We start from the raw sequence: 72,089 nt of genomic DNA, 5'->3' as shown, positions 1-72,089 counted from the left end.
GATTTTCTAATAGATGTTGGTGATGGAAGGAGCTTCAGAAGCTAATATGAGATCACATTGTGTGTTGAACTTTGGTGCAGTGAAAAGGCAGGTCTGGTTGAGTTTGCAATTTCTTGTATTTTTGTAGAGTACGATGACAGCACACTGCGTTTCTCTGCCAAGAACCCAACCCTGCCACAACTGACCATCCTGGAATCCCACAGACAAGCACCTAGCAACTACTCACCAGTCCTAACCCAACAATTCCATTTCAACTCCCTTCTAATATAACAACAACCTCCCTTCTAATATAACAACAACCCAATCAAACACAAACAAAAATAATTATAAACAGTCTACCAAAACAATTTACCAAAACAATTCTCAGATACAAATTACGATAAACGACAAGAAAAGAAACATTTGATGTGAGACACAAAAATAAACATCGGAAGAATACAATTACATTATACAAACCAACTACTACTACAAATAACATAAACTAGAAAATAATATATTAGAAAAAGTTCCTACTCATGTAGGTACCACAGCATATAATCCTCTAAATACTTTGGCTTGACAATGTCTCTCCTGGATTTGAGAACAGGGGATGTCAAAAATGTGGGTGCACCACCTCTTGCATCCCCCAATGTCCTTGGTATCACTAGCCAAAAACCAGACATAGATTATTCTGATTCTCCCAATGTACTAGGAACCACAGGGGCAGAGGAAGACTGGCTAACATTGTAAGACCAACCACCAGGACCTCTGCACTGCAACCATTCTCAACTCAAACACTGACACCACCATTTATTTTAGCAACATTTCTTTTTCTCCACCATTTACCATCTTCAACCTTGACCGGATTCTTAGATACTTGCACAACAATCGTTCTAGGATGAATCTTTGAAATATCTTTCTTAGTACCCAAAGGTCTCCTCACCCTTACTTGATGCCCTACACAAAAACCAACCCCTTACATGGTTCAAAAGATCATAACTAACTAAATGTAATCTTTAGTTGCTGCTCTTCCACCTTGGTTTTCATTCCTTCCATCTCTCGCAAATTTCTTCCACCCGATTCTGCCTTTTTAACCACTCACTGAGGTGACAGCCTATTGAAGGAGCAATAACACAAAAGGAGCTACACAAGTGTTGGGATGCGGTATGTTATGAGAGTTTCAAATCCTATCAGCAACTGTTTCCTCCACACTCAACCCAGAAGACAGAGCCTATTGTATTGTCTTGTTCAACATGAGGTTCTCTCTTTCCACTATTCTATTCTATTCTATTCTATTCTATTCTATTCTATTTACCAATTTTATAAAGCACATAGCTACCCAACAACAGGCTTTCCATTGCTATCAGTGCTGGATGGAGTGAGGCAATTAAAGGTGATTAGGAGAGCAAATACGTTTTTAGTTTCTGTCTAAAACTCATCATGTTGTCATCCATTCTCGGGTTGATAGTCAATAAATTCCATTGTTTAGGTGCCAGAAATGTGAAGGAACGACCTCCAATTTTAGCTGTTTTAACTCTGGGAACAGCAGGAAGCTCAAGATTGCTGGACATGAGAGCCCTGTTGGTCTGGTGGGATGTGACCTGCTGATGGAGAAAATGTGGGCACACTTTATGCTTTGCCTGATGTGTGATGCATAATGCTTTGAATTGTATTCTACAACGTATTGGTGGCCAATGAAGATGTTTAAGCACTGCATAGGCTGAAACCGTTTTAGAAATTCCTAGCAATATTCAAGCGGCAGCGTTCTAAATGACTTGATGTTTGTTGACCAACTTTGGACTGCCCTGGTAAAGTGAGTTGCCACAGTCAAGGGGTGAGAAAATCAATCCTTGAATTACAATTCTTCGTGACTCCATCAGGAGCCATTTCAGAGTTTTCTTAAGTCTCTCTTGAGGCCGAAACTGTTGCCAGCCACCCTCTTTACTTGGGATTCCAAGGAGATATTTTTGTACAAAATAATCCCTTGTCTCTTGACTTCCAGCTTGGGGGGGGGCATTCTCCTAGAGAATGAGGCTCCAGAGTGTTGAGTTATTGCCAATCACCAAGACCTCTGTTTTCTCCCCATGAAGCTTTAACAGGTAGTTGCCATCCACTTGTAGACTTTCTCTCCACAGTTGTTGAGTCTCATGGCGGTGGAATATATGTCTGGCGATAGACAATCATCTGAGTATCTTCTGTGTAAGGCACCATTGTAAAGCCAGAAAAGCAGATGATATCAGACAAGTCGCGGACATACACATTAAAAAGTGTAGGGCTCAAAGAGGAGCCCTGTGGCACCCCACAGTTCAACTGATGGCTAGTTGAGAGGAAAGGCCGGTCACTCACTTGAAAACTTTGTTTCTCCACAAATGAGGCAAGCCATATTAAGGCGTTCTATGTAATGCCGACTTCTTCCAGCCGGTGGAGTACGATAGTGTAGGAGACCACAGCAAACACAGCACTTAGATCAAGGAGGATCAGAGTTGCTGAGCCACCCTGATTCAGGACCATTTTAAAATCTTCACTGGCCTTTAAAAGCACTGTTTCTGTGCTGCAGTCTGAGTGGAAACCTGTTTCAGTGAGGTGAAGGATGTTATTGGCTTCCAGGTATTCTGTGAGGTGCCTGTTTATTGTCGACTCTAAGATCTTACTGACTCCAGGAAGTAATGATCTGATAATGGGTCTGTTGTTTTCTACCACCTCAGAGTCCAGCATGGGTTTCTTAAGTAAAGGGCGAATAATGGCATGTTTTCATTCTTGCAGAACCCTGCAATTTTTCAGTGACAGCTTATATACTTTCAAAGTTGAAAGCATAACATCTCCTCCTTTCAATAGGATATCTATTGGAGCAAGGTCAATTGGTGAACCTTATTTAACTGAACTTGCCACTTAAGTAACTTCCTCTTTAACCAATTGAGGAAACGTAGAATGCAGTTTTACTATTATTAATGGTAAGCCTCCCTTCTGTGATATACCAATCCTGATAGAGCCTCGTTGATGTTCCTCACTTTTCCAAGAAAGTGGTTTGCACGTAGCTCGCAACGTTCTACCAATGGGGGAAGAACAGCCTCTTGTATCTAAGGCTGTAGAAAGGAATTTACAGTATTGCAAATTTCCTTCGAAGAGTTTGAGGATTGCTTATTCCTCTCTGCAAAGTCTTTGATCCTGGCTCTATGAATAGCATGCTGATATTTTTTCAAGGATCCGTTGTAAACCTATTCGCATGTGTCGTAGTAATTGACTCTCCACTTTCATTTGATTTTTAGCATTTTTTTAAAAATTGTCTTAATTCCTGAGGGAACCACTACATTTTATCCCACGGTTGCATTATCTTACACTTTCTTAATTGGATTAATTCATCAAGGGATTTATTGATCCAGTTTTTGAAATCCAAGTAGGATGTGGAAACGTCTTTATCTTTTCTTAGGTTAGGGACTGATTTACATCAGGCCATCTCCCACAGGGTCTTTTCCAGTTTAGACCACTGCCAAGTAGTCTTGCAGGAAATTACTTTAGGTGTAAACTGCCCTACTTTTGGAATAGAAAATGGAATAATATAGTGGTCAGTCCAAACAAATGGCAAAGGTGATTCTACTGCCATGTTGGATATATTAGTAAAATTTAGGCCAAGATGTACCCCTTATTTTGTGTGGGAGAGCTAACCAACTGAAATAAATGGATCCCTGATAGGTCCTGAAAAATATTAGCAGCATGGGTACATGCTGAATCTTCAACATGAATACTTAGGTCACCCAGTAATGTGAAAGTAGCTGATCGGAGGCCGTGGACTGACTGGAATGTTCTTCACAAACTCTGTGGCTGATCCTAGTGAACGTAAACCAGCAGTCTAAAAAATTTATAGGTGTGGGAGAGTTTGATAGAATATAACAGGCTTTCGCTGCCTGGAATTAAGACTGGAGTAATTTTATAGTCTAAATTGCTATTTACAATGATAGCAACCCCCTGCCTCAACTTATCCACCCAGTCAATCCTAGCAATTGCTTAGCCTGGTGGTAGGGTTACTACTATATCCGGCTAGCTGCTTTCACTGAGCCATGTTTGTGTTAGAAAGAGTGCTTCTGGTTGGGCTTCTTCTAAAAAAAGTGAACGGATCTATTTTATGCTTGGAAAGGTATCTACAATTAACTGAATACATGTGACATTGTAGTGAGGTCTTAGAATTAACTTCAGACATTGCCAAATTAGCATTAGTTTATATATGCTTGGCAGCCATCTTGCTGCTTTTGCGCACGTTACTACATGGCTTTATTCTCGTGGATAAACTGCTGTTGCATTTGTGCATGAGAACTGTCTGCCCTTCACACATTTAGCTGTACACTGTGCTCCTAGTCTGCACAGCGTGTTCATGGTTAAAAAACAATGTATGCTGTTGATTCACTTTGGTCAGTCCCGCGTCCATAGACACAACATAGAACATAGCTGCACTACTGAAAGTCGGGTGCTTTTAATATGGCATTGCATGCATGAAAAGGCACTTGGAGAGATTCATTCCAATGAAGAAGAGCTTTGCTGGCCCTGAGATGTGATTCCTTGCATCTAAACTTAGAGGTATGGGGTCCCCCTGACAAAGCCTAGAGGTCTTCTATAATTATAATAAACTAGCTTATAGCACGGGGAGGGTGGTAAGGCGCTCTATTTCCACTATCATTAGAAGATGATTACCCTGTTTGTGCTTTATGCAATCGTAACCATGCTGATTATATTTTTCTTATGCATTTCGCTGCTTGTGTTGGCTAGTATACTGCATTGTAGAGTAAGTTAGTTAACATAAACATTTTAAACTATACAGTGTCACTATTTATTCACGTTGTGAACAAGTATGAGTGTTTTAATGTAAGAGTGTTCTTCTTCCCGCAATTCCTGAGAGGGACGGAGTGACATGTTCTAGGATGTCTAATCATTGGTAGCTTCGCTGTAGTACAGAGAACGAATAAGACACTATAGCTAGTCGGATTGGAGTTCTGGGTACTGAGGTGGGTTTTCTGGTACACCACTACACACCGAGGTCCTGGTTTCCAGCGCATAGTTCTGTGTATGTGCAGAATCCCTGCAACAACATCTGTGAGTTGGCTGACTTGGCACCACCTAATTCCCTTCATTAGGTGAGATACTAGGTTTCTGTACTGCCTTTGCAGTGAGCGTTTTTAATATACATTTGCAAAGAGGACCCTCACCTGGTGGATTTATTGGTTCCAGGGAGTGACAACACATTTTCCCAGACATTCTTTTGAAGCTCAACATTTCTGCTGATTAATATCTTATCCTCTGTGCCTTAGAATGGGTAGGGGTCCTAGCCCTTGACATCAGCTGGATACGATCTGGCGCCAACAGGCTTGCCTTAGGCACACCTGCAGTGTGAATGCGGCTCACCTGCTGAACACTGGCCACCTCTAAATAGTATGGACTTAGAAGAAACTAGAACACCAACAGAGAAGCAACTAGTAAATACTGAAGAGGGCTGGCAGCACTTAAACACAGCCAGGTAGTCAATATAAGCAAAGTGCCACCACGCATTTCTATTCCCCCAGATATTAGTACATACAACTGCAAGTGCAGAACAATTAAAACAGTTTCAAACATTCAAAAAACACTCTGGTACAATTTAAAATGTAAATGATAAATCAACACTGGCACTGGAAAAGGTGAACCACTCACTACAGCAGTTACCGCGTTGGCGCACCAGTTGCCATGAAATAGTATTTGCAGAGACTAGAACGCCAACAGAGAGGTGATTAGCAAAAATTGAAGAAGGAATACTGCCACTTGAACACGACCGGGAAATCCCTCTGCGTTTACAGCGGAGGGATTTCCTTTTTTATTTATCAACCCCAGGAGCTGGGGAAGAGCTTCCCCAGCCGCTGAGGCATTTTTTAAAATTCAGTGTAATGATAATCAGCCTGTTGAAGTTATTACATTGAAAGTGAAATGAGCCGATTGGCTTTCACTGGTTCAGTGCTCGCAGAGCTATCTCAGCACCCGAAGCACCAAAACACACGGGAGAGGTATCATTGGGAAGGGGAGAGTCTCCTCTTTCCAATGGTACTAGTTGATCCCTGCTTGGGGAGAGCCAAACAATGGTGATTCCCACGCAGGGATCCACCACTAGACACTATGAAGGGACAAGCAGCCCCTTGGACAAGGGCCTTTGCTCCCCTCCAAACCTTAATTGCCATGTTCAGTTCTTCTGCCACCCGGGGACAAACCCAGACATTTCTGAAAGGTAGACGCCAGGGAGTCCAGGGAGGTGTTCAAAAAAGTACATGTTTTCTTGGTTTCCCTAGATGTTGGTGGAGCATGGGTCCAAAATCCACAGCTAGGCAGACTGGAAAAAAGAATCAGTTTTCAGTGGATAAATGTGATGTGTCCACTTTGTGTTTTGGGCCGTTTCCTGTTGCGGGCACTAGGCCTACACACACAAGTGAGGTACCATTTTTTGTCAGAAGGCTTGGGGGAATGCTGAGTTGAAGGAAGTTTGTGGCTGCCCACCAATTTCAGAGCTTTCCATCACAGAAATGTGAGGAAAATGTGTTTTGTTTTTTTAGACAAATGCTGAGGTTTTTAAGGGATTCTGGGTAACAGAATATGGTGAGAGCCCCACAAGTCACCCCAGCCTGGATTTCTCTTGCGGTTTAGTTTTCACTACTGTACAGGTTTGCTAGGATTCCCTAGGTGCTAGCTGAGCTAGGGACAAAATCCACAGTTATGCATGTTGCATAAAAAGGGTCAGTTTTCAGTGTAATAATGGAATGTGTCTACATTGCGTTTTTGGCTGTTTCCTGTTGCGGGCACTAGCGTTATTACCAATCGTCTTTTTCTGCATTTGTGGCTTCCAAATGTAAGACAGTGTGTAAAAAAAGAAGTCATTTTGAAAAATGGCATCTAATTCACATGCTAGTATGGGTACCCACTAATTAAAAGGGCTGCAAATAAACACTGCTTCTAAACTCCATATATTGCTCCCATTTCAGAAATACATAGGTTTCCTTGATACCTATTTTTCACTCTTTATATTTTACCAAATGAATGGCTGTATACCAGTTACCCAATGAAAAATCATTGCAAGGTGGCTCTGGGTACCTCGGGTTCTTGGTGAACCTACAATCCCCATATATACCGCAACCAAAAGAGTCCAGCAGACGTAGTGGTATACTGCTTTTAAAAATCTGCCATAATTAGAAGAAGTTAAAGGAGAAAACGTAGGCATAAATGGCTGTTTTTTCCAACTCAATTTCAATAATATTTTTTCAACTGTTACTTTCTATAGGAAACCCTTGAAGGATTTACACAAATGACCCTTTGCTGAATTCAGAGTTGTGTCTACTTGTCAGCTTTTTGGTACCCATTATGGTTTCACATCCATATGTACCACTATCTGAAAGGGGATCAAAAGCACAAACATTTGGAAAAATAGGCTATGTCCCAGTAAAATGTCCAAACAGTGTAGAAAAAATGAGTTTTCTGACAAAAGTATTCCTGTTCCTTAAAGCTGGGAAGATGTTGATTTTAGCACTGCAAACCCTTTGTTGATACCATTTGTAGGGAAAGAGACAGAAACTTTCTTCTGCAGAACTTCTTTACAATTTTCCCCCAAAAAAAACAAAATGTACCTGTATTTTGGCTAATTTCTTGGTCCCTTCCAGGGGAATGCACAGACCCTGGGTACCTTTAGAATCCTCAGGATATTGGGGAAAAAAGACGCATATTTGGCATGTATAACTTATGTGAACAAAACAATATGGGGGCCTAAGCGCAAACTCCCCCAAAAAGCCAGAAAAAGACTTAGCACAGGGGAGGCCTAGCAGCGAAGGGGGTTCATATGTAAAAGCAATATCAACACTGGCATCGGAAAAGGAGGACCACTCACTCCAGCAGTTACCATGTCTGTGCACCGGCCGCCATTAAACAGTATGGCCTGAGCAGACGCTAGAACACCAACAGAGAGGCAACTAGTAAAAATTGAAGAAGGACTACCGGCACTGGAACACAGCCAGGTAGTTAATGTCAGCAAGGTGCCACCAAAAGTTTCCTAACCCCCGGATATTAGAATGAAAAGTGTAAGTGCAGAACAATTAAAACAGTTTAAAATATTTGAAAAACACTCGTACAATTTAAAAAGTAAATGCTAAATTAATACTGGCAGAGGTAAAGGTGAACCACTCACTCAAACAGTTACCGCATCCATGCACTGGCTGCCATTAAATAGTATGTCATTAGGAAAGACAAGAACACCAACAGAGAGACCCCATTCTATTTGCTTTGGAGTTATACAAAGCCAAAGTAAGATGTTTCACCTCAAAGCTCTCCAGAAAAGATTACATTTGTAATAACTTGAACTGCACTCCATTATCTGTAACCACAACTGATGGAACTCCCTCACAATGGAATAAACTTTCTAGAAAATCTCTAACGTTATCTGTATTTGGTTGCCTTATGAATTTGTATGCTACCCATTTAGAATGGTAATCCACCAGTACAGATCTCAAATTGTACCCTAACAAATTAATAGGTCCATTGAAATACATTCTTAATTTCTCCCAAGGGGAGTGTGGGAACTCTACAGGACACCTTAGACTATTGTTAGTACGTAGGGATTTATCGCTCAGGGATCACTAAGCATATTTGCTCACTGACACCGGTACATTTATATCTGTCCTAGACCACCAATATTATACCCTTACCCTCTTTTTTACCTCTGTCAATCCTGCATGACCATGATGAGCCAACATGATGAGCTTAGCTTTCCACTCTCCCAGAGGAGTAAATAAATTACCTCTCTGAATCAACCCCTTTGCTACAAAAAGTTCGCCTCCAACTTTGCTGTAACCTTTATTTCAGTTGGAACTAAGCCTTCCCTAACCCAACCACGAGTAATGACCTCTATTACTTTCTTCTGCCACACATCTTTATCAGCTTACTTCTTCCACTCATCTTTTGTGATACATTTCTCAATGGCTACCACACCATTCACCACCCCAACCACAAATTCTTCCTCCATTGTCTAATCATCTACATTTTTAGAATCTGACCGACACCTAGACAGATAATCCGCCCCGTAATTTTTCCTTCTAGGTATGTGTTTAACCTTGAAATTGTATTTGTATATTTTAAAAGCAACCTTACTAACCTGAGACTGGCAATCCCCAAAGATACCAATGACTTGTGATCAGTAAATCAGTAACCGGTGTAAACGCCTTACCCCAAAAATAAGTGGGAAACTAATGTGCCCTCCAAACGCAAGCTAATGCCTCTTGTTCAATTGTAATATAGTTCCTTTCTGCCGAAGTTAAGCAAAGTTAAGAAACCAGAGACTAAAGCGATCATGTTCTCCCTTCCTTTACTATTTGGCTTAGGACCACCCCCAATCCAAAGCCACTGGCAACAACCATGACCACAGAAGGTACACCACCTGAAACGCAGGAGCCAGGATTATCAAACCGTTCAACTGATTAAGCGTAGTGGATTACTGCTGCCCTCATACACATTTTTTCCCTGGTCTTAGTAATTTCCTCACAGGTTCTGTCTGAAGGAAAATGTATTCTGCACAAACCTTGAATATTATTATAATATTGGAGTGACATGTCGTACAGTAGAAGGGAGTGGCATGTCATAGAGTGTATTAGAAGGTGCGTGGAGTGGAGTGACAGAGTGTAGTGGCATGTCATACAGTGGACTGGTGAGTTGTACAGTGGAGTGGTATGTCATAGAGTGGATTGGAGCGGTTTATTGTACATTAGAGTGGAGTGTCATAGACAGGAGTGGCGTGTCATTGAGTGCAGTGGTGTTTCGTAGAGCGTCTTAGAGTGGAGGGGTATAGAGAGGATTGATGTTGAGTGTAGTGGCATTTGTAGAGTGGAATGGTGTGTCATATAGTGGAGTGTGTGTCATACAGTGGAGTGGAGTGGCGTATTGTATAATAGACTGGCGTACAGTGGAGTGGAGTGCTATAGAGTGGAGTAGAGTCTCTTAGAATAGAGTGGCGAATCAAAGTGGAGTGGCATTTTGCAGAGTGGCATACAGTGGACAGAGTTCTTTAAAAATAGTTAAAGCAGCAGACAGGGTACGCATTGGATCTGATTTGACAAAGATGCTGAAAGCAATATGAAAATGTTGCATAGCACAGTACTTAAAGTGCAGCAATTGGCTAAGCTGAGACAGACAGTAGGCGGGTTCTCTTTCTCGAGGTGTGCCTCGGGCAGTCAAAAAAGAAAACATATATATGTTTTATGAATGTGGCAAGTTCGGCTGGCCCCTTATATGCAGATAGTAATGGCGGCTAGCGCGGGTGGTGTTTTCGGCGTTTGAGAGGAAGATGCTTCACTATTAGTACAATTGGCTGAGTTCAGAGTGCTTGCTGCAGTTCGAAGGAATTTGACCGTTTTAGTGTTTAATGATGAATTTGCTGGGTTCAGACTGGCGATGACTGCTGTCGGCATGTGCGCACCCCCAGCCAGATGAAGTCAACTCGAAGAAGAGTTCTCCTTTGCTGAATAGGTTGAGGACAGATGCACTGGATGTGGCTTAGAGTTTATTTACCATGTCCATATAGGTGGCAACTAGTATTGTTGGCAGCTAGGCGGTGCCAGGATGGAAAGTAAGCACAAATGTTCCACTTGCCAATTCTTAATGCCACAAGCTGCCGTTTGATCCATATAGGATAGGTGCAGGTGTTGTAGCACTGATGGTTAGATAAAGATTAGGAATTTATGACTGACCATGCATGAGAGTTCTTGGAAAAAGTTGTCATGTCTTCCAGTTTTGACAGTTTTTTGCCATGTGGAATGCTAAGCTCTTGAAGACCTGTTGTTAGAGATGTTACTTCCAGGCTTTGGTTAGTGAGAATTCAAACAGTTTAGCTTCAAGGTGTTGTTTGTATGAGGATGATCTTGGGTCACAACACTCAAGTTCGTGCCAGATTAGGCCATGCATGGTATTAGGTAATGCCTGTCGGAGTCTGTGGCAAACGTTAAGAAAATAGCAGCCTGAGGCATGTCATAGAGTGGCATGTTGTAGAGTGTCTTAGAGTGGAGGGACATAGAGTGGAGTGGCGTAAAGTGTAGTGGCATGTCATACAGTAGAATGATGGGCCGTACAGTGGAGTAGTGTGTTGTGTTATAGAGTGGATTGGTATGTTGTACAGTGGAGTGGCAAGGAGTATCATACATTGGAATGGAGTGTAGTAGAGTGGCATGCAGTAGGGTGGAATGGCATGTTGTTGAGTGTCATACATTGTAGTGGCACATCATAAAGTGGAGTGGCATATCATAAAGTCTAGTGGCGTGGAGTGTCATACAGTAGAGTTGAATGGTGTGTTGTAGAATAGAGTGGTGTGTCATAGAGTGGTGTGGTGTATCATACAGTGGAGTAGTATGTCATAGAGTGGAGTAGAGTAAAATAGATTGGAGGGGCATAGAGTAGAGTGTTTTAGGGTGGAGTGACATATCATAGAGAAGAGTGGAGTGGAGTGTCATAGACTGGTGTGTCATAAAGTGCCCTAGAGTGGCATGTGGTAAAGTGGAGTGGCACACAGTTCAGTGGTGTAGAGTGTGGTGGCAGATTCAAGTGGTGTAGGATGTTGTATAACTCGTACCTTGAAATATATTTTTTTTACTTTTCAAAATGTCAGCGGTACTTTGGGGATTCCTTTGAGACTGTACTGCGATACTTTGTACACTTTTAAAAGAATATATAAATGAATAAAAATAATTTCACCCACCTCTACAGACTTTGCTAAACTGACTCGTTTCTTCCTATACATTCCCAAAACACTAATGAACTAGATTTCCCATTAAAACACAGAACAAAGATAAAGTGTGTTCTACACAACATGCCTACCATTTTATTTTGTAAGGACTTTCAAAAAACAATATTATTGTGTTTCATTATCACCATGTACTGCAGTATATTGTCATGGTACTGTGGTATACCGCTGCCCAATATATCACTAAGTTGTTCTCCCTTCTAAATTAACAACTACTGAACCAATTCAGATCAAGTAACACAAAGGACCCTTACCACATCATAATCTACATTCCTGCCACATTTTTTCTAAATCCACTCAGCCATTTTGTCACTACGTCTGAGTAAAAAATCTATAGAAAATGCATTGGGGGAAAAACATGTTTTTAGTCCTTTTCATTTTTTTCACCCCTTAACTAAGCACCACAATACTTTGCATCCTCATCCAATGAAGAAAAGGGAATAGTTATGAGACCCAAAGATTTTTGCAGATTCATAAAGCACTGCAAAGTTATTGGCAAGCAAAAATCAGAGAAATTCCAATCCCTGGGAATCCTAACTATGACTACAGAGTGGGTACTATCTCTATGCAATTAATACTTGTGTGAGTATGTGTGCGCATGTGCGTGTGTGCATGTTTATGTGTGTGTATGGGTGTATGTGAGTGTGTTTGTGTTTGTGTATATTACCTATTGGAAGTAGCCAGTAGGTAGTTACATTTAGTACCTAGTTTCCATAGGACAAGCATTTTTTGACTTGCTTATAAAGTCTGCACCATTTAATGGATCTTCGCGAAAGTTTCTCAAACGAGTGCCCTAATCTGTCTAGTTGTGCATTGGAAAAATCGGGGTGATCCGTCAAGCAGGGGCCGATAAAAAGGAGGAGTAAAAAAAAGTGCATTTCCCATGTTAACTTCTATAGAGAAGACTACATTCGGAACCGCTGAACGGAATTACAACACATTTGTGATTTGCTATAAATCTGTTCAAGAGGTTTTGAGATATTAAAGGGAAAAATTCTATATCTAGGGACGTGGACCCTTCACAAATCCTTCCGATCTCGTGCAGAGATCTAATTGGCTGCTGCGCAAAGAAATGTGATGAATAGTCATACATTCACCCCCAGTCAAGAGATCTGGGTTAAATCCATTGTTCTTTTGCTCACCATGCCAACCTAGTTTAGAACCAGCCATATGCAAATCAGTCTTGACTTGGGCCATAGGCATGTTAACATATATATAAACACACCTACTAATTCCCAGCGACAAGTGTATCACCGAGTGACAGGTGTACGAATAAGAGGAGAATGCAACTTGGTCATGAGGGTTACTCAGGACTTCAAATTCCAGAAGACATTCAGGCAGTCACGAAAGGAAACTCCTTCAGCCACTACCATGACTCCTGCAAGCAGGATAAAAGCCACTCCCATGAAATTGTAAAATGCTTGACAATCAGATCAGGGGTGGACCTCTATGCTGGTTGGAGTTCAGTTTTCAGCGTATTCGAGCTCGGAGGATTTCAGCTATTCCCTGGTAATTCTATGTGATCACGTTTCCTGCCTACATAGCAGCAAAAGGTTTACGAGTAAGCGAAAGTGTCGTGTAAAATACGATCGCATTTCTCTTAGCTGTGAATCAAACAGCGGGGGAAGAGATTTCCTGGTGGTCTCTGCAACTGTAACTTTCACTAAAGATAAGTACCAGACTATGCACGCTCTTGACGCGCTATGTTCCTATATAAATAACAACCGTTTCTTATATATATCCAGAGAGAGGATATCCTCTGTGGTACAGGACTTGTACTTGGATTTACCTCCGGCATGATGGTTCACGATGGAACCTACAGGATCCTGTTTGTGCTATTGTTTTTTCTTGAAAGATGCAAAGTGAAGCCTGAACTTTGTCATGTGAATTATATTCCTGCAGAATGCATGATGAGAGTGATATGAGTTTTGAGAGCTAGGGAAGGATGAGCAGTTGTATAAAGTGAGAGTATAGGGGGGACTGTGTACATTATCCTCTTGTCTGCTACTATTTCCTTTTCATACAGGGTATCACATAGAGGGTTGGCTCTGTCAGGCCGAGGAGGCAGTTTTACTTGTAATGAAGATACTGCAGGCGAGACCTTCCAGAATCGTCTGCAACATTTATTGCTTTATTCACTCCCCCTTTCCCCTGTGTGGTTTCTCTCAGGAGAGTGGTACATATTGGCTCCTTGGAGGTAACACAAAGGGAGGGGTCAGGCAGGCTTTAAGGTCAGTGGTTTTCAATCTGACATTACTGACACCCCCAGTCAAGAGACAAGAGATCTGGGTTAAATCCATTGTTCTTTGCTTAACATGCCACCCCAGTTTAGATTCAGCTATATGCAAATCAGTCTTGACCCTGCTCCTCATGGAAACAGTACAGCTGAACTGCCAAGCCAAGTGCTCCCTTGATCGAACACGAGCATCCTGGGATCAGTTTTGGGGTATTACCCCTCACCAGCCAGGCTAGCTTGAATCCAGTGGCACATTGAGCAAGGGACCCACGTCTAGGCATACCTATCCCATTCAGGGCGAAAAGTGCTACACAGACAAATGATGGATGGAATGCAGAATAAATCATATATTCACCCCCAGTGAAGAGATCTGGTTTAGATTTATCATTTTTTTGCTCCCCATGCCATCCCAGTTTAGAACCAGCCATGTGCAAATCAGTCTTGACCCTGTTCCTCATGGGAGCAGTGTATCCCGATTAGCAAAGCCAGGACCTCCCTGGACTAGAAGCAAGCATCCTGGGACTTGTTTCAGGGTATCACCCCTCATCAGCCAGGCTAGCTTGAATCCAGTGGCACAGTGAGCAACAGACCCACATCGGGACATACCCATCCCACACAATGTGAAAACTTTTATGCAAACAAATGATGGACGTAATGCTGCATAAATCATACATTCATCCCTAGTCTAGAGACCCATTGTTCTTTTGCTCACCATGCCATCCCAGTTTAGACCCACTCATATGCAAATCAGTCTTAACCCTGCTCCTCATGGGAACGGTCCAGCTCGAACTGCCATGCCAGAATCAAGCATCCTGAAACTAAAACCAGTTTCGGGATATTACCCCTCATCAGCCAGGTTAGCTTGAATCTAGTGGCACAGTGAGCAAGGGACTCGCGTTTGGGCATACCCATCCCACTCTGGGCAAAATCTGCTAAGCCAACAAATGATGGACGGAATGATAAATAAATCATACATTCACCCTCAGTCAGGAGATCTGGGTTAAATCCATCATTCTTTTTCTCACCATGCCATCCCAGTTTAGACCCAGCAATATGCAAATCAGCCTTGATCCTGCTCCTCATAGGAACATTCCAGCCCAAACTGCCATGTCAGGTCCTCCCTGGACCTGAAACAAGCATCCTGGGACCAGTTTTGTGGTATTACCCCTCATCAGCCAGGCTAACTTGAATCCAGCGGCACAGTGAGCAAGAGACCTATGTCTGCATATGGCTGGGTCCAAACTAGGGTGGCATAGTGAGCAAAAGAGTGATGGATTCAACCCAGATCTCTAGACTGGGAGTGAGTGGTTAAAATGTTTCAGCACTCTGTCCATAATCTTGTTGTGTTTGCTATGTTCACCCTAAGTGGCCAAGAGTGTGCCCAGACGTGGGTCCCTTGCTCGCTGTGCCACTGAATTCAAGCTAGGCTGGCTGATGAGCGGTGATACCTTGAAATAGGGCCCAAGAGGCTTGTTTCTGGTCCAGGGAGGACCTGGCCTGACAGTTTGGGCTGGACTGTTCCCATGAAGAGTAGGTTTAAGACTGATTTGCATATGGCTGGGTCCAAACTGGGGTGGCATGGTGAGCAAACAAAAGAACAATGGATTCAACCCAGATCTCTTGACGGGGTGAATAGTTGAAAAGTGTCATCACTCCGTTCATACATTTTTCGTGTTCGCTATGTTCACACTAAGTGGACAAGGATATGCCCAGACTTGGGCCCCTTGCTGTCTGCGCAACTGTATTTTAGCTAGCTGATGAGTGGTGATACCCCTTAAGTGGTTCTAGGATGCTTGTTTCTGGTCCTGCGAGGACCATGCCTGACAGTTCAGGCTGGACTGTTCCCATGAGGAGCAGGGTTAAGACTGGTTTAGGTCCAAACTTGGGTGGCATTGTGAGCAAAAGAATGATGGATTCAACCCATATCTCTTGACTGGGGTGAGTGGTTGAAACGTGTCAGCACTCCTTCATCATCTTGTTGTGTTTCCTTAGATGTGAGTGGCAGCCAACATTTCAACAAATAAGTGTTGGCAGCCATCTTGGGACTCGGATTTAGCCGAGTCTGAAAAAAGGGAAGAAAAAAAGAAAAGGAAGCAGTATACCCTGACCCCCTAGTCCTGGTGATGGGGTCCCCATGTGAACCCGCCAGGGCCCATAAACATTTTTGTATAAAATCAGGAGGTGAAAAATCGTGATGGATTTGAGAATTTACAGCAAAAATGTTTTACAAAAAAAAGCATGGGTCTCCCATACATGGTTAAATATGGGCCCCCCGGTGGGCCTGATCCAGGGAGCCTATATACTTCATAAATAAGGGAAGGTAGAGCCATGGGGATCATCACTTCCCCGCGGCATGCCAATAAAATAAAAACAACAGAGGGGGGAAGCACAGCCCTGCTTCTGAGGTTCTTATAAACCCCTGGGACATCCTCCCCCTGGGGACCATAACCGTATTCAATTGTAGGGGTGGGCCATAAACCCCCCCTCCATTGCCCTTAAAGGGCCCCTGGGACCACCACCTCCCCACAGCCACAAAGTCAAAGAACAGAGGGAGGGGGCCCACACGGCCACCCACCCGGGCCATTTAGGTCCCTGAGGACTCCAACCCCCCCCCCCCTTTCCTGGAACTTTCAAAATTTGTCACAAGTCTGCTTCACAAAACTTATTCAAACCCACATTTTCTGAAGCAAGGGCTCTTGCTATATGGGTCATGTAGGCTTTCCAGAGAGGTTGTTGCAATAAGCACTCAGAGGCTGGGTCGGGTAGCTATGCGCTATAAAACTTGAATTGAACATTTAACAAGTAGGGGGATAGGTCAGACCTCCTCCTGGAGCCATTAATGGCCCTGGGGATTGCCAGCCCTCAGGGCTGACTCCCTATGTCCCAGGGTACCCACCCCCCAGTTCATAGCTGTTTGCTCTTGTCTGGCGGAAGATTTGACAGCTCCCGCCAAGTGAGAGCAAACAGTAAGTCTGCTTCCCGCAGGTGGGAGCAGGAAAACTGCTCCCGCTCTCTAGGAGCGGATTTTTTATCTGTTTTCCTGCTGCAGTCAAGTGGGCAGGAAAATAAATTTAAAAAATGCTCCCACATGCAGGGGGCATCATTTGTTTTCTGCCCCCTATGTGTGGGAGCAATGCTGGCTCCTACTAGAGGCAGGGAGTCATCAGGCACTGTGGGAGCTTTGAGGTCCCCAATATAGCACACTGGATGCCCTGGGTAGGCTCCATGGTACCCAGGAGCAAGAGTACGGGCCCCAGGGGATGAGATCCCTGATGGAGGTCCACATGGTCACCCTCCAACAATACGTTTTGGCTGGGCCCTGGGGAATGGTGATTGGCCCAGGGACAGGGGCCACGTGGACCTCTCACCTTAGAAAAAATAAAAGCAGAGAACATGGGTTAATTGCCCTGAGTATGCATATGCCCCAAATCATCTGCAAGTTCCATCCATTTGGCCACCCCCTCGTTTTCTTTAGCAGTATGCAGCGATCTTCCTGACTTTTCCCACATTGATGGACAGTTTACTAAAAGGCCCCTCGGTGTGCTTCCCATTGATTTTGGTGATGCGTTCTTGATGCAGAGGAATACAAGAACATCTCCACCAAACAAAATAGCACTTACTTCATATAGTTGAGAGGAAGTAGCTCTGTTTGGTGGATATTCTCCTCTTTGTAGTCTCATCATGTTCTCTTGAAGAGGATTCATGTTATCACAGATTTGAGGATTAAGAAGCTGCAGGAGCAATCACATTGCCAAAATTACATGCACGCATGGTCACTGGAGACATTACCTTGTGGTCCTTTATGCCACTGTAGTGTACAATATGCACTAGACATTTACCCAACAAGGTAGCACTTACTAATTAACCAGTAGAAAGTAATACAGTTGGGTAGACATTTTCAGCTAAACTGTGGACTCTTCTTGAAAAAATGAAGTTCCATTATTACCCTGAAGCTCATTTCACAGAAATTAATCCTCAACTGGAAGCACTTACAAATATAAACACAGCAGGGGCCTCAGCTGTAGCTCCGCTTCTGTAAAGCACAAATGATCCTAACTTCTTGACCTTCACCAAGACAAAGCAAGTGTGTTTCCTCTAGTATTCCATGTTGAAAAACAAAATGGAATCCTTAATGGAGAAGAATTCATAATTGATTGGAGCACAATCTGATGCGTAGTGACTGTGACAAGTGGTTTCTTTCTTGTTGTCTCCTGGTGAGAGCATAGTCCATGGTTCTCCCTTTTTAAATACCCTACGTAAGCAAATGCCCAAAATTCATAGCACCACTGACACACCCTCTCATAGGCATACACAGACACTCACACACCCACTCAGAGACCCACACAGGCATCAAAAGACCCACTCACAGATCCAAACACTCAGAGAGCCAATCACGGAGTCACACAAGCACTCACAGACCTACCCTGGAAACAGCCTTTACAATGAGGTTTTTACCAGGTTGTGCTTATACTTTGCATTTTTAACTATGCATGTTTCTACAACATATCTGCCTTTACAATGCATGCCTTTACCACACATTTAAGGTACGTTCAGGAGTCTCCTCCCACAAATACATTGTTTATATATATAAATATATATATAAACAATGAGTGGTAAAGGCACACGTTGTAAAAGCATGTGCATTCTAAAACACTGCGGGGTAGAAAATACAATGTAAAGGCATGCAAAGTATTTCCCTGTGTTGTTCTGTCATACAACCACCCACACTCACAGATCCACACAGGCACTCACAGACCCACATAAGCAGGCACAGACGCACATACTAACACACCCATTAAGACGCTCACACAGCCACTCATCCACCCAAATAGCCACTCACTGACACTTACCCACCAATGCAATCACTCACACACCCACCCATTCACCAATACAGCCACTAACACACACACTCCCATACAGTCACTCACACACAGACTAAAACAATATATTACTAATATATATATATATATATATATATATATATATATATATATATATATATATATATATATATATATATATATATATATATATATATAAAGCACTTCAACGCCTCATTGGGGGTAGCAAGTACTATATAAATGCAAACTTTTTTTCCCTCTTCTATCTCTCCACTATTCTTCTCAATCCAAATAACTAACTAATACCCACCACTCAAATTACTTTCATATTTCACTATACTAATTCACCACTAATCCTTAATGGGTTCCAGAGTAGTGCGCTACTGGCTTAAAAAAGCGCTTCAACACCACTTCAGGGGTAACAAGCGCTATATATATATATATATATATATGTAAACCTCTGACCCTCTTCTGTCCCTCTGCTACCCTTCTTAATCCAAATAACTGACTAACATGTCCACCACTCAAATTACTTTCATATTTCACTATACTAATTCAACACTAATGCTTTAATGGGTTCTGGACTACCGTGCTACTCACCAAAAAAGTGCTTTAACGCCCAATCAGGCGTAACAAGCGCTATATAAATGCAAACCTTTTTCTCACTTCTATCCCTCCCCTATCCTTCTCAGTCCAAATAACTGATTACTATCCACTACTCAAATTACTTTCATATTTCACTACACTAATTCACCACTAATCCTTATGGGTTCCAGAGTAGCGTGCTACTCACCAAGAAAGTGCTACTCTCCCCAAAAAAGCATTTCAACATCCCACCTTAGATAACAGGCAATATATAAATGCAAACCTTTTTCCCTCTTCTATCACTCTGCTATTCTTCTGAATCCAAATAACTTACTAACCTAGCCACCACTCAAATTACTTTCATATTTCATTGTACTAATTTAACACTAATCCTTTATGAATTCCGGAGTAGCGTGTTAATCAACGAAAAAGTGCTTCCTCGCCTCGTCAGGAGTATTAAGTGCTATATAAATGTAAGATTCACTCACAGAAAGATTTGTTAAGAGAGGGTACAAGTCTAAAGTATTGAATCAGGAACGTGAAAAAGTGGACAAAATTGAAAGGGAAGCATTGTTAAAACCTGATCTAGAAAAACTGAAGAAAAAGAAAAAGACAACAGGAGTCCAAATGAGGGTGATTTCCAGATTCAATGCCTACCAGTCTAAAGTGGGAGATAATCTGTGTAGGCATTGGTATCTGGTAAAAAAGAGACCCAATACAAAACGGTTTGGTGCCACGTAGACCCATGATCACCTTCAACAAGGCGATGTCTTTTTTTTTTTTTTAATTCTTTTTATTAACAGTTTTTTACAATTTATTTCCCCCCCCCCCTAAACCGGGAGGGGGTGAGGAAAAATTTGCTAAATCAATTCAATCATATTTCCGCCCTGGAAATATAGAAACAATATATAATCTTAAAGTATAAACAACATATGACACATTATTGCTTATATAACACCTAAAGCTCCTCCCTCCTACCTTAGTATTTTCACTAATCATATTTAGCACAGATGCAATATATATTATACTTCTATTACTTGCATATTTACATATAAACAAATCATACATCACTTCATTTCTTATTAATGCTAATGACCCTCCCTTATATCCCAGTAATCTTTACAACCTTTTATACATTATATACATTATGTTTCTTCCTTCCATTTCATTATTGGCTCCCATATTTCCAATCCTAACTTCCTCCCATTCTTCCCTCTTCTTGAATATATTGCTTTTTCCAAATTGTATATACTTAAAACCTTAGCTAACCATTGCTGAAATACTGGTGCAGACTGTTCCAGCCAGGCTGAGGCAATACATAATCTAAAAACTGCCATAGCAACAAAAATAAAATATTTACCCTCTCCATACTCGTTGCCCGGATCTACACCCAATAATACAGTCGTAGGTGTTAAATTAATAGATAATTTCAATGCCCTTTGAAAAAACATTTCTATTTCGTTCAATATTGTTGCTAGGCATGGGCATGTTGCAAAAATATGGATCACATCTGCCTCTAGACTTCTACATCTAGGGCAATTTATGCCGGTAGTTGCCCCCCATTGTGCAAGTTTTGCTGGAGTATAGTATAGCCGATAAATGGTTTTATAATGCTGGGCCTGCAAAGACGCAGAGCACATGATGTTGTTTCCTAGTTCTACTGATGTACTAAAGCACTCCTGCTCTATATCCAGCTTCGCCGCCCAACTTTCCCCCCACTTAACCATATCATCCAGTTTTGATTCAATTAACTCTGCATAAAACCTTTTGATAGTACAGTCTACTCCGTTATGTATTGCCTCTAATATACAATTTTTCTCAAATCCTCTCAGTCCCCCCCTTTTATTTTGCAAAAAACTTCTTACTTGTAAGTATTTAAAAAAGTCCCTTGTTGCCAAACCATATTTCTCCTGTATTTTTACAAATTGTTTCATCCCCTGTGGGGCCATCATATCCCCCACTTTTATTATCCCCTTCCGATACCATTCTATATACACTAAATCAGAAAATATATTTTCAGGAAATATTGCGTTGTCTTTTATTCTCGTATATCTGTTAATTTTGCCCAATCCAGATTTCTTAGAAAAGACCTTCCAGATATTATGTGCAGCCCAAATAGTTATAAATCGTGTTCTTTTAAAATAAGCTGTGTCAAAATGTTTCAAAAATATATTTTTAACTTCTTCTCCCATCAATATACCATATATCGCAAGTGAACCTAGATCATCTTCTCCTTCCACTTCTGCTCCACCTATTAATCCAACCATATATTGTAAGGCTGCAGCCCAATAATAAAATTTCAGATCCGGTAGTGCCCATCCTCCTCTCTCCCGTGGGAGTACCATGTATCTTGCTGCTCTCCTAGTTTTACCTTTGGACCAGATAAATCTGTTAATCATTCCTTCAATTTTTTTAAACGAAAAATTATCGAACCATAACGGGATTGTCCTAAACAAATATAAAAATTTCGGCAATATTAGCATTTTTATGATGTTTACTCTGCCAACTATTGTAAGATGTAAATTATTAAGTCTGTCTAAATCTTTCCCAACCTTTCGTATAATGGGGTCTATATTTAGCTCTACTATTTTTTCTAATTCTGTAGTTATAGTTATGCCCAGATAGGTCCCTGTCTGTGCGACTCTTGGGTCTTGACATACTGCCTTATTATTTTTTATAATTTGTGTTTTTCCAGTATTTAAGGAATATCCCAACACTTTTCCAAATTTTATAGCCTCCAGCTCCACATGTCTAATAGCCTCTGTGGGTATTGGTGTTACGACAGCCACGTCATCGGCATAAGCAAGTATCTTGCAATCCCCCCTAGGTGTAACAACTGGAGGTATGTTCTCATTTGCTTCCATTCTGCGTATTAAGGGATCCAAGTATATTGCGAAAAGTAGCGGGGAGCACGGGCATCCCTGCCTAGTACCCCTATTAATTTTCACTTGTTCAGTTGTTCCCGAATTTATTCTAATCGTAGCAACTGGGTCTCTATATAAAGTCTTTATTGCTGTAAGGAAACCATTTCCAAAACATCCCACCTTAGATAACAGGCAATATATAAATGCAAACCTTTTTCCCTCTTCTATCACTCTGCTATTCTTCTGAATCCAAATAACTTACTAACCTAGCCACCACTCAAATTACTTTCATATTTCACTGTACTAATTTAACACTAATCCTTTATGAATTCCGGAGTAGCGTGTTAATCACCGAAAAAGTGCTTCCTCGCCTCGTCAGGAGTATTAAGTGCTATATAAATGTAAGATTCACTCACAGAAAGATTTGTTAAGAGAGGGTACAAGTCTAAAGTATTGAATCAGGAACGTGAAAAAGTGGTCAAAATTGAAAGGGAAGCATTGTTAAAACCTGATCTAGAAAAACTGAAGAAAAAGAAAAAGACAACAGGAGTCCAAATGAGGGTGATTTCCAGATTCAATGCCTACCAGTCTAAAGTGGGAGATAATCTGTGTAGGCATTGGTATCTGGTAAAAAAGAGACCCAATACAAAACGGTTTGGTGCCACGTAGACCCATGATCACCTTCAACAAGGCGATGTCAATGAGGAAGGATTTGTTTAACACTAGCCCAGAAGTGAGTAAAGAGGAAGGTTGGTTAAAAGCTAGTCCCAGGTTCCATAAAGGCTTTAAATCTAAAGCGGGCAACATTGGTCAGAACTAAAAGCAGGTCATCTCACCATTAAAAAACAGTTCATGGAAAATTAGATGTTCATTGAATTGTAAAAGTGAGTATGCTGTATATATCTTACAATGTACATATCCAAAAATGTAAGTTGGAAGTACGATTCATATGGTGCACATCCGCATATTGCAGCACCTCGGGCTGTAAAAAACAAAGATAAAACTATGTGGTTGCATGACATATAAATGAGGTACACAAAGGCAATATAAATGATCTGTCATACTTGGCAATAGACCAAGTACCTAAACCCAGAAGAGGTGATGACGGAGAGAGTAGCTTGGCAGCTTGATCGACTAGCAGGGTGGTGGCAGCTCTCTGTGTGGTTTTTACTAAGCGCTCGTGCAGATTGCGAGGGGCTCCTCCTCTGCACGCTACTGATGCCCTTGAGAAACGTTTTCTAGCTGAATACCTCTTCTTTTAAAATCGTACCTCTCATTGTTGCAATTGACTAAATAATTGTATACTTTTTAAAGTTTGTTTTAACCTCACCATTATTGCTGTAAGATTACCACCCTCAGCCCCGTTCCATCGCGGCTCTGTGCCGTTTGCGTAGAGGGCAGGGTCAGCTCCACTGTGCTTCAGCGCGAGGTCACCTATTCGAACGGAGGGAGTGTCTCAGCTGGGGGCGGGGCTCAGGACATAATATGGCCACCCGGAAGCGCAGCGGTAGAGCGCAGCGGGAGCGCCGTCTCCGCGCCGAAGCCGCGCCAAAGGGGTGCCAGTCTGCGCCAGTCCGCGCTGGGACTGTGCTGTGTGCCAGTTTCTCTGGCCACCACTGCCCCCAACACACATCAAAGGTACTGTCCTACTCGCGATTACAGCTTCTGAGTATAGGAAACACATTACGCGATAAGAAATGCTCTCACTTTGACTTCGGGTCATTGTACAATTACTCTTACATTGCCTGTCCAAACTGCGCGCTCACGACTACATCATCCCTCTTCAAACACTTTTCTGCCCCACCTCCTGGAGACGAAAGTGTCAAACATATAAGCTGCGCACTCATAAATACACGCTCCCTCATAAAACACAGGTACGATGTCGCGGAATTAATAACCAGCCAAAATATTGACGTTATGTTTGTTACTGAGACCTGGGCAGATCTTGCATCTGGCCCAGATTTTAATATCGCCACTCCAGATGGCTATCAGGTAACAAGACTAGACAGATCATCAGGGAAAAGAGGGGGGGGGGCTAGCCATTATACATCGAGATAAGCTAGCCATAAAAACGGAACCCCTTGATTATAATTTGTCGGAAGCCCTCGGTTTTACGATCTTTGTCTCCCCTATACAAACTTTTAAAGGAACCCTCCTTTATCGACCACCCACTTCACACACATTCTTTTTGAATTCTCTCATTCATTTATTAGAGCCAGTAGCTGCTAACCAGGACTATACTATACTGGGAGATTTTAACTTTCATTTGGAGAATGATAACGATAAGGACTCGCACACTCTAATCTCTGACTTCCTGGCTGCAGGCTCAGAACAACAGGTTAATATGGCAACTCATCAAGCAGGACACACTTTAGATGGCTTATTTACTAACAACGCTCATATAACATTTTCTACAGTGCTCCCACTCACGTGGATGGATCACTTAGCTGTCACATTTACAATCTCAGCTAAGTATCCTAAGCACTCTTCTACTGGCACTTTCCCTCCGATCCTATGTCGAGATTGGAAAAATATTGATGTCACCGCTCTACACAATACTTTGGAATCCACGATACCTGAAGAATTACCTGATCCTCATGAGGCAGCCCAGAACTACCAACGCTGGTTACATATGGCACTTGACCACGTAACCCCAAATAAAAAAATGCAGCCAAATCGCACCAAACCTTCTGCGGCTTGGTTTTCGGAGTCACTCAGGCTCGAGAGACAACGCTGCAGAAATTTGGAGCGGCGGTGGCGTAGGAACTATGATAACTACGACAGAGACACTTATAAGAATGCCTTGCTTAGCTACAGAAAGCTGATCACTGCTGAAAAACGCACCTTCTACAGCACACAAATAGAACGTGCTCTCAATTCGAACAAACAATTGTATCAGGTGGTAAAAGATTTAGCCAATCCTCCAGCCCCCCCCCAATCGAGCCATCCCAAATATTCTGCAACAAGGTAGCGGACTTTTTTCAGGCTAAGGTTTTGGATATTTTCAATAACTTTACCAAAATAACGATCACCGACTCTGCCATCCCGGAGTCTCCCCCTCTGTCTTCAAATCCTAATTTCGAGGTCTTTTCTCCACCCTTGTCCATGGTGGAGCTTATAAATAATGTTAAATCAGGATCACCTTTGGACCCATGTCCTCCCCGTATCCTTAAATCAGTACCCAACCTAATAGCCCCAGTACTCAGCAACATCTGTTTCTCCATATTTCAGACAGGTGTCTTTCCCCCTGTCTGGAAAAAGGCAATTGTAGCACCTCTTTTAAAAAAACCCGCTCTAAACCCTTTAGAGCCAAAAAACTACCGTCCTATCGCCTCTCTCCCTTACCCTTCCAAAATAATTGAAAAGGTAATGAACCAACAGTTGTCGACTTTTATTGATCAGAATGATCTACTTGACAACACGCAGTTCGGTTTTAGGAAGGGCCACGGGACGGAGACCGCCCTGATAAAAGCTGCCGAGGAGGTCAGGATAATCATGGATAAGGGTGGTGCAGCTATCTTGATACTCCTTGATTTATCTGCGGCCTTCGACACGGTCGATCACACCATCCTGATCGACCGTGTCGCTGCCCTCGGCATTCAGGGCAGGGCAAGAGCAACGTTGGCATCTTTCCTGGCCAACCGAGTACAGTCCGTCAAGATGGGATGCTTCTGCTCTCCTGATTTCACTCTCCCATGTGGCGTTCCCCAGGGCTCCTCGCTAAGTCCGACACTTTTTAACATCTACGTGTCGGACTTGGCGAGGGTAATTAAGTCGTTCGGTATAGGTCTAACATCATATGCCGACGACACACAGCTGGTCCTGGAGATACACAAAAACGGAGAAGCAGTGGCAGCGAACTTTCAAGAGGGCATGAAGGCCATCAGTTCATGGATGAATCGGAATTGCCTAAAGCTAAATTCCGACAAGACGGAGGTGATGGTTTTTGGCGAACTAACTCCGTCTTGGTCTCCGGTCTGGTGGCCTTCGGAACTGGGAGCTCCTCCACCACCTGTAGCCAAGGTGAAAAACTTGGGCGTGCTTTTCGATAATAAGCTTACGTTCCTTAGCCATGCCAACGCTGTGGTGTCAGCCTCCTTCTTTACCCTGAGAATGGTGAAAAAACTGCTCCCTTTTCTTCCCCCGACTGCAGGTAAAACCTTAATGTCCTCCCTGGTGTTATCCAAGGTGGATTACTGCAATGGTCTATTGCTTAACGCACAAGAGCAAGTTTTGAGCAAATTACAGCTTGTCCAAAACGCTGCTGCAAGGATTCTTATGGGTATACCCAAGCACGCTTCTATCTCTCCTACAATTTGCGAGCTCCACTGGTTACCAATAAGAAGCCGGATAAAGTTTAAGGCCATGTGTATCATTCACAAGGCCTTGAACAACAATGGACCTGATTTCTTCAAAAGAGCATTCAAACTGTACAAACCCAGCCGAACACTACGTTCTTCCTCGGCCCAACAGCTCCAAATCCCATGCACAAAAAAAGTATCATGGGGAGATAGACGTTTTGTAGTGGCAGCATCAAAACTATGGAATCAGATCCCTTCCTCTGTCAAAGATCAATCTTCACTACTTTCATTTCGTAAACATCTCAAGACTAGGCTCTTTAATCAGTAAGATGTCAGTGGAACCCCCGGAATCTGCAAACTCCAGCGCCGAGACACCGTAAGGTATTTGCGCGCTTTAGAAATTTAAAAATAAATAAATAAATAAGTAAACTTTTCCAGCTTGAGTCAAAGTACATTTTGCTGTTTAACTCCAAGAACCCATTTGGATTGAATGCTGAGGAAGAGTTGCATGTCCATTTAACTTAGGAGAGGTATCCATTGCAGACGGTTTTTATTCTGAATTTTAATTTCAGCAGAGTCAAATTCACAGTAATAATGGAATTAAGACTGAATGTGAAGTCTTATTGATATTACAGTCAAGTTTTGAATTCATCAAGATGCTCGTATTTAAAATAAAAGGATATGAAATGCGAATGGGATCATTAATGTACTCCAAATGGACAGATTAGGTTGTTGCACTTGCACTTTTCTTGGTTCACTTAAGGACCATAAGAAGTTAATGTTGCAGTACTGTAAAGCATTTGCACTTTATTTCAAACATTTGCACATATCTATAGTACAGTAATGCACTTGCACTTTAAGATATAAATTTGCAACAGACTTGAGACTACTACATGGGAGTACTATAATGAAGCATCTGCACTTTAGTTAATTTTTTATACATCTCTAATCAAAATTGAACACACCTGAACTCGGCCAGAATGCAGTAACCGGAGTTTCAAAGAAACATGATGAATGGCACTCGCACTTAATTTGATTACTGTATTTTGTGATTGAATGTTTGGTCTTTCTCTCTCTTTTCTCTAAATTTTCTCATGACTAAATTTATGACTAAGTTGGTAGTATTATGCACAATGTAAAACTGGCACTGGACAAATGAGTGCAAATTATTTCATGCTATTTTTCAATGAGATATATGTAAGGAACTCATGAAGTAGGATAGCCCATTTGTGTAATTCCTAATGAGATGTATCATTATGTGGAACTACAGGATAAAAGGGCACATGCCCTGCATTATCATGTTTCAAAACATTATGTATATAAAAATTTTAAAAGTAGTCATAAACTGGTTAATAATGACAATGACATTTTAAATTGTTGTTTTAATCATGAATTGTTGATATAATGTATTCCTGTAAATCAGAGCAAGACTAGCCAACAAAATGATCTGCTGAAAAATAAGCAGGGATTTCTCTGTGCATCGGCTCTATTTGTAAGTATGAGTCTGTCCTTGCTGCCTACTGAAATTCGTGAGTCACGAGACCAGGTTACTCTGCTTTTTAAATGCATTCTGTTCATGCCGACTGTGGTGTGATCAAGACATGTGTGCCGAAATGCGTATCAGCATATATTGATTAAAGCGAGAGACAGATTTGCCAATGCTACCCCTGTGTTGGTGTCCGACTCTTGAGGGGGATTCAGAATATATATATATATATATATATATATATATATATATATATATATATATATATATATATATATATATATATATATATATATATATATATGTGAAATCCTTACCATCGTACGTAAGAGATACAAGCGACTTCATAAACAAAATAAAGAACTTTAAATGGAACTCTGACTATATCATGATGGCACTAGATGTGTCTTCACTATATACAAGTATAGTACATGAGGATGGCATTCAAGCTATGGAATACTATCTGAAAAATAGAGACCCAATCTACAAACAACACAACGAAATGCTGTTAGCAATGATAGAATTTTATCTCTATAATAACATTTTTATGTTCAATCACTTGCTATATTGCCAGATTCAAGGAGTAGCCATGGGGGCCAGCTTCTCCCCGAGTTATGCTTGCCTACATATGGGCAAATGGGAGAAGCTGGTCCTTTTGGGGACACACGGTGATATAATGTCTACTAAAGTTAAGTTGTGGCTTAGGTTTATTGATGACCTTTTTGTGGTTTGGCATGGAACTAGAGAGAAAGCAGAAAGGTTTGTGGTCAAAATTAACAACAATGATCTGAAATTAAGATTTACTGCTGAAATTAGTGACACCTGTGTAAATTTCCTAGATACTAAAGTGTATATAAACAACAACAATCTAGAAACGACCTTGTATCGAAAGAAAACTGCAGGAAATTCAGTGTTGCACGCCTCTAGTTCTCACCCCCGCCATTTAGTTAACAGCATTCCTTATGGCAAAATGCTCAGAATCAAGAGGGTTTGCAGCACACACGACGAACTACAGAAGGCCCAACTACTTAGCAAGGAATGATTCGAAGCAAGAGGCTATTCTAGACAAACAATAGAAAATGCCATTGCCAAAACAGCGACACTAGCCAGGGATGAGTTATTGATTGGTAAGAAAGAGAAAGATCAGTATCAAAACCAAGCTACTGAGGACGATAAAAGTTTTCGCCTCATTATTGGATATAGCAAACAACACAAGGCAATCCAAAAAATCATTCAGGGGGAATGGTCTATACTGCTCAGTGACCCCGTATTAGGACCCCTGCTACCGCAGAGGGCGTCCATTACATACAGTAGAGCTCCCTCAATGAGAGACTGCTTGGTGGTATCTGATCCTGAAATAATAGACAAACCAGTCTGGTACCAAAACTTAAAGGGTTTCAGAAAATGTACAACATACAAGGCATGTACACACGGGGCCAATACAAAAACGTATCTAAGTCCATTTAAGACAAAACCATACACAATTAATAAAATGTTAACCTGCAAAACCGAATATAAGGTATATGTTCTAACATGCCCATGTGGACTTAGCTACGTGGGCAGTACCAAGTTACAAGCACAGGTTAGAATACTCCAACATCTCCGCGCCATAACTAATATGGACAACACCTATCCGGTGGCTCGACATTTCAAGGCATGCCACGGATCTAACAACAAAGGGTTGTCCTATTATCTAATAGATGCAGTCCCTCCCAATAGGCGAGGAGGGGATAGAGAGAACAAACTACGCAAGTTGGAGACCAGGTATATTTTATTATTAGATTCGAAACATCCTAATGGATTGAATCTAACGGAAGATCTTTACACTTGTCAAGAATAATGATGACCAATAAATTTCCCGTTTACCTGCACAGTGATATGGTAATTAGTGTTCTATGAAATAACACTCACAACGCAGCACTTTTCGGAATATAGGCATGATACACATAGATGAATTTTAGGTTTATTTATTCAAGAAATGTTATGACTTTTTGTACTGATGTTTTTTTAATATTTGCAAATATCTTAGGATGTTTTTAAATATTTTTTAAATACAAACCAACTTGTATATGAAATTTTCTGATAAAGTGATCATGAGTTGTAAATATCAGGTTATCAGGATGTACGGACATATTCATTTTGGAACTGATTTGAGTATTGAAACCCTTGAAGCTGGTGTATATATTTTTGAAAAACAATATAGTTCCATACAAATGTAGATTGTACATGGTATGATGTTGACATGGAATAATGCTTCAGATAGACCATGTTTTATTTTTATTTTTAAAATTTTTAAAACCTTTATTATATTTATTTATTTATTTATTTATTTATTTACGTAATTTTTATAGCGCAACAAATACCCTGGGGTGTCTCGGCGCTGTGGAGCTACTGGGGTCAGTCATCCTTTTACTGGTTAAATAACCAAGTCTTTAGTAACCTGCGAAAGCTCATCAGGTTGGGGGCAGATTTGATAGACTGTGGCAAAAGATTCCAGAGTTTTGGGGTGGCCACCAAGAAACGTCTATCTCCCCAAGTGACGGTTCTTGTACGTGGCACAGTGAGGAGGTTGGTATTGGCCGATCTTAGTTGCCTTCTAGGAGTGTATGGTTGAAAGGCTTCCGTCAGGAACCTGGGTCCTATGTCGTGTACTGCCTTGTATGCAATACAGAGAGCCTATATCAAAGCACACAGCTATTCAGCCTAACATCCCGGAGGCAAGGCAGCATGGTATCAGGAGGAGTAAAGTGCAAAACGAATCACATCAGGACATTGCAGGTTGTTTTTTATTTTATATAATAACAGAAACCAAGAAAGAAGCGCCAAAGGGCGCATGAGAAAGGCAATGGAGGAAAAAGGAATGCGTATGAGTCAGTTGGAGGCATCTGAGGTCAGGTAAGAATCTAGAGAAGAACGGAAAGTAGGATGTAGAAAAAGGGGGGGGGGAAGGAAAACAGGAGAATTACAGTAAGTGTAAAATAGCTGGTGTCATAGGTTACGGTGACAGGTGTTCATCGCGAGGAATAGGCTCCGGTGGTAAGCACAGGTCACCCCTGTAAGCATTCCACACCCCCCACACCTTGTTCCATGTCTGAGGCCTCCCCCTGGCAGCGTACACCGTCTTCTCTCGTAACATACACCAGTCCATATTGGCCTTCCATTGCACCACCAGGGGGGCCGCGTTAGAACCCCATTTCTGCGCTATATCTCGCTTAGCAATCATGTTGCCCAGGGTAGCCCAACGAGTCTGCGCCGTGTTGTAGTCATTCGGCTCCCAAATGTTGAGGAGGCACCTCCGCGCCTCTGCTGCCAACTCAACTCCAGTCACTTCCCTCATTACTCGGTGTACTCTCTCCCAGTAGGGGGCAATGACAGGGCACTCCCACAAGATATGGATGAAGGTAGCACGGGCTACACAGCCATGACGACAAAAGCCATCAGGCGAGAAGCCCATGTGCACAAGCCGGGGGCCGGTAACATACACCCGGTGGAGGATCTTGAACTGAACTAGTCGCAGACGCGAGGAAATGGCGACCTCCTTAGGGGAAGACACAGCACTCTGCCAGTCCTCGTCATCCAGTTCCAGGCCGTCGGCTACCCACTGTTCTCGCAGGCGATGGAGGAGGTCGACTTTAACATTGATCAGCTTCTTGTAGGACAAAGAAATGGCACTATAAGGCATATGGCCGTCCAGAATCCTGTCCTCCAAGGGGGAGCTTTCAGGGATTTCGCCTTCCTCTGGCCTGGCAGCATTTAGCGCGTGCTTCAGTTGGGCGTAACGGAAAAACTCCGATCCACCCAAGTGATATTCAGCCTGTAGTTGGGGAAAAGTCTTAACCTCTCCTTTAGTTACCATGTCTTCCACCCTTGAAATACCTATAAGGTCCCACTTATCAAAACCCTTGGTGTGCCAGAGCTTGCCTAGGATATCGGAATCATACAGAGGGGTGAATCTCGTCAGTCTGCCCTGCCAGCCCTGTATCTTGGTAATCGTCCGCCACGTGTGAACCGCTGCCTTGGTCGGGCCCGTGAGGCGCCGATCAAAGGACCTGGAATACAGAGCGCGGTAGTAGTTGCCTCCACGCAAAAGCCACCTGTCCATAGCGTAACCCGGGCTGTCCGCGGGGCCATAAAGGCCATGGTTGATGGCAGTGAGCTGAGAGGACCAGTAGTACCGCCGCACGTCTGGTAGAGCGATGCCCCCGTCGTACCACGGCATTGTAAGCTTCTGGATGGCGACGCGAGGCCGACCCTCCCAGAGCAGGGCAGTTGCAGGCTCTCAACCTCTCTAAAGTAGCGAGCCGGAACAAGGTCCTGGGTATTTTGCAAGGCATACAGAAACCTGGGCAGGGACATCATTTTGAACAATGCCGCCCGGCCCAGGAGAGAAAGCGGAAGCTTGCGCCAACTATCAACATCCCTCCGCAGTCGCTGAAGAGGAGGGAGTAGGTTGTAGTCATAACGCGCCTTAGGACTACCCGATATGTAGATTCCCAGGTACTTGAAACCTTGTCCGGCCAGTTGTATATTGCAGCCCCTAGGGAGGCGCGGCGTGTCTCCTTTGAGAATGTAAAGGGAGGACTTGGCCCAGTTGATGATCAGGCCCGAGTAGCGCCCAAACAGTCGGAGTATGTCGCACGCTACAATAAGCGACTTACAGGGAGAAGTAAGGTAAAGCAGGATGTCGTCCGCATACAAGGAGACCCTGTCCTCAAAACCCGGGGCCCAGGTGATTCCATGCAGGTCAGGGTGCGAGCGTAACATGGCCGCAAGTGGCTCCAGAGCCAGCGCAAACAGGAGTGGTGACAGGGGGCAGCCCTGTCTAGTGCCACGATGAAGCGCAAAGGAAGCCGACATGCGACCATTAACTGTGACTGCAGCCAGTGGGCACGCATAAAGAAGTTGCACCCAGCCCAGGAAGCCCGGTCCAAACCCAAGCTTTGCTAACACCGCCCAAAGGTAGCTCCACTCCAGGGAGTCAAAGGCCATCGTGGCATCAAGGGAAGCAAGTACCGCCGGTTCCTCCAGAGCGTGAGCTCTGGCCATGACACCATGCAGCCGTCGCAAGTTGAGGGCAGTGTTGCGGTGAGGAATAAAACCTGATTGGTCCGGGTGTACCAAGTCGCCGATGACTCCAACCAGCCGATTTGCAAGCAGTTTAGCTAGGATCTTGGGTTCCGCATTGAGGAGAGAGATAGGACGTTAGGATCTACAAACGTCCCTCGGCTTGCCTTCCTTGTGAATGACCACTATGGTGGCCAGTCGTTGATCCAATGGGAGGACACCCTCCTCCCGGGCCCGCAGGAACATAGCTCTCAGATGAGGAGAGACCACGTCCGGCCTAATCTTATACAACTCGGCCGGTATGCCATTGGGGCCGGCAGCTTTACCCGACCGCAGGGCGCGAATCGCCAAGGCAACCTCGTCCGCGGTTATATCTCGATCCATATCAGCACGTTCCTCGTCAGAAAGACAGGGGAGGTCAATCGTCGAGAGAAACTCGGCTGAATCAGCCTCGGTGCGGTCTGAACCAGAAGTATAGACACCCCGGAAGTAGTCTGCAAAAGACTCGGCAATAGCGCACGGGTCCGTGACCGCCACTCCGTCCTCGCCCAGGATCTCCGGAACCACCCGGCTTGCCATCTCGCGCCTGTCCAACCAGGCCAGTAACTTACCGGCCTTATCCCCAACATCATAAATGCGGCCCTGCTGTTCCTTGGCCAAAACTAGGGCGGCATTCGTAGCGAGGTCATGGTACTCCGACTGTTTCAGGGAGAGGTCGTGTAAAAGAGAAGGGTCTGGCTCAGGCCCCAAACGGGACTCGAGATCCAGGACTTCTTCTTCAATATGCGCAAGGTCGGCATCACGAGCTCGCTTAGCCTCCGCGATGAGAGCTAGAGCCTCACCCCGCAACACAGTCTTGAATGCCTCCCACAGGGTAACCGCCGAGCCAACCGAGCCAGCATTTTCGGAGAAATACAAGTCGATGGCTTTGGCTAGGAGTGCGCGCGTCTTGTGGTTGCGGAAATACCAAGGGTTCACCGCCACCGGTCGGCTGGACAGGACGATGCCAAAGTCGAACGAGACCCACAACGGAGAGTGATCAGAAACGCCCCGTGCCAGAAAACGGGCCTCAGACACGGCAGGCGAATGTGCCGCCAGGGTAAGGACATAATCTATACGAGACAGACTCCCATGGGCACCGGAGAGGAAGGAAAAGTGGCAAAGCGCGGGATGCAGCAGTCGCCAGCTATCCACCAAACCCATGGAGTCGAGGAAGGCCGGCAGCCACATTTGGGAACTCGGGAGGTCCCTCGGCGGTTGGCGATCAAGGGTGCCAGAGCAGACTGAGTTGAGATCACCCCCCAGGATCAATAAGCCCACAGGCAGGGACAAGATGGCGCCACCAAGGTCTTGGAAGGTGCTGGATTGGAGGCCTGGGGGAACATAAACCGAAAGCAGCGCTAGGGAACGCCCCTCCCATCTTCCCGCCACAGCGGCGTAGCGTCCCCTATCATCAAGCACTGTGACGTCTATTTCAAGGGGAAGGGACGCACGCACAAGGATGCCCGCCCCCCGGGAACCCGAGGAGAACCCAGAGTGGGCAACCATTTTGTAGCCTTTACGGTTTAGGGCCTTGCAGGAGTTCCCTACCAAATGCGTCTCTTGCAGAAGCACAACATCGGGCATATGTCTCTTTATCAATTGGATTACCACCCCTCTCTTAATTCGGTCACCCAACCCATTAACATTCCAGCTAAGCACTTTTAAATTCCTACCCCCCATCGTCCAACAACCCGCCCCACCCGACCCCAACCAACTCAATCCTCAAGTAAACAGTGAAAAACACAATCCATTGCCTCAAGAAAGAGAAAGAAAAGGAACAAACGAACAAATAAACTTGCATAGTTGCACCCCCCACCCTGCACCCCTGCATATGACTGAAAAGCCCCCCCAACCAGCAGTGTGCTTGTCGCCCCATAACTACTCTACAAGAAGAGACCCAGAGGAGTAAGGAATCTCCGCGAACACCCCCCGCCACCCTCCATGTACAGACAGGAAAGTCAACAGGGTAAAATAAGGCAATATCCGATAGTCATATGAGGCAGAAATAACAAACGATGAATCACCCACTATAGAGCCAAGTCTCATAGGTCCGGGCCACCTTCATGTTCATCCTGAGCGTCTCGGCGCGGCGGTAAAGTGTCCAGCCAGTCACTTACATTTTCAGCAAAGTCAAAGAAGAGGGCATGGCCCTCATGTTCGATCCGGAGCTTGGCAGGGAACATCATGGAATATTTGAACCCCAAATCCCGTAGTCGTCGCTTCACCCCGGCGTAGCTCTGGCGCTGTCGCTGTACCGTCCTGGTAAAGTCCGGATAGAAATGGACCTCGGCATTCTGAAATTTAAGCGGTCCATGCCGTCTGGAAGCCTGCAGGACCGCGTCTCTGTCTCGGAAATTGAGCAACCGGGCCACGATGGGTCTAGGCGCCACGCCCGACTTCGGCGGGCCACCCGGCACTCGGTGAGCTCGCTCCACCGAGAAAAAGCTGCTAAGGCCAGGCGGTGCCAGATGGGTCTTGATCAGGTCTTCTACAAGGAGGTCCGTCGCCGCCTCTTCTGAACCCTCCGGTACCCCGACAATGCGGACGTTCTGCCGCCTGGCACGGCTCTCAAAGTCCTCCAGCCGCTGTGAGAAACGTTCCGCGGTCCTCTGCAGGTTCCGGACCTCTGTTTGTAGGTCCGAAACGTCGGCCGTCAGGCTGGATGTCTTGATGTCCAGAGTCTTGACTCGATCGTTAGTTTTACCCAGATCGGCTCTAATGAGAGTCAGGTCGACGGCCATAGTGTCCACTTTATGTGTAAGGACTTCATGCTGTTGCTGCATGTCCGCCCGGAAACTAGTGATGGCCCCCATGATGTCGCTCAGGGTAGGCTCCGAGCCGTCCGGCAAGCCCGAGGGCGGGAGGTTCTTGGCAGAGGGTCCGGTAACAGGTGGCGTCTTTGGCTGGGTATAGCGCTCAATCCTATTCTGCTGCTGCTGTGTTTTGCCGCGGACGCCTTTGCCCGATGTCTTGTCGGGGTCCCCTCTGCCCGCCATGTTAGGTCCGATGAGGTGAAAGGGCTATGCCAGGCAAGCCCGAGCCCAGTGACCCGGAGATCTCGTCCGGGCCGGACAGTAGGAGGCCGTCTCAGGAACGCACTGTGGGCATTAACACCCCACCGATGAAGACGACAGGCAGGCACTCCGCAGGTCGGTCGTGCGTAGTGACGGAGTCCGGAGAGACAATGGCACTGCACTGGCACGGAGTCCCACTCGACGTAGCTCAGTGTAGGAAACACCGATTCGTGATCTGAAAACGGTTCTCGCCTCAGTGGACCATCAGCAACAGAAATCCACCCTCGTGGATCAGGATTTCAGGCAGGATAGTTGCGGAGGATCGGAAGGTCCGCGGAGCTCCGAGCTTACGCGGCCATCTTGGTTGCCCGCGAAGCTCCTCCAGATAGACCATGTTATATTACAAAAAAGATGAAACAGTAATGACGAGAGGATGTATATGTCCAACAACATGGGTACAAAGATGATATTAGCGAGCTTTGATTCATTTGGTCTGTGAGGTAAAACAGGCATGAACAATAGACCAATTGACATGATTTTAACATCACTTGCACATAGAAGCACAATATAGAAACATTCGCTATGTAAAATGACAAACCTCTATTCAATAACAAACACAACTGAAATCTGGCTATTGTATTTTACAAGGATTTTTTTCAATCAAACTATGATGCTATTGATTACTAAAAAGGTGTGAAATGTATAATAATGAATTTTACTGATATTTATGCATTTGCCAAAGTCTCAATAGGAGAACATATACAAGCTCTCACAGTTGTAAAACAGCGCAGAAACGAGAAGAGCAGAGAGTATTTTGTTTATTTCCATAGTGAAACTAATTCACGTGACTCACAGAATTAATGCACTGTCACTTTAAAAATGCTTCCCGAGTTTGAACAAACTGTCGAGTGAACGAGCGGCGTTCGCGCTGCGAAACGCGTCTCAGACACTTGGGTGAATAAAATTTAACAGCACAAAATTTGGGTCCGTGTCCTGTTTTGCTGGCATCGCGTGAGTAAAGAAGTGGCTGCCGTGCAGGATTTGAATTTATATATATATATATATATATATATATATATATATATATATATATATATATATATATATATATAACATCCAGGTACGGACCACCAGGACGTTGTAAAGTTGAAAATATGAAAAAGTGGTTTATTCATTGCATTAGCGGCACAAGAATAGTTCCAGGCTCGTGCATGCCATGACACGTTTCGACCGCAGGGATGCGGTCTTGATTACATGACACGCTGCAATTGTGTTAAAATTTAAATAGTGCAACAACAACACCCACCAGTGCACAAAACAAACTAGCAATGTTCATGGAAATGAACAACAGACTGATGTGTGAAATAGAAGAACAAAATAGAATGTGTAATACAAATCACATGTTGGAAATTGCATGTTATTAATCTTGATAGATAAATGCCACAGTAAAAATGCCACAGTACAAATACTCATGATAGTATAAATGCTACATAAAATCATGCTGAAATGTCCCTGTCAAACAGTGATGAACTGGAACTAACCATATTAATGCAACAAATACCATGATACAAAATATAGCATATTATGTGAGTAGAATCGTAAGGTGCTTGTGCAAACCACTCTTTCTACACCTCTCTTACCTCTATCTGCCCCCTCTTGCCTCTTTCTGCACCTCTGTCCCTTCTTCCTGTGCTTCTCTTGCTTCTTTCTGAACCCCTTTTACCTCTTTCCGCACCTCTCATTTCTTTCTGCACTTCTCTTGATTCTTTCTGAACCTCTCCTGCAATTTCTGCACGCCTGTGTGCACCTCTTTTGCTTTATTCTGCACTTCTCTTGCCTCTTTATGCACCCCTCTTCCCTCTTTGTGCACCTCTCTTGACTCTTCCTGCACCTCTCTTACCTCTTTCTGCACCTTTCTTGCCTCTTTCTGCACCTGTTCACTTTTTCTGCACCTCTCTTGCCTGTTTCTGCAACTCTCTTGCCTCTTTCTGAAGTTCTATTGTCTCCTTCTGCACCTCTAGTGCTTCTTTCTGCACTTCTCTTGCAAATCTCTGCACCCCTCTTGCCTCTTTCTGTACGTCTTTTGCCTCATTTTGCACCTCTGTTGCTTCTCTCTGCACTGCCTTTGCTTCTTTCTACACTTCTCCTACAAATCTCTGCACCCTTGTTCCCTTTTTCTGCACCTCTCTTGCCTCTTTTTGCACCCCTCTTCCCTATTTCTCTACCTCTCTTGCCTTTTCTGCACCTCTGTACTGTACTTTTTCTTGTTTCTTTCTGTACCTCTCTTGCTTCTTAATGCACCTTTCTTGCCTCTTTCTGTACCTCTATTGCTTCTTTCAGCACTTCTCCTGCCTTTTTCTGCACCCCTCTGCCTTTTTCTGCACCTCTGTTGCTTCTTTCTGTACTTCTCTTGCCTCTTTCTGTACCCCTCTTGCATCTTTCTGCACCTCTGTTGCTCCTTTCTGCACTTCCCCTGCTTTTCTCTGCACTTCTTTTGCTTTCTTCTGTATCCCTCTTGCCTCGTACGGCACCCTTACCTCTTTCTGCACCTCTCTTGCCTCTTTCTGCACCTTTGTTCACTTTTTCTGTACCTCTCTTGCCTGTTTCTGCAACTCTTTTGCCTCTTATTGCAGTTCTGTCTTTTTCTGCACCTCTGTTGCAAATTTCTGCACCCCTCTTGCCTCTTTCTGTACTTTTATTGTCTCCTTCTTCACCTCAGTTTCTTCTGCCTGCACTTTTCCTGCCTCTTGCTGCACACCTCTTGCTGCACCTCTGTTGCTTCTTTCTGCACTTCTCTTGATTCTTTGCATACCTCTCTTGCTTCTTTCTGAACTCCTCTTACCTCTTTCTGCACCTCTCTTGCCTCTTTCTGCACTTCTCCTGCCTCCTTCTGTACCTCTGTTGCTTCTTTCTGCACTCCTCTTGCCACTTTCTGCACCCTTCTTCTCTCTTTCTGCACTCTCTCACCTCTTCCTGCACCTGTTTCCTTTTTCTACACCTCTCTTGCCTGTTTCTACGACTCTCTTGCCTCTTTCTGCAGTTCTCTTATCTCCTTCTGCACGTATGTTGCTTCTTTCTGCACATCTCATGCCTCTTTCTGCACCCCTCTCGCCTCCTTCTGTACCTCTGTTGGTTCTTTCTGCACTGCTCTTGCTTCTTTCTGCACCTCTCTTGCAAAATGTCTAAACCCCTCTTGCCTCTTTCTGTACCCCTCTTCCCTCTTTCTGTAGCTCTCTTGCCTATTTCTACAACCCTTTTCCCTCTTTCTGCACTTCTTTTGCCTGTTTCTTCAACTCTCTTGTTTCTTTCTGAACTTAACTCACCTCTTTCTGTACTCAAATGGGAAGTGCAAGCTGTCAAGTTTAAAGGGCTGCGTGTTCTTGTGACTGATGTATATGTCTACTTGTATATGTATTCTTACATGTGTTATGCATCTGAAAATGGTAGCTTAAAAAGCAGGTAACTTCTCCTATAGGTGGCAAATCTTCTCTGTTCTGCTTTGTCATTCAGTTGCATAGGCAGACATGTCTTATGCACTGTTCCCAATAACTTGGGCGCCCGCGCGCGCGCATTAAAGGCACCCAAACCGCACAGTGCTCATTATTTAGCGCACACATCCTGAGACTGTTCGTGCCGCCACTTTTAAAATGCGAGCAGCGCGAAAACCCGTCATTTTCTGTTTGCTGCAGACTAGAGGAACACGACAGAGCGGCAGATAAGTGGGTTTTGGGAGGGCATGCGTTCACGTGCAAATGGCCCTTGCACTTGCTGCATTCCTTTCCTTACAGTGCACCGCTGCGGGCTGATTGTGGGCCATTGAATAAGTATTCAGGTTCATTGCAGCCCGTGTGCGCTGCAATTAATATGAACACTAACTCAAAGGCCCACAATCAGCCCCGCAGCTGTGCACTGTTAAGAAAAGAAAAACCGAGTTTCAAACACAACGTGTGCGTTAGCACACGCCGTGTTTGACACTGTGCTTTTCTTTTCTTAATTGTACACAGCTGTGGGGCTGATTGTGGGCCATTGAGTTAGTATTCATGTTAATTGTAGTCCGTGTGCGCTGCAATTAATATGAATACTAACTCAAAGGCCCAAAATCACCCCCGCAGCTGTGCACTGTTAAGAAAAGAAAAACATAGTTTCAAACATGTGTGCTTTAGCACACGCCGTGTTTGACACTGTGCTTTTCTGAATCTCCTTGCAGAAAGGGGATTATTGAATGAAGGGGCAAGTAAAGGAATGATAACTGCATGAATGTGTAAAGGGATGATAGTGCTTCCTGCAAAACAATTCGTGTTTAGGAGTTTCTTGTGATGTGAGTAACTGTCCCTTTCATAAGGTTAGCACAATAAACATAGAGTCTTTGAGCAATAGTAAACAAGCCTTGCATATTCAAATACACCTTCCACTAATTTGTGCTCAATTGTGCAGTACTAGAATATAATTTTCAGAATATCCTTTGATGTGAATATCCTCTTGCTGGAGTTAATAATAAAAAGTACACCCATAGAGCAATACTGTGTAAACAATAGTGAGGACAGCATACTTGCCTCAGACAATATTTTTGTATTTTATAGTCTGGCATTCAAATCTGTCCTATCCGTTAATTTTTAATAGTGTGTGAGCATGTACCAGCGGCCAGCATTATATATAACAACGTTCACTGCAAAAGTTATATTTCTGGAAATCTACTCATCATTCCTTACATTTTAAATACTCTGTTTCACTAAACATTTAAGGTTTTTTGTCAAGAATGGTAGCATGCTATGCCAGGCTCAGGCAGCAGGTTGTGAGCAACGCTAATGAACGGGCTGCTAAAATGGGGTTCTGGCAATTTTCCACTTTGCAGATACCTTAAAATTTCAGTACTAGGGAATACCGATCCCACCAGGACTACTATTTCCTTAGGGAGAAATTCCGAGCCGCTTTTTCTGAAAAGAGTGATAATCTGTGTTTTGGGGTAACAATAATGTGAAATTCGTGTAGTGGCACTGCATCGAATGGAGTAATACTGAGAAAGACAGGCGGTGTTAGGCCAGAAGTGAAAAAAAGAGGGTGAAGAAAAGTAGAGGGAGTTAAACACATAGAGTGGAAGCACGGAAGGCAGTGGGGGACAGAACCTGCATTAATGAATGGGGGCACTGAAACAGAGTGAACGTAAGAAAAGAAACAGTGAATAATAAGTAGAGACCAGAACAAATAGAGTGACAAACAGAACTGAGGGGTGTGAGCAAGAAGAGAAGTAAGAGAATGATGGAGTGAGTGAAGAAAAAGAAATGAAAAAGGAGTCAGAATGGAAAGAGGAGCAATAAAAAGAGACTAAGATAATCTAATGATTTGAACGGAAGAAAGTCAAAAGTTTAAAAATATAGATGAGATATGGAGAAAAAGGCATGGAGAGAACTTGAGAGAAACGAGTGATAAAACTGAAAATGAAAGAGGAGAACAAAACTCTGTGGCTAAATTGATAGGAATTGAAAAAGAAAGGGGTATGTGAGAAGCCAGTAAGAGAAGGCACTTACAAAAGATAGATTTGTTTATAAGATATACTGCTGTATTTCACCATATAAAAGAATGTGTTTTGCAATCCCTTGTGTCTCGTAATGCAGATGTTCATATGGTTGGATAATGCCTCCAGGATTGGGTTAATTAAATGAACATGCGAGACATCAGCTAAACATGCATGTGTGCTCCATATAGTCCGTGAGCATCAATACATTAATAGATGAATAAAGTGCAAATGCGTGTGGCTATGAGGAAAATGTATCTGATTAAGAGCCCTGAAGTTACACTAGAGCTCATGGACTGAGGGATAGCCAAACAATAAGACAGAGAGAGGAGTACGGAATGAAGGCACAAGTGTAAACATGAGAGAGGGATACATATAGAGATGAGATGTAATGAGAAACGTGTCAAGAAGACAGAGATTAGAAATAGAAAGGAAGAGATTCAAAAATATTAGGAGTAGTATGAAGGCCTGAGGGAGAAATTATATAAAAAGTGAAGGATCAAATGACACGAGAGGATAGGAATTGACATGTCCTTCAATGGAATATAGAGATTCGGAAGAATAGTTGGTGACAGCGAGCAACCTCAAGAAATTAACTTTGAGGACAAGACTGAAAACTATGCTCCATTTTATCTGTAGGTTTGCCCCACTCTCTATAGTTCGGTCTCTTCTCCCCCGTACTTGCTCCAGGACTAGGCACTTTGTTAAAGGGCGAAGGAGGGCTCTGGTGTCTCCTTGCTGACTTCTCCCTCCAAATTGTGGCGCGTGGGTCCTTTAACCCCAATCTGTCTGCTCTCATTACACTCTCGCAGAGAGATAGAAAACTTTCTATAGGTTCCTGGCGCATATCTGGGCTGTGCAGCATTCCTCGGCTTCTTTGATACTAAGCAAAGAAAGCATGGAAAGCAAGAGGCGGCTGCGGTCCAGCGCTCCCCATTTCAAGCCCCCCTGGTGCCAGCGTTTGATTGCTGACCTAAATTCCCCTCTCGACGCCAAATCCTTTTTCCTTGGCTTCTGTTCTCTAGCCCAGAAAACACACGCTGCTCGCACGAGGCCTGCCCTTTCTGGGTGCGCTGGAGCCTTCCTGTACTTCTGAGACACGCGCTTCTGAATATAAACACTAATTCGGATTTTAATTGCGGCACCCGCGCTATAATTGTAACGTAAAGCGCGGGTGCCACGATTATAGCAAAAGTAAAGAAATAGATGTTTGTTTCTATTTCTTTACTTTTGGTATAATCGCAGCACCCGCCCTTGACTTTTGAAGTTATAAGTAAAGTGCGGGTGCCACGATTATACCAAAAGTAAAGAAATAGAAACAAACATCTATTTCTTTACTTTTGCTATAATAGCGGCACCCGCGCTTTACTTTTAACATCAAAAGTAAAGCGCAGGTGCCGCGATTATACCACAAGTGGAACTGAAAGCGATCGCGACGCGATCGCTATTGTCAACAACTAGTGGTGCGCACGCACTACAGAGGAGCGGGAGGCAGGAGGTGAATGCGCGCTGCTGCGCGTGCACGCCACCGGTGGGAATGGGCGGAGCAAAGGTGAGACAGTGTACCGCCTTTGCCCAATTGTGTGCTGTATTTATTGAAAAAAAAGCAAGCGAAAGCCAATTACAGCAGCAGAAAGCAAAACCACACGCACAAGCGTGTAGTTAGCTTTCTAAAAAGCCCTTTCAAGAGGTCTTGTGCTGCGCGGACAGTGCTGCGCACTGCAACCCTAGGAGCGAGACCTAAAAAATGATGCTCGGGAAACCTTTGAATAGTTAGGAGATGCCCTGTTGTATTTTGTGTGGGTCAAGCAGATTAATAAATCATTTGCAATGCAATAGGTCACGTATTCCCAAGAGTTTCAGCTATGAGCATTGTAAAATGACAATGCCTTTTATTTATTATTTTAAGTCAACGAATAAATAAAAGGCATTGTCATTTACAATACCAGTAGCTCAAACTCGTCGTAAATGTGTGACCTATTGCATTGCAAATTCTTGTTTTATAATGTTTTCCTAGTCTGCTGGAGTCTTGCAGGAGTCAATGCGGCCCCTGTACTCTTGTGGGGCTGAAAATGTTTCAGAATTTGGCCCCAGGGGGTCTCTCTGATATAAAATACTGTATATAATATATGTGTGTTAATAATCAGAAATGTGCACACGTACAAGAAGTAATACTGTAAGAATGTCATAGTTTTCTATATGTCAAAGAAAGAGTATGCTGATATCTTGGAATAGCTGTGATGCTGCGGCACGGAGGGCCTGGAACAATGTAGCCATGTATCATCCTGAAAGTTGATTAAATGCTCACTGCCCACATCCACGTGCATTTGGAGTTTACATGATTGCATAATATCACTTGCTATTTCCAAACGAGGCGTGGTAATATATGAAGTGCTATACAAATACACATTATTGTTCCTCTTGTTATTATTAGCACACCAGAAGAGGTTGAGCAGCAGCGAGAATTGTGGGACAGGTGACAATGAGACAGAAGCCAGGGCGGAGACAGGCAAATTAGGGAATAATAAGTACCGAAAAGAGAACCGAGGGTGGAGGGTGAAGGTGGGACGAAGAGGAACTGCGCCATTGTCGGTAGTAGCTGAGCTCTGGTGGCATGGTGCCACCCCACCCACAGTATGCCTCACAGCAGCTGGCAGGCCATAGATATCTGCCAATACCAGCTCCCTGTGCGCGGACCCGTGACACTGTAACTCCTCTCTCTTGGCCAGCAGGTCACTAAAAGCAGAAAGCGGCCCCTGGAACAGCAAGCAAAGAAAGGCCTTTACTTCATGCGGGCACCACCCCGCCTTAGCCAACCACAGGCAGAGATTTCTCATCCCTGCTGCAGCGACAGCTGTTGTTTCAAAGGAAGCAACAAAGGAGAGAAACCGCAGCTATGCCGAATGTGCATGAGCAACATTTCAGCGCCGGTGCACGGCCAGAAATCAAGGGACCCAGAAGGACGTAACCACACCGACGTATAAAAGCAGCGGAGCAACAGCCGGAAAAAATGATAGCTGCCTCGAAAGAAAACCAAAGTATGAACGCACTTCTAGATTACATAGCCCCATTCCTTAACCACGGTTACCTTCACTCAGCAGATTTAAACAAACATAAGCTTCTGTGTACCCAAATTGGAAATCTGCCTTAAGACCCTTAACATGGCGCCGTGTGTGTGGAAATGCACCATCTTTTCAATTTTGAAAACAAAAGTTTGGAGGGATATTTGGCGCTGCACACGCACACAATCTGGTTTCTGGCGCACATAGCCATGGCTGTAGCGCACAGAGACCCTAAACTGCCGCACACAGAGGAAAAAAATTAGAGGGAACATTGGTCTTATGTGTATATGTGTTATAGAGCCCCTCAAATATACTATTGAATACCCATGTGCCCTGTATAGTGAGCAGAAAGAAATGCATACACCTTTTTACACAAATTTACAGACTATGCTGTTTAAAACACAGGTATTCAAGTGTTTGTATGTTTATTTTCATTTTACATGCCACTAGTTAAAAGCATAGACATGCATGCATACCTTCACAAACTTTGTCAGACTTACAACAGTGACATGCTTAGGATTGCTGTTTTATATTTGGTAGGCCTAGCAGACTGAGCAGCCGATTAATGGTGAACCTTCAAGAGAAAAGTGAGGTTTAAGACATCTTCTGAACAGGATTAGTGATTAGGGTACTTTGTATGAGTCTGTTGTAAGGTGCAGTCAAAGTAGGCCTCTTTCTGCACCTCTGTTGGTTCTTTCTGCACATCTCTTGCTTCTTTCTGCACCTTTCTTCCTCTTTCTGGACTTCTGTTGCCTCTTTCTGCATTTCTCTTGCTTCTTTCAGCACCTTTCTTCCTCTTTCTGCATCTTTCTTGCCTCTTTCTGCACTTCTCTTGCTTCTTACTGTGCCTGTCTTCCTCTTTCTGCACATGTTCTATCTATGTAGGCATAGTTCGAAATTTGCATTTAAAAAACCTCAAAAATTCACTGAAAAAAACAGAGGTTTCAGGGACGTTATAGTTAGGGATCAGCATTTTAAAAACCTTGGAAATTCATTGAAAAAATCATAGATTTCAGGGACATTATAACTAGAAATTAGCATTTGAAAAACCTTTGAAATTCACTGAAAAAACATAGGTTTCAGGGACGTTATAGTTAGAATTTAGCATTTTAAAAAACCTTAGAAATTCATTTAAAAACCATAGGTTTCAGGGACGTTATAGTTAGAAATTAGCATTTAAAAACCTTAGAAATTCACTGAAAAAAACATAGGTTTCAAGGACGTTATAGTTAGTGGGACATTTCACTCATACAAAACCTGAGACATTCGGCTGTTATAGTTAGGTGAGGTAACTATAACTTGGGCCCACGCAATGCACTGCTGAAAACGTCACATATTACATCACTCATGACATGGTCAGTGACATCACTGATGACATCATCCAGTGACTGGGTGTTTCTGTAAAGTTAAATATATATATATATATATAATACTAACAGGAGACCATTAAAATCTAATTAAAATATTGAGCACTCCTCCCTGTTTCATGCAAAGGCCTGCCCCCACCGTTGCCGCTTCTTCTTTTCATTCTTCAATACTCCTTGGCATATATATATATATATACCAGCCTTCGCGTTTCGTCCCTAATGGGACATCATCAGGGCTGTAAAGATAACAAAACAAAATATCATTGATATGTTGATATTTTGTTTTGTTATCTTTACAGCCCTGATGATGTCCCATTAGGGACGAAACGCGTAGTCTGTTGATCGCTTTGTAACAAGAAATATTGATGCAACGTACAAAATGAATGCTTCTGTTGGAAAATGAACAATTTTCGTTGAATAAAATGAATATGAACTTTAATATGTACTGTTAATCGTGATTTTTTCTATTTGGGTGCTCCTTTCATTGATTCTCTTTGTATTGAAGAATGAGTGGGTGTATGACTGTCTGAATGGATAATTTAGTAGGTGCATGACTGACTGTATAGGTGAGTGATTAAACGTGTCTTACTGAATGCATGGGTTAGTGACAGATTGAGGCCAATTGAGGATGATGAACATTTCACATTGGGACTTCTTTTAGCATTCCACAACACCTTGCAGTATATTTTTCATGTGTTTTTCTTAAATACAAAAGGTATGCCTATGCATATTATTTTTTCAAACATACAAAGGAACACGAGTATAGATGCAGAAAATACAGACTTTCGTCATCAGTGGGGTCCAAAATTAGTATACAGAAAAGCAGAAATGATTGTGCACAAAGTAGGTCGTTTTTAGAGTTCCAAAATTTTTTTTGCTTCTTGCTCGTGTGATGGAGCATTTGAATTTTGGCTGAGTTAAAATCAAATAGTTATATCAAATGAGCAGGTATGCAAGCTGAGAACTCTTCAGACGGAAAATAACTAGGAACTATGCTTGAAGTTGCATGGGTGTGGTAAGCAGGTAAATTAGTTATGCAGTGTGGTCTTCCTTTGATACCTATTCGGAAGAAGCTATTGGCAAGATTCTCAGGGCCCTGAAGCCTGCCAATCACCTCACTGAGCCTCTCCCCGCAAACGCGGTTAAAGACTTCACCCCACTGCTCCTACCATTCTGGACCAAAATCATTAACAGTTCACTTCTACAAGGCTGAATCCCTGACACCCTCAAGGTGGGTCAGGTTTCACCCATCCTAAAGAAACCCACTGCTAACCCCACAGACCTAAACAACTACCGCCCCATCTCCAATATTCCTACCTTGGCCAAACTTCTGGAAAAATGTGTACACCACTAACTCACCAACTCACAAAACATATTGACCACTTCGACCTTCTTAACAAACACCAGAAGCCAGAATTCATCTGAAAATAGCGTGCATGACGCATAAGACCATACATCACAATACACCCAGTTATCTCTCAGAGAAACTGACAATATTTGGTGACATGAGATCCACACAAAGTGCGGAAAACCTAATAATGAAGTCACAAAGATTCAACAAGCAGAAAACTTCTAAACGATCCTTCTCAGGAATGGCACCTAGGATATGGAATGCACTACCCCCAGAACCAAGACTGAACTCCTCCTCTGCATCCTTCAAAAAGGAAGTAAAAGTGATTCTTATGACAAAATTCACCTGAACACAGACTAAGGATATTCTTTGATCATTCGTACCCGCTCCATTATTCCCGATTCTGACAAGGGTCCAACTAGTCAACCCAATCATTGTATTTGACAGTGGCATGACCCACCCGGACTCACATGTTTCCGAAACGTATTGCCTTGCTTTATGTTGCTCAAGATGTTATGTATATTTGTTTTACCGGCTTTATTGTACTATATAATTAACCTCATCTATTGTAAAACGCTTGATATCTGCAAAGATCTTGTTCGCGCTCTATAAATCTTTCTAAATAAAATAAATAAATAAATGATTCATACCATTGATTATTTTACAGGTCGAGCCTAGGGCCAGCGCACATGTGGTGCTCTACGAGACTTATTGTAGATGAGTACCGAATAGATGACCCCCCCACTCTCCGCCCATGTTTGCCATTGGCTTGTGTCATTGTCTGTCCTAAATGCTGGCTTCTGATTCATCAGTAGGCTTGTAAATCCCTCTTTAGTACTGCTTCCTCTTCATTTGTCACCTCCCATGGCAACTGGCCCCTTTACTTCGAGTGTTACACAGTGCAGGTTATTTAGACTGTGAGCACTATTTTCTTTAATGAGGTTCTCCTACTGCCTTCTTTACTTCCCCCTCCCTCCCGTTGTCCGTGCCTTCTCGCCCTGCCCGCCCGTTGTCCGTGATGACTACCATATGCAATGCAATGCGAGACCTATTGCTTTGCAAATACTTGTTTATTATGTATTAAGTCCTGGTATGGTGCACTTTGAGGCTTCCGAATCGTGGTTAGCTGCTGGTTGCAAAACCCTAAATTAAATACATGCGTGGCTGCAGTCTCATAAAGGACGTGGGGGGGGAATAAACAAATCAGCAAATACAGATAAAATGTGTTGTATGTTAAACCAAGAAATTAAAAATACGTTGAAAGAAATATAAGTGAGCCGGCTTCCTGAAGGACAGTTAAGTATTTAAGAAAAACTGCTCTAGGTTTTACCTGGATGACTTTGTACAGACTATGAGTTCTTGAGTTCTGTAGATGGAATGGGAAAAGACAAGGTCAAATGTGGGTACTGATGTGCTCACAAAAGCACTCTCTGCTAAGAAACAACACAATCCAAAGTATCCAGTACAACATATTAGACAGAATATCCTTCACAGGTCCAACGAAGCAAAGATATGCCATATAGATGGGTGCCATCATGCTCACAAACATATATGCCTTACCCAAAATCCACACGCTTAAAGACAACAGAATAAGTTAAACATATGATTACACACACCCGACACAGTTTGTATAAGACAGTAGATGGAAACCAGAACTCCAAGCTCTAGTTAACATACTCACATAACTTTTTAGGCATAAGGTAAACAAATAATCCAGACAGCACTTAAATGTTTTGGCAAAACCCCCATAGGACCCATTAAACTTGTTCCCATGTTAAATTATATTAATCAATGGACTCCTGCTCAATCCTCTCTTTAGAAGAGTTGTGTGATAGTGGAGTTAGTTCTCATTTGGCTGTATCTCAGGGAGCAAATGTCCCAAAAATAAAAGAAGAAAGTGTAACAGTCGATTTGCTTTCCAAGCCTAAACCTCCCCTCCCCCAACACAAAAACATAAGAACCTGTAACCAGGCCAGACAACACACGCCTAAGGAGGAACATCAATTTTCTGAAGACAAGAACATGCTCATATGTTCCATCAACTTGATACATTCTGATCTAAGTGCAAAACTGGGGCCATTGAATTTATGATCAAAGCTGTGGAAACCAAATTCAAGATCCTCATTGGGAAAATGATCTTGATGCAACTGAAGAAAGCTTCAGCTTCTTGGCACATTCCTGCTCAGACAGGTACTCTTCATTCTGAGGATTCTGTGAGTTTCAAAATCGTTCGATCTGAACCATATTAGCCATGGAGTTGCAGTATGAAATACAGAACACACACAGAAGACCCCATGACAGCAGTTTTGGGATTCTAGGGGGGAAAGGATGAAGTAGCCTCTCGTAAGAGGTGACATCCCTGGTGCCTGACCTCTCCAGTTAATTAAGAGGTTCAGATGTGGTCTCCTTTGACGCAACCTTGACTTCCTACTAAAAACAACAGACAAAGAAGTGGCACGGTGATGCTGGTTCTACAGAACCATATGCTAGAGATGGTTTAAGAGCACGGTGTGCCCATCCATAGTAGATTAACTATGACCAAATTTGATGAAGCATGCAATCACTCTTATATTGGATTCCCTCTGGAACCTTCCTAGTAGGCTATACATAGGCTATATCATTTTTGTCGTGAAAAAGACCCGCGCTTGATGCTTACATGTAGCACAGATACACAAGGGTCAAAACGTTGAAGCATAATTAGAAGCACGGAATTCTATTTTTGACCATTTCAAATTGATTATAAGTAATTCTAGGTCACTAAGAGAATAACTACATATGTTTTACTCTGTACCTGAATGCTATTGTCATTTATGTATATAGTCCTTTTTGAGCCCAATGAATTTGTTGTGATTTGTGTAAATTACACACTTTATTTCACCTTGTTTCACTGTTGCACTTGTTAACCATGTGTATTTGGCCTGCTTTTCATTTTTGATATAAGATTCTTTTGGCCTAAATATTGAATAAATTACAGAATAACACAAGTCAAGTCAAGTCAAATAACTTTATTTCGATTCCATATAGAAATCATAAAAGTGTACATAGAAAATTTTAAAAAGACATTGCAATTAATCCACCATAAAATCACAATACATGTTTACACAATTTTTTAAAATAAAATCACAGTACAGGGTTTTTTTTTTTAAAGCTAATTTCCATCAAGACTCAGTATCTATTTCTAATCACCAAAGCTGATCTAATAAAGTTTAAAACGGCATTACAAATATTTGCAGTTGACAAAGACAATAAGAGGTCATAAGCTTCTTTATAATAACGCGTTCCAAATGATTCTAATAATGGTTTGATGAAAGTGTTTCTTGGAACTTTATACAAAGTACAAAAAAGAAGAAGGTGAAGAGTATTTTGCGAAACCCTATTATTACAGGGGCAGCAGGGTAACTTCTCCCACCAACCCCCCTGCTTTGGAAATGCAAACAAAAAGTGTAAAGTGCCAAGGCGAAATCTTGTAAGATAAAAACGCCATTGCATGTTCATAATATATGACAAATAGAACTGGCGAACTAGTCTTCCTCGTACACGTAGTACATGATCATTTGTCTTTAAGGAACCTAGATTAACACTATAGGCATTTTTGATAATCTCCTTAGCATCCTTACCAAGCATTTCAGGATTACAGAATAACACAATTAGCTTGTGCCATTTGACATGGAGTGTGTGTTTAGACAGAAATGTATAACATTTATTAATATGCCAAACGTAGAAGGGGATCAAACTTTGAAGTAACTTAGCTTTGTATAAGTGTGTTGTGGCAGAACCACTATTCGTTTCATGGAAATATAAGGGGGGCTTTATTTCACCCAGTAATTACCAGGTCAAGTAAACATCAAGACAATTATGATCCCCATGCAAAAACCTGCTTGCCCTTGTATCACAATTTGATAGGCCAGTTGTAATCAGGCTCTCTGACTTTAAGTGTTCTTTCTGGAGTTTGCAATTTGCGAATACATAGCACATCAGTAGCAAATATGAATCTTTTGGTGGTAGGGGGCAAGGGGTGCCACAAGCAGAGGTGAAACCTGTTTTACTCAATTGAACTGAGAACTACTTAAGTGTCTAAAGTACCATGAATTAGCCTTAAAAAACACCTCCGTTCAATTAACATCATAAACTAAACTTGTCGTATTAAACTGAACTGTAATTTTAATACTCTTTTAAAGAAGTTACACGTGTCCAATGGTTCTTATAAAACAAATGCTTTGTTTGTAACATTGTTACGGTTTTAATGAACCAAACAACAAAGATTTCCCTACTTTCCTGTTATGTCATGGGGGGTCAAAGGGTGCATTGCGTCACTTTCGCTCTTTGGTGAATGGATTTCCACTAAAAGGAGTTTGCGTCTACACAAGAAGAAGCTTTGGGTCTGACTAGGCCTTACTTCACGAAACAGAAAGTCAACCTCGGAGTACTGCTAAGTATACCCTTCCTGGTCTATTATTAGGTAAGTCAACAGTAATAAATGTATTGCACTTTGAGTTTAATGTATATACTAGTAGGAATGATGAGTTACAAAACGTGTGTGTGGAGAAGTGGGGCTCAATGGTTAGAGCGGCAGACCCTGATGCAGAGGTCTGGCCCGGGACCAGAGTTCGGCGGGTCTTGGGCTTAAAATTCCACGGACCTGATAATTCTCGCCTCGGTGCCTATTCCAATCATGGAGTCCCACTCTGCAACTCTGGCAATAGCTTGCTAAATCTCCACAACGGCCCCCACAACGCTAAGAATGCCTGGCCTCCACTTTGGGGGTGCCCAGGAGTGGACACCTCACAGGGTATTTGTACAAGTGCCTTGAGACCCTTGTGGGTGAGTAGTGCGCTATACAAGTATCAATTTACATTTTCTTGTCAATCCTTTACCATCTGCAGAGAATATCTGAGAGCCATCACAATTTGACATTTGCTGCCCACTGCTCCGAAGAAAGAAGTGGTCTGCAAGAGCTGAGCAAACCTGCCGTTCACTCGTCCTAATCCTGGCCATCTCGTTCCTTATATGTAAATAAAGGTCAAATGCATCCTTCCAGGCATCAGCATATTATATCCTGCTGCGCTAAACAGTGGGAATTATTGAAAATTATTAAGAGTGCTTTATGTATTTATTTGCTTTGTAACGCGCCAACATCTCGCCAAGGCTACTTCGCAGCAGCACGGGTTAAAAGTACATGGGACGCTAGTTTATAGAGTAAATTATTATGTTGGCCTTACTCGATTTATTTTACATAATTAACGTATTCAACATATTTAAATGTATGCTATTAAAAAACTGATTTGAACGTAACTTTTTCTTCTTACAATATGCATGCCTATGTTGGTGTTTATTACGGTGATATATTGCGTTGCGTGTAAGTCAAGCTGGCCCACTTAAAATTGTGCTATATGGTTGAGAAATGACATTTTGTTCACCTTCTTTCTCTGCTGCAGGGGCAGTAACAAAGGACGTTGGGAAGTGAAGGCGAGAGGCGTCGCACAGGGATGAAGAAGGCCTTGCAATTCACACTTGCTATTTGTGTGTAAATTAAATACAATTATGTACGTAAAAGCATCAACCTTACACGCGGACAAGCGCAGAACCCCATCTCCAAGTTTAGAGAACTCTCTAATCTGTCAGAAACAAAACGCGTACCCTGCTATCTTGAAAACAAATAGAGAAAAAAAAATCCAAGAAAAAAAAAACATGGACAGCGCCAGGCTAATGGGTACGCCTGGGTGGATGGAGCGGGCAGGCAGCAGGAGACGTGGCTTCCTCGCCGAGGCTGAGCAGAGGATTTGTTCTGGGAGGCAGAGAGCGAGGAGGGAGGGACGGGGGGAGAGGTGGAGGATGGGGGAGAGCGAGAGGGAGAGAGAGCAGGGCCCGCGTGTGCCTCTGATTCCCGGTGTAATTTGCAGCCAATCATCAGTAGGTGTCCACATCTCTGCATCCTCCTCACCTCGGCGCCAATCCCCCGTCCTCCCCCTCCACCTCCCTCCCCCTGTGCCTTCCAGCCACACGCACACACCAACAGAGAGAGAGAGGGGGAGAGGCTCCCCGCCCGCCTCCCTCCCTCACACACTGAGCGGCTGGAGAGCGGCGGAGAGCCACGCACTGGGAGAGGGGGGAGCGCCAGCGAGAGACCACCGAGAATAGCAGGCGCGCTCTGCCGCCTGATCCCTGCCCCCTCCTCCTCCCACCTCCTCCTTCCTCCTGCCAGCAGCTCTCCAGCACTAAAAAAAAGCCATTCACAGGTAGCTTTTTCCCCCCTTTTCGCGCATTTCTGGGGCTTTTTCCACCCTTCTTCCGCTCTCTGCAGTTTGTTTACAAGTATTAAAGTTGTCACTGGGAGCCGCCGGGGCACATCTGGATGTTGTTTTCCTCTCTTTGGCTGGAGGTGATGGGCAAGGCTGGCGGCGTCTGCACAGCCCCTTCCTGTGAGGCTTTCTGGTGAGTGCTTATTTATTGTTTTTATTTTTTTTCCTTTCCCCCGGCGGTGGTGTTTTGTTTCGCGGAATTTTCTCTCTCGCCGTCGATCATTAGCAGGCAAGTAGATGCACGAAGGGCGACGCAAAGCCTCTGCCGGCGGATTAATATATTAATTAAACCGCGGCCGCCCCTCCCCCTGAATGTTAAATATGACCTTTGATCTCCATGTCTCCGGTAGAGCAAGGCAGACATGTAATATTGAACGAGCTGCAGTCACGTTGCTTTCTGGAATAACACCAGCTACCAAGTGTGCACGGATCCAGTTTTATTTTGAATTGTTTTGAATGACAGATTTTTTTGTTCACCTACCTAAACCTCTTAGGTATGTGCTTTTATAGTTCTTATTTTTTTCTCTTTCTAGCCTGGAAAGGTTTGAACAGTAGTGTCCTGTTCTTTCTCAGCATGCCCTCTCTTCAGTCGGACATCTGATTTTTGTTGGAGAGGAAGATTTTTATTTTTCATTTATTTGTGAGGTTTTTTCCTTGTTGGATTGCTTCGTGTATTCCCCATGAGAAGTCGATTTCAATGGTTCAGAAATGCTGCCCGGTACGTGCATGGGGAGAACAGTGGAATGATTTCCTATGTGGATAAGGAGATGTTCGAGCAGGTATTGTGATGAGGGCGATGCTGTGTTATTTGTGTGACCGGAGGGTGGGTGTTTGTAACGCTGTCTGCTGCTCCGCGGGTACACTGTGCCTGGAGCTTTCTGGGGCAGCCTTTGTGCTGCCAGCAGACCTCCCTGTGCAGCAGCCAGGGAGACAGATGGGGAAGGTGCTATCTAAACATGCACCGTGCCATTTTCCCCTCTTGGGTCCCCTGGGTGATGCTGCGCGTGGTCCCTATCGCACTGGTTTTATTCTAATCTGGCTCACTTTCTGCACCCCTCCTCCCCCACTCCCGCGCGGTAGCACGGATGAAATATAAAGTGGTCTTCCTCCCTCGCGTTGGGATTTTTAACGGTTCATTAATCTTAGCACGAGTCTAATTATCGTAATTGATAACCATGGCAAAGTTGGAATAGGACTGGGATGAAACTGTGCATGCGCTAAAGGCAAACTTTTGCTGCTTATGTTTTAGGAGTATAAATGTGTTACCAGTATGGAGGTGAGCTTCTTTCTACAGAACGTGTGAGGTCTTAACTGACGTTTACGTCCAGAAATCAGGTCTATGGCAGGTGTGTCCCGTGCGTAATATTCAGTGGCGTGCAAATGGCACCAGAGGCATATGCTAAACCGGCACGAGGGAATAAACATTAAGTCAAGTGTTACAGCCTCAATACCCTGTAGATTATGAGGTGTTAGAGTGGATGGCTGTTTTACACTCGGGGTTCAGCCACCATGACTGGGATGGGGGAGGGGCACAGCCCAAAGGGCTTTACCAGTAATTGCCGAGGCGCACTCTGCCAGTGCAGGTGCCACCGGGAAATACGGCATTGTTTGCCAGAAATATGTATTTTTCTCTCCTCGCAGCCCTCTTCTGTTTTTTTTCCCTATTATGTGCTCTGGGAGCAGAGTACCCCCTCCCTTCCCTGCTACCTTTCTGGTGGCTGGTCCAACTGAGACCTGTGCTTGGTACATTGAATTAAAACCCCTAGCAGAGCCAGCTGTGCTGGGGATTCACACTAATGACCGTCAGACACAGAAGGACACTCTGGCAGCTGGTAGCCGATTTTTTTTCCTACCTCTTCAGTTGAGATTGCATGTGGGCAGGCTCTCCGGTCTCAGGTGTATTGTATGCTTATAGTGCACGTCCTCTCGTGCACTGGCCGATTGTCGCCAGTAATTCTCCCCTAGTTTATCTTTCCCTTGTAAATTTCTCTGGTGGGCCGAGAAGCGTAATAGGAACTTCGGGAGTATTGAATACCTAAGGGTTAGATGGGTATTGAGTATCTGCATCCGTCCCTCATTTGCATGTCTAAGAGCTCCCCTCATAGCGCTTGTCACTTCCCCGCCTCTCCCTCCCAGGTTAGTCACATAGCTGTCAGTGCAATTAGGCCCCAGGTCATACCTCACACTCTGCAGCAGACAGTGTTTACTTGAGATGGTGGTTTTTTCCTTACATTTTCCTGCTTGGGTGCTGTTTTTTTTTTCTTTTCCTGGATTGAGGCTCTGTTATTTGACAGTTTCCTACCTAGAATTGAATCTTTGACAGTTTTCTGCATTTGTGTGGTGTTTTATATATCCATTTTGGATGTCACTCATTCCCTTCTTGGGATAATATTTTGACAGCTTTTTTGAGTGAGCTTTTGTTTGATTCTTACCCATGCATGGAATTTGGTTTAGGTTGTCAATTAACTGTTTTTTTATTATTTTATTTTATTTGCATCGACACACGCGCTCCTGATTGCATTGGTATTTTTGACAGAGCAATTTTGCAATGAATGGAATGTCTTTACTCCGCCTGAGATGATGTTTGTAACAGTTGCGTGTTAGCACGTGTTTATGACTTTGTTACGACTTAGCATTAGTTCCCCTGTTTGTGCTGGGTGGTCTTTTGTCAGTTTCTTGCTCGAGATGGTGTTTGGAGCGCCATTTTTCATAGTTGGCTTTTTGAGCTAGAGACTTTGGACAGTTCCCTGCTAGGGTTGATTAAGGTGGTGGCCTTTTTGAAAATTCCCAGACAGATCTCTACTGAGGTAAAGATTTTGGACAGTTCCCTGCTATGATTGACATTTATTGACAGTTCGCAGCCTGGGGTGACCTTTTGACAGCTCCCTGCTTGAAATGGCGTATTTTGACACGACCCTTTGTCTTTCTGACACCACTGCATTGGGGCAAATGTCTGGCCCGTGCTTTTTTTTAAGTTTTCAAAGTGCCCTATTCGTCTGTTTATTAATTTCTGTTTAGATATGGAGTCTGTTTACATTCTTATTCTTTTTTTGACAGAACCGTCGCACCAGGATGCATAGGAGGATGATGCGTGAGAAAATGCCGTCTGCCACGATAGCCTTAAAAGAGGAATAAAAGGAGGAGAAAAAGGCAGCCCGGTGCCAGCCGCCCGCCCAGCAGAGGGAATACACCAGGAGTGAAAAGGGGAGCACAGAAGGCATACATCATAGGTGACTACAGCATCGTGGTCCCTTGGTGGCCGCCCTCCTGCCTGGACATGGCCGGCATGAGTGCCAACGTGTGTGTGGAGAGCGGCCAGGCGGGCGCCGAGGCCGCCGGACTGCCCAAGGCGGACGGCGGCCTGAGCCTGGTGGAGGGGGCGCTCAACAGCCTGGTGGATTACAACTCGGAGATGGAGCGCTACCGCTCTTTTGCCACCTTCTACAAGAGCAACGGGGCCGCCGCCGCAGCTGCCGCCGCCGCCTTCCCGCAGGCCGCCAAGATCGCCCGCATCACCACCCCCATCTTCCCCAGCGCCCGCATCGGCATGTCCCCGTGGAACTGCGACAACGCCATGCAGCAGCTGTGGGGCGCCGCGGCCGCCACCGGGGGAGGCGGCGGCGGAGGGGGAGGTGGCGGCGGCGGCGGGAGCAGCAGTAGTAGTAGCAGGAAATCCGCCATCAACACCCCTCAGCCCCAGGCGGCTCCCGCCAACAGGACCAGCAGCGGCGGCGGCATGCACAGGAACAACGACCCCCAGCGGCTCCTAGGGGGCAAGCAGCCAGAGCCGCCGCCGCCCCCTTCCTCCGCCTCCTCGTCCTCCTCGCTGCAAATGGCAAATAATAATTTCCTCTCCACCCTGTCCCCGGAGCACTGCAGGCCCCTGGCGGCGGGGGAGTGCATGAACAAGCTCAAGTGCGGCGCCTCAGAGGCGGACCTAATGAACCTCCCCGAGCGCGTCGGGACCTTCTCGGCCATCCCGGGGCTCGGGGGCCTGTCGCTGCCGCCGGGCGTCATCGTCATGACGGCCCTGCACTCGCCCGCCGCCGCAGCCTCAGCCGCGGCCGCCGCCGCCGTCACGGACAGCGCCTTCCAGATTGCCAACCTGGCGGACTGCCCGCAGGGGGCCGGCGGCGGGGGCGGCGGCGGGGGCTCGGCCGGAAGCAACCCGGCCAAGAAGAAGCGCAAGCGCTGCGGGGTGTGCGTGCCCTGCAAGCGGCTCATCAACTGCGGCGTCTGCAGCAGCTGCAGGAACCGCAAGACGGGACACCAGATCTGCAAGTTTAGGAAGTGCGAGGAGCTCAAGAAAAAGCCCGGCACGGCCCTCGGAGAGGTCAGAGGAGATGATTACTTCTTCCCCTGCCTGCCCCAGTCCCTGCTCTCGGCCGCTGCCGCCTCCTCGACCGCCTCCCCCCACCAACCCCCGCCCCTGCAGTGCTTCTTGTCTGGCTTCAAGATGCAGTACCCCTTCAACGAGGCCTCCTTCAGGCTGTGAGGCCCTGCACCATGACACTGGCTCACCTAAGGAAGTCACCTTTAGTTTTATAAGGGGGAGGAGGGGAGCCCGGCCCTCTGGGGGTGTTTTTGTCTCTGGGGAGCCTCCTGACCAGCTCTGACAACACCAGAATATAATCACTACATCCAACCCAGGATCATTTTGTGTTGAACCTTCCAGTTTTCTGTGTCCTGTGTTTTTTGTGCGTGTTACTTTTTTTTCTTCTTTTTTCTGTGTTCATCTCAGCACTTGACACTCACCGGGGTTGGAGCTCTTAAATTATGCACATTCTGTCTGCTGCCTGACATGACAGGACCATAAATGATAAACACCAATGGAATTGTAGATTTTTTTTTTAATAAGAAAAGCCTTGATGTGTAAGGCACTTTTTTTGTAAAACGAGAACGAGAAGGGTTCCCTGTCCTAACGTGTTTTCCTTCCTTCCCCAACGGACCTTTAATCTTGTTTGCTGAGATGAAGCCACCGGATATAAGAGCTGAGCGCCTGACCTTTTTCATGGTCACTGGCTCAGAACAAACTCATATCTGGTTCAATCTCGCAGAGACTGCTAATGATTTGGTTCAAAACAGCCACCTGGTCCCCGCGTTTGCCTTTGATTAAAAGAATGGCTCACATTCGAGAAATCCATGCTTTTCTTTTTCACATTCGCATTTCACTCGCGTTCTGTTGTCATTTTACTTTATTTGATGAGGAGCTAAGTACAGAAATGGTAAGATGGAGCAGGGCTGAGCTGAATCTCATTTCATTGACAAGTGGCGCTATATAAAAATAGGTCAAAAGCCAATTGTTAGGGTAGCCCACTTTCTTTAAAAGTGACGTAGGCACTTACTATTTATAAAGTTTGTTTACGTAGTATTGACAATCTGTCAAGCGGAACATTGACATATTTGATCTAAAAAAAACTCTCCCTGGTCCTTTGTTAGATGAAGGACATACATTTATCATTCTAATATTACCCGATGCTCTGCTTATAAATTAACTGGGTGATTCAAAGGCCCCTAGAGTGACCGAAAAGCACTGAACCCTGGCGGAAGCAGTCTATGCTGCTGATGGGAACTGTCCAAGCTCCCCACACACCCTTCTGATAACCTCTTACAAACCTGCTGCTGATACAAGCCCTGGAATCCGAGTATCTGCATCTTGTAGGATGAACATGTGGGTACACTGCCCGCTGGCCTCAACCCATAACAGTTGTGGCTTTGCCTTCAATCAATAATAATTATTGACAGGGTCCCTATGATATCACAATGTTTGTCTAACTATAAATTTACTTTGCGAATAAATGGGCTGAAATAATGTTTTGAAGAAGCACACAAAGAAAGTGGTAAATATGTCAGAGATAAATGAGGTGGGGAACTTTCAAGTGAGGGTCTCATGAAAGCTATGATGCCTGTTGTCTCAAGTGGTGGTATCAGTACTTCCATACATAATACAGGCCTTGCCAAAGGCTACTGCACATGCTGTCACCTTAACGTCACTATCAGGTTTATCTAACCATGGCCTAGCGGTAGAAGTCTGAACCCCCCCCCCCCCCTTCTGTGTTGTAGTCTCTTTAAAGTCACTACCATTCAGTACAGTATCTCTTGCTTGGTGCCTATCGAGAGTCCTGTAACTTTAATTTATACCCCTTTGGCTGCTGTTGAATAAAACTAGACTAAACCATCCAGCACACTGCTCAGTGCATCCTTTAATTTCACTCCTGTATATCCGGTCCCTAGAAAGGACTTTGGTACATAAGAGTGATTTGAATAGGGTAATTTATTCAGACTGCATGCTCCTTTTTAACTAGGTTTGTTTCAGGACATGAAGCACTTGTCATCCAGCTATTAAATGCAGACTGCATTTTTCGTTTTGTAAAAAATAAATTGTTTTGTTTAAAAATAAAAAAATAAAAATGTTTTTTTGTGCCCAGGCCTCATTGGCCTGTGTCTTTTTCCGCCCGACCAATAATGTCAATTGACAAGTGGCATCACTTCCCATGCCCAAAAAACTCCAAAGGCATTGCGTGTATCACCTGAGTTCAACAATCAGTAATCTGTAGATTAACCATATTAGGCAAATGCTTAATATTGTAAATACCAAAGTAGCAAGAAAGAAACAAAGTAACCCTATACAGCAGAATAGTACGTTTGTTGCAGTATTATAAATGTTGCAACATCACCTCTTGGCATAAGACATCTCAAAATGTGACAGAATCGCTTCGCCCAATACTTGTTATCTACTGAAACTTCATTATACAAAAGCTACTGAAATGCTATTATACGAATCAACGCTTGATAATTTTGCAGCTCGCTTTAGAAGAGAAGACGATCCACGTTAAGCTCAGTCTTACACTGTTTCAGTGGAGAAGGCCAACCGGAACTTCAAGGCCATGTCACTGCTGCACAAGTTAGATGTCAACCAAAGGCACACTTCTGCCTCCGGGCTTCATAAATGAGTGGTGCTAGAGTCTCAGCACATTGAACAAGGGCTTGCCATCTGAAAATAACAACTGATTCCATTAAGAGCATGTGGCCAAAAAGGTCCAACAGCAATGTTCATTGAGTTTCCCATAGTTGTAGAAGAAGGTAGCACAAAACACCTCAGATCATGGATCCTATAAAGTGGTGACGTGATATTTTAGATAAGGGTGTCGAGTCATCTTTACTTAGAAAGTTTATTCACTTCATTCCATATGATTGGTAGATTGATGTAAAAGATTTATACCTTTTTTCATTTCACTATGTCTTAAATGATGTTCTTTAGTAGGTTGTCCATGAAGTGGTCAGAAGCGAGTCGCTAAACCTGTTCAAGTTGACAGAATTACACTTCGAGCAGACTGCAATAAGATTTCTTTTTGTGACTCACTCTTTACAATTATACGAATAAGATCAATTTTGGATCATTAATATACAGCCTTGAGAAAGCTCCAAGCATTACCTGCTACGGGAGGTGACACACATGATGACCAGGACGTTTTTTTATCAACACCCAAGAATTTTTGAAGTGAAACAGTCTAATTGTAAATTGTCTAATAAACCGGCCTAAAAATTGCTTGCCTCATGAAATAAAGTAAATGTACTTTCTAACTAAATATGACTCAGCATCTGGCTGTGCAATATCACATCTTCATTCCGTAGTATTCATGATCTGAGACATTTCCTCTCACCGTCTTATCAAAAAGTATTCTAAGTATTTTGGACACTGAGGTCATACCCAGTGGCATTATAACATTTTGCCAAATATCTTCCATGTCCCCAGAATTTAGCATTTGCAATAGTTCATCACATCGCCAAGGCCGTCTTTACGTTAATATTGAGTTTATCATAATTGGTGGGGTAATGTCTAAACAGGAACTCTTTCCTTACCGTGCTTCGAGACCTAAGCTACATCTCAAAGCCAAAGTACAAGGACATAGAAATACATAATGGTTTCCTGAAATCTTGCACAGAAGGTCTGTGGCCTGGTAGTTTGGTCAGAATTCATCCCTTTGGAGTAGGGCATGTTGATTTGTGTGTGATATGGTCCCCTTTAATGCAAAAGTAACTTAAAAAAACAAAGAAATGCTGCCTGAGAGCATAGAGATAATGACCCTATGAGTTAAGAATGGCATTTAAGGCCCTCATTGTGAGTGGTTCAATGTTTTCTGACCCCTGTGCAAACTCCAGCCAGGTTGAGTGGTATATATCACACCCAATAATGACTGTTAGGGTTAAATACCCCAGCGTTCGTTACATTTCAGCAGGTCAAGCCTGTTGAAATTTAACAAGTGTACAGTATTTACTGTACTATGCAGCTTTGTGTGCGTAAAGCTTTAAAATCTGCATGTCATTACCAAATAACTCGGATTAGACGCAATTAATCGCACCCAAAACATAGTGTACCTTGTGGTATCTTTATTTATGAGTTGTGATTTATGGCACCTTGATTCCAACAAACTTTGAATCCGAACCCAAATCTTTTTGTAGACCTCAGAGAAATATCTGTCACAAACGTAGCTACTATAAAACAAGAAAAATAGCTAGCGTTCCCCTTCACATAATGCGCCATTGATTATAGTGGGCTTACAGTTTCAGTCTTGCACCAAGTCATAACAAGTAAAGTGGTATGTGTCCTTCAAAGGTGACTGCCTGGGGTTGATCTGTAACCACTGCTACGATTTACAAGCAAACCACCCTTCTTGACTCAAGTGAAAAGGCTTCCTAGAGGAAAATGGTCCCTACCTTTCAAAACAAGATCACGGTCCATGAACCACATATGATGTAATCTGGTTTTAGGTTTATTGATATTAACGAAGTAATTGAACCAGAAGAAATGTAATCCTAATGGTCTGCCCCCCAATCAATATTTTACTGACATAATGATTAACTGTATGCAGTCATTGAGCATATTGTGTTTTCTTCTGCTTGTTTGAGCTGTTTTTCTTGAAAGGTTGAATTTTCTAGCTGTGTATTTTCATATCCCACGCTGTATCTGGTGGACAAAACCGCCAACACTGATGCTCCTGTTTGTTTTCCATTGAAATTAAAACTGGTTCCAAATTTGTGGGCACTGCCAGGCCTTTTTACTCACCCAATCAATTGCATAAACAAAACTCCTTCCTATGTAGCGTGGCTGTTTTCTGCTGGATTGTAAAGTTGTCATTGTCTGTTCCCTTACTCGTTTGTAGGACAGAGTGATTGTGCTTTTGTGAAGCGCCCCGTGGATAGTTCGGCTTGGGGGGCACTATTATAAATAATGTATTTTTTCAGAAAGTAGAGTTTAACTATTAACATTTTGCAAACATTTCTCTCCCACACTGCATACAACCACCTCAGAATAATAATAAATGTAACTTATATTAAACCGAATGAGATTTCTGTCCGTTTACTTGAAGAACAAAGTCATCAAATACTAATTGTGAGGGGTTGTGGTGCAGATAAGGAAGCCATTATTTGCTCCATCAGTGTTAGTGGCTCAAACATGGCTATAAGGGTTAGGTTAACACGTTTTCTTGATTAATGTGCACCATCTTCCCTTGTGGTCTCTGGTTTGCAACAGGTTGGGTTGTCCGTTTTCAGTTTCTAAAATAACATACTGGTGGTGCTGCATGGTGAATAAAATATTGCAGGGTGTTCATATGCTTCTTATTCCCAAAGAACCAAAGAATATCATAATAAGGTGTGCTTTAAGAGCATGCATATTTAAAAAAGTTTAGGGACCAGTACGAATGGACAAAGAATTGACGGTATGTCATGCAGACGCAAAGTATGTTACCCCATCTCCACTCAACACTGCTTGCTTCTTGTTGTTGTGGTAATTTAGGATTATCATGATTGCCTGGCAAGTTTGACCAGTGTTTCAAAGTTTGGAGTGTCATATGATGTTGGTTCACTTAGCTGAGACCAAGGTTCTGTTTTGCTGGTACACATATCCTATTTCTGGAAGACCTTGGCTGTTCAAGACTCAGCTAGCTTTAAAGTCATGTGGTATTCGCAACTGATGTCTGAAATGTAAAATTTTTTGATTCTTTTTCTCTCTCCATTCGTTAAACTAGTTACATTGTGTAGGTGTTTATGCAAATGATCAGAAATATGCGGAAGTAATCTTAATACCTTAAAATGAAAGTGCAATAAGAAACATCATTCATCAGTGTTCTTCTCATTTGCCACTGGGTGTTATTTTTGTTGTAGCATTGCTGACAGTCTAGCTGGTCAATAATGTTTTCGCCGCTCACCTGTATTATGAGTTTGACTAAGAAGAAAGAACCAAAAAGGTAGATAAGTAACATTATGAAGAATTATTGACTGGGGACATGCTGATGCTGTTAGCCAATGAATGTGCACGTTCTGTTCCCACCATTCCTTCTCCAGACCGTTGCCTTTCATAAGAGTGCGTCAGCTGAGGGCCTGTACCAATAATTACAGACAGGGTTTCGAACAACCTAATTGGCTGTTGTGCTATCAAGATCAAGTGACTGTGGAGAATATATTTCTCCCTCACAAAATGAATACACTGGTACATGGAAAAATAATGGCCCACCAAATGAAGACTTGCACAGTTGCAGGCCCTGTCTTCACAGAAACACTTATAATACGGTACATTTCTATCTTTCCTGTGGAACTGGCCTGTGTTTTGTTTGTACCTAGAATGGACTGGCATTGAGACATTGTGTGTAACCTGTTTATTTATTAGTTCCTTTTCTTCCCTCGATAGTCCTCATGTTGTGCTGAAAATGGCTTATACATTTGGCTTGTGCCAGCCTCAACTAAGCAGTGTGATGGTTAGCACAGTGGATGTTAGTGCGAGTAGTTCTTAAATGTAATTTGACCCTATGTTCACCGCCCCTTTTTCTGGACTGATGAGCTTAACATGAGAAATGACCAGATTGTTTATGGTTAAAATTAAAATAGATTTGAAAGCCTGGAACCGTGGGGCTTCTTCACTAATGCTCTGCCTGGGCCAAGTTTCCACCATGCTATATGTATCTGCATATTTTTTGCCCACCTGCTGACCTGCTTCCTCTGATTCTATAGCTCTCCTCAATGCCCTTTGCCAATTTAAACAATGAGGCTTCTGTGGGTTTCATTTTGTAAAAGGGATTCTAACTGTTTGGGTTGGTGGAACTCATTTTTTAGGTCGAGCCTGGGCAGTGCATGTGCTGCTCTTTGAGGCATGCTGTATTGAGGTAGGGACTTGAAGCTCTGCCCATGTCCCGCCCATTTTTTCAATTGGCTCCTGTTACGGTCCTTGAGAAATCGTTGCTTTTCATTCCTGAATAGGCTTGTTAGTCCCTCCTTGGTACCGCCTTGCCTCCATTTGTAACCTCCTATAACAACTGGACCTTTAACTTGTCTTGTTACACAATTAGCTTTGTCTCGCCTATGAGCACTATTTTGTCCAAGGATTTTCCCCTATTCCACCCGCTACGTCGCAGCACGCTGCACGCTTTTATTTTAATTACTAATGGTGGTCCGCTTTAACTATAGCGGCTGCGTTTCTTTCTTTTTTTTATTTATTTCGTTTTTGTTGTTGTTTACTAGCGCCCATGCGGCGCATTCACATTATTGGAGGCCGTGCCCCTTTCTTTCGACAAGCCACGTCCAAAGAAAAGTGCGCAGACGTTATTAAAGTGAAAGCGTGGCATGGGACGCTTTGACAAAAAAAAGCATTTAACTTGACAAACAGATTATTTTTTTGTCAAAGCCCCTTTCTGTAGACGCGGCTTGTCTAAAGAAAAGGACGCACCTCCATTAACTTGAAAGTGCGGCATGGGGCGCTTTGTCACAAAAATTAGAGACCTATTGTATTGCAAATGCTTGTTCAATTTTGAGATTTAGCCACCCAGGAAATGTGTGCTCTATTGGTTAAATTTCTCGGGCTTAGAGTACACCTTTGTCTCTTTCATGCTATCACCGATTCTCACCTGAGTTATTTCTTGAAGTATAGAATCTCTTAAAAGTTTGTGCCACAACAAAGGCACTGCAAGGTCATTCATGTTCTTTTGCTGTATCTTCACTGTGGATGACTGTACCTCCTTACTTCAGATTGTTTTACTTGCTTTTTTCTTTTATGATTGTCTTACCTTTTTGTTTTGGTGTTTATTTATTTCCTTACTTGTATGCCTGTTCGTATTCTTTTATCCTGAACACCCCCCCCACACCCCGTTTTTCATTTTTTTAGACATTTTGAAGATTTCAGAATAGTTTTTAGTAGTAACACTTTCTAAGTTTTAAATTGAAAAGTGTTAGGTTAGAAGTTGTAATGTCTGTGCGCACGAGGACAAGAGAGCTCTGTGCCTAATTAAAAACGTATCCTCCATTACTTACGTATTCACTCCTAAAAAATCTAAATTAAAAAAATGAAACCGATCTTATCCCTTCAGCATTTCTCGTGCAGTTTCAGGGCTTAGTCCTCCAACATAAAACCGTGTGGGGGTCCTACGTTTTGTGTCATTCTTATGGTCTCACTTGCCTGATTCAAGATGCTGTGGATGCTTTTGTGCAGAAAGATTCACAATACCACTGGACACCTATCTCCAACAGAATGGCAATGGACCTAGATTTATTGCCATATGAATGAAGCAAACCTTATGATAAGTGACCCTTTTTTAGCTTACCAGAACTGAAAGTGTCCTTAACATCATGAATGTCAGAGTACAGTGAGATGGGCACTCTGTGCCAGTACAAAATACCATCATTTAGTATTCAGAAGACACATAGATATCATCATTTCAGAAACTATCACTCAACCCCTTTTATTCCCAGTTATTAGGGAAATAAGATGTTCTACACTTAACACCAGATCAATGTTTTTATCATAAAGTAGAGCGACACGAAAACTTGCAAGTTCTGCAGTTTTGCAGTAAACATTTGGTTGTGGGCTTTCAAGAAAGACATCTTTTTTGTCTGCCACCCCTCTATCACCAATCAAAAATGCTCAGGAGGTCATTCTCAACAAAGTTACATGGCACTGCACATACTGGCAACATATGATAAACGTCTTTTGATACTTCAGACTATCTAGCTTTCTGACCCAGTAAGGGGAGGCCTAGATAGTAGCATTGGACTCCTAATATGTGTCAATGATCTTACTCGTCTAGTTGAGGCCCTTACTTTTGATGATCTAGGTCTGCCTCTGTCTAACTCTAAATCTTTCCGGCATCTACAGAAATTTCTGTTAGGTGGCAATATAAGAACTCAGATTTTGCCTTTGCAGCTTAAAGATTGTTTACCTGATTTACTGTTCCATGGACATTTCTGTATACTTAGTTTCCACCCCCTTGGCAAGGTCCTATATCCAGAGGGAGGCACATAGGACGTTTTTAGTAGTAAAAAGGCAAGAAGTACTCTGGTAATTAATGTTTCTTGTTCATATTTGCTGAAGCTAGAATACATTTTGATTCATTTCTAGTTGTATGGCCTTTTTTCATAGTCCCCCATCTTGTTTGGGATTTACACTGTTCATATTTTTTAGGTCGGCCTTCAGCCAAGATATTTGAACTTTATTAAAGTTTAAATATCTACTTCTATGGTTTTCAGCCAGCCTTCTTCATTCATTGGTCTGTTATTGTGCCATTCACATTCTTCTTCCGCCCAGTACAGCTTACAGCATAGGGCAGTTAATCATTCCACTTTAGTCACTGGCTAATTTCCCTGAGTGACCAAATGTTTTCCTCACAAAGGGGCACTTCTATTGACATAGTAGCGTTCTTAAGCGACGACTGCAGCAATGCGAGCTTTTTGAGACCAAAAATATTTTTTCTTTTTGCTGCTATTTTTTAGGTTAACGAGGCCTAGCAGCTTTGCCAACAATATTGTTTTGTAAAACCCACAACATAACAAAACAAGCATTTCAAAGCCAAAAGACAGCCTCCAATGCCAGACCTTTTGGCTTTGCCAATGCTTGTGCTGTCTTGTTATTTTTTTCTATAAAGTGTGCCAGCGATATCAAATTGTCTCTGGATGCTGGGTTACATGATCAGCAAGTTTGATAACCGCATGGGGGATCAGGATACTAATGCTAAGAAGTGAACTGGCAGACCTTTAGTCTCTTTCAGAACAGTTGGTGATTTTATGTTTTGCAGGTCCTAAAACCGCGTGCGCCAATGAAATCCAATAATGTTAAGATAGTGAAATAGAAAGCTGCCTTTCTTATTAACATTTCTTCTGCTAGAAGAGTGAGCTACATCCTCTCTCTTCAGAATAATCAAGCACTGTGCTTTATAGAGATAATGTTCTTCTTTGTACCTTCTGTAGAAAAGACGCATTTGTTCTATTAGACATCTGAAGGAATCGGGAAATGTTCTTTCAACCTTTTTTCCAAACACCACTTCAGATAGTGAAGGAACACTTTACAATGTCAATGCCAGCAAAGATTCTACAACTAACCTATAGTTGCATTTGTTCATCTTTGTTTGACTTGTGACAACATTAACCTTAGAAAAGAGGCTTCCGTTTTCCTCATACCTTGTTGGGATGTCTCCTGTATTTTGGATTGCTGTTAGTACCACGACAGATTTTTCTACCAAAATATGATGTTTTTTATATTGACCTGCACCTACATTGACTGCACAATTTTGACTATCAACAAGTCTTCATGTGAAGCTAGAATAGCAGATCTATGCTTGCCCATACATGGTTATGGTTGACTATATTGGTGTCAAATATTCTAGAGTGCAGGCTGATGTTAATAACCTAAGTATTTTGACATACAACCTTTATGGTTTTACCAGTGGCCTCCCAACAAAAGGTTCGCCTATTTTTTTACCTACAAATGTGTCATTTGGGAGAGGCTGCAAACTTATGCTGTTGCTCTCTTATCTAGAATTCGACCTAAGTTTAGATAATCCTCGCTGAGGAATATCCTAGCTTAATCTTTGGGGCTTCTGGTAGGTGCCTCACCATTGTGTTTTGATTATTTTGAAGTGCTCCCTTAGTCTAGAAGGGTGCTATGGACAAAGAAACGGGTATGTGGTATGTACTATACATAATTTTGTAGACATCGTACAACAGACTCCCTTGTTCTAGATGCCTACAATCCACTCTCTCTAGTTTATGTGAATAACTAAGGTGTTGACAGAAAATATAGAAACTGATAAGAGGGAAAGCTGAGAGCGAGAATGAGGAGGAAGGAGTTAGGAAATGTGCTACACATTCCAATGCATGTTTGTATTTTTTGTGTAAGCACTTGCATACTCTGCTGCTTTGTTAAACATCACATACGTCTAGTGTGTGTGGACTGTTGTTCAAAAGACACTACTTGAGTATGTGGTAGCCATGAAAGGGAACATAAGAAGTTTCAACTCCTTCATTTAATGGCCCTGATAAGAGTACCTTAGAAGGGTAGATGTTCTTTATCGCTCCATATAAAATACAACTTCATCTTATTCTTATTTTTTGTGAAATAACATGCATATTTTGGGCTTACTGCACCAAAATCTGCATGTCATGGTAATTCCCTTTATTTTTTTTTCTTGCTAAATTCTATCAGGTTTGACCTGCTTGGTTTAATGAAGGGTGAGGGCTTTCCTGCTCCTTATAATTACTGGCCTCAGTGAACTCCTCAAAACCTGAATTCGCACCCCTGTGCAAACAGGGATATATGGGGAGTCGTGAAAATTCAGCTCACTCATGACTGGGATCAGTGTCTTCTGACCTAGTCAATTTTGGGCACTCACCATCATACCCCCCCAAACAAGTAAAATGCAGAGAACGCCATGTGCCTCCAGACTGTTCTCAGTCAACTCTAAGTAGATCCTAAGGTCATATGAGCAATGCTGCGCGTAGTGCCAGACAGAAGACAAATACTATTATAACCTTTTTGTGGATATATATTTTTCTAAAGCACTTGTCTACAAGAGTTTTAATATAAAGACCTACACTACTGATAAGTGGTATGTGAATGTTTTATCAGCTCACACCCTGATTCAATAAGTCACATCTTTAAGATTAGCTCCAGGCAAATCATATTCCCCCTACTGCACCTCCCTTTTCACTCCCTTGTTCATCTTTCAGTCTGTTGAAAATATACAGATCTTTCACCATATAAACTAAGGAGTAATGTAATTGGCTGTTTTCCCCATTTTGCAGTGCGTCTTTCGTCTATTTAAGGATACTGTACTCCGAAGAATGCTATTTAAAAAAAATGTGGGAGACTCTCTTCCAAAACATTATGACTTCTTAGCCTAGGCTATTTTACTTGAATGGGTGGATAGACCCCTGATGCAGTGAAAGCCCAAAGCGCCTCTTTTCTGTTCTGGTTGCAAGGCAACCAGCTGGAAGCCTTTAGAAAAGGATGGCCTTTGAGTGAACAAATGTGGCAGCCGTGGTCTGGGTGTGTGAGGGGATTTTGCCTAGCGTATTGACATTTGCAGCTTGTTTTCCAGAGGGCGCTTGAGATTGTGCTAGCTGATGCATTATGGATTGAGGAAGGCGTCTGCCAGCGAGGATGCAATAAGTCGGTAGCGTTAGAGTGCGCGGTTTATAGCCGGCATTTTTTTCCCATAGATCACAATCGCGCTAGCTGTGATTTATTAGGATTCTACGAATATATTTAATTCTTATGAAAATGTATGAATGATCAAAAAGGCCGTGAAAAGTCATGCAGTGCATTTCAGCAGACACGTGGTAATATAATGGCGCCGCTGATGTGATCCCTGAATGATTGATGTGTGCATTGGCCTATCTGCTGTTTGGTATTCCGGTCATAACTTCACTCTAATCTTTCACTGTGTGCAGCAGATTCAAGCAGGGAAGTTACGTTTCTTCGCTTTTTTATATGACTAAAGAAATGTCAGATGAAAGCCATTTGTTAAAAATAAATGAGAGCTGCCCCACACTGTCCTGATCTGTGTGGACCCGCTTTCATGTTTAACTTGGTGCTTTTTTCCACCTGAGCTCCTGGCTTGTTCTGAGCATTGGAGGGGCCATTTTGCATCTCTAATCCCTGCTGTTATCTGCCCCTGCTTTATTTTTTCATTCAGAAGGAACTGCTACATTCCCAACATAAAGGAGCAGAGGTCATTAATTTGCTTGGGTTGTGTGTGGTTAAAAAAAATAATTTGACTAAGTTTACCCCCTCTGTCTTGAACTCAGATTCTACTTGTTATTAGGTCAAGTTTGGCCAGCGCATGCGCTGCTGCACGACAAGAAGTATTGGAGTATGGCATTGAAGCCCTGCCAACTCTGCCCATAATTTTTATTGGCTTGCGTCATTGTCCTTTGTAAACGCTGGCATCCTAGTCGTTATTATAATTTTTGTTGCTGTTTGTTTACTAGTGCTCATGCTGCGCTTTGACATTCATGGAGGTTGCACCCCTTTCTTTAGATAAGCCAGATTTAAAGAAAGGTTCCCTACCGATATTAAAGTGAAAGTGCGACATGGGCGCTTTTACAATACAATACCATCTGGTTGTCAACTTGACAAACAGATGCTTTTTTTTTACAAAGCTCCTCAGGCCGTGGTTAAAGTTTAATTTCGGCCACACCCCTTTCTGTAGGCACGGTTTGTCTGAAGAAAGGGGCATGGCCTACATGAATGGGAAAGTGCAGCATGAGCGCTAGTAAACAAACAAATATTTACAATGCATTAGTAGACTCAGTCATGTCCCCTCACACATTATCGTCTTCATTACAGGTGGCCTGGATTTGACCACAACAAGTCCGCCTCCTGTAGTTAACGCTACTGGGGCTATCAGTAACTGTAGGGCATGGAGTTAGTGCTTGGAGAGCATGTGAAACCCTAAGATTCCCCTGAGAAATGAGGAAATACAGGGGAGTCAGTAATTGTGCATCCCATTTTCTCAGTATTTCCCCATTTCTACCTAGAATTTCGCTCAGAGATTTTGAATGTTTTCAACTGTCAAAATATGTGGGTGAAACAAAACAGACCTGCAGCATTCCTTCCTGTTCATCTCATAATTTAAAATTGTCTGGTAACTAATGTGTTCACTGCTATAGAGGACCTGTGCTGTGCTGGGAAACACTGTTGTTTACCTAAGCATGTCCAATTCTTGCATCTCATATTGTAAAGACCTCAAGTTTGTGTAATGTTGGAAAGGAGAATATTTATTTAAATGTGTTTTGTAGTACCTACCAGCATAATTATAAAAGTGTGCATTGGTCGTCTTTGCGATGTGATGTTTTTCAGAATTTTGTAGTGGATACTGATATTTTTTATATGGCTGGGTCCAAACTTAGGTGGTATGGTGTCAAAATAATAATTTATTAGGACACGGACCAAGCAATTACTAGTGACTAATTCAAGCATCCCATCTTTCACTTTTTTGTATACTTCTAATTTAAGGTAGGGCAAAATTGGGACCTGTTAAAA

General features: G+C 43.1%; 1 protein-coding gene across 3 annotated transcripts; it reads left to right on the top strand.

The window, feature by feature from the left end:
- Positions 1 to 53,548: 53,548 nt before the first annotated feature.
- LOC147728174 (uncharacterized) lies at positions 53,549 to 63,127 on the top strand. 3 transcript variants are annotated; one of them, XM_086962042.1, is made up of 3 exons: positions 53,560 to 53,915; positions 54,316 to 54,561; positions 56,840 to 63,127. In XM_086962042.1, exon 3 carries the CDS (start codon positions 57,060 to 57,062, stop codon positions 58,275 to 58,277), a length of 1,218 nt encoding a protein of 405 aa, XP_086818168.1. In that variant the 5' UTR covers positions 53,560 to 53,915; positions 54,316 to 54,561; positions 56,840 to 57,059; the 3' UTR covers positions 58,278 to 63,127. The 3 variants fall into 3 exon arrangements, with proteins under 3 accessions (XP_086818167.1, XP_086818168.1, XP_086818169.1); XM_086962041.1 differs by lacking the exon at positions 54,316 to 54,561 and having other exon boundaries at positions 53,549 to 53,915; XM_086962043.1 differs by lacking the exon at positions 54,316 to 54,561 and having other exon boundaries at positions 53,560 to 53,719.
- The last annotated feature ends 8,962 nt before the right edge of the window (positions 63,128 to 72,089 follow it).

This window comes from Lissotriton vulgaris, chromosome 3_1 (genome assembly GCF_964263255.1).
Source record: "Lissotriton vulgaris chromosome 3_1, aLisVul1.2, whole genome shotgun sequence".
Taxonomy (NCBI): Eukaryota; Metazoa; Chordata; class Amphibia; order Caudata; family Salamandridae; genus Lissotriton; species Lissotriton vulgaris.
This window is presented reverse-complemented; position numbering and strand designations above follow the sequence as displayed.

Coding starts and splice junctions, on each gene's coding strand:
- LOC147728174 (XM_086962041.1), top strand. CDS start 57,060: ATGGCCGGCATGAGTGCCAACGTGTGTGTGGAGAGCGGCCAGGCGGGC.